Below are 60,948 nucleotides of genomic sequence, written 5' to 3' on the forward strand. Positions count from 1 at the left end.
CTGCAAGCCTTTTCAAAGATGTGTCCCATGGTTGAATTCCCTGGTATCTGTCTTCCTCTGTTTATCACCGCTTTCCCAATGCAGTTAGACAGCTTGTGCTGCAGCAAAAGCTACAGTCCTAAGCAAATCACCTTTAAATGGGGAATTTTTGGATATTAATGGTTGGTATATGATGACTAGTCTTCCTTGTCAATATAGCTGTTCATGATCCAATACAGACCTTGCCTTTGAACTAACCTACTAATATTGCAGGGGACTGCGGAGATTTAAGCCCATTGAGAGTAACTGAGTATTCTCCCACCCGTAACATGTATAAACTAATTACTTTGTAGTCCATCAATCATTACTCTCCACTATAAGTTATGTGGAGTCTTACAAAGCTTTCTATCCATAATGATTGCTTTGTTATGGGAATGTAATCACACTGTCTCTGATCAAACAAGAGCGAACGTGTTGCTTCCTTTTGAGAGATATCTACAAGATCAAAGCTTGTGTGTAGCCATCACATAAAGTAGTGCAACCACAACACAAATCTTCACGTTGCTGAACTAGCTTGTTAGTGTTGTCCCACAGTGAAATATTGGACTTTCATGAAATTTAAAATTCTGTATTCTGCATTAGGGCAGTATCTTTATCAGGCATGCAAGCTTTCAAGTTCTCCAGAATTCTTTATCATTCTCCATGATAAACAAAGCTGGGAGTGGAGGGAGGGAGAAGAGAAAGTTGGGTTGTTCTAAAAAGCCATGAGTCTGCATAATGTAGGAGTCTTAAATTGGAATGTGCGACGTATTCAAATAAGGCTTTGTAGGTGCTGTGCAGATTTCAGGTTGTACCACGACCATTTGAGAAGAATAAACAAATAATGGTTGATTCCCCATCTTAAGAATTTTTGCTTGCTTGCTTTTTCTTATGGGCTAACATTGTTGTTGTTGTTTAGTCGTTTAGTCGTGTCCGACTCTTCGTGACCCCATGGACCAGAGAACGCCAGGCACCTCCTTTTATATGCCTGTTGTCTTTGTCCATGGAGTTTTCTTGGCAGGGATACTGGAGTGGCTTGCCGGTTCCTCCTCCAGGTGGATCACGTTTGGTCAAAACTCTCCACTATGACCTGTTCATCTTGGGTGCCCTGCTCGGCATAGTTCATAGCTTCTCTGAGTTCTTCAAGCCCCTTCGCCACGGCAAGGCAGTGATCCATGAAGGGGATGGGCTAACATAGCAACATTCTTTTTTGTATGACAAGCAGAGTTTGTCATAGACCTATTATTCACTACAGATTATACTTTTATTCCACAAACTCTGCATTTTGTAGGGTATGAAAGCACATGAACAAAGCCTTTGTGCACACAGTTCAAACACGTGGGAACCACATGTGCAATTCTGCTCCCTCTTCACAAATCAATTGTACATTATTGGTAGAGTGTGGAAAAAGGTTTCCAGTGTTGTTTGTTTGTTGGTTGTTTTGTTCTATAGTTTTTCATATTGGGAAAACTCCCACACAGATATATTTGGGTCTAGCTTATGCTTTTTGTCTAATTGTGACCATTCTTCTCTAGCAGCAATGGTCACAAGCAGTTGTGGTTTTGAGACCAGTGCATCAGGTCTTTGAAGTGTGCTTTAAGAACTGATTCAAGCCGAGCCCAGCTGGGAGTTAATGCATAATTGGTTTCCCTTTCACTGCCTGAATTACTATGTTGTGTTATAATGTTGAAGATGAGAGAGGTTCGGACACCACCGTGCAACAGCAGCTGAAGTTTGAGCTATACAGGTACAATATATTTTATGCTGAAGACAAGAATAGAATTAATGGATATATTCATTTGAAATAATAGGGCAGAATACTCAATGGAAAATCTTTAAGATCAACCTATATGTAGAATGCCTTCTATTAAAGCTCATTTTGATTGCTAGCGGAAGTTGTTCTACAGATGCATCATGGGGTCTATGCAAGGAAAATGTGAATGCAGCCAGCTACAAACACACAGTAAACTGTGATGTGGACAAGCCAACGAATTAGAAAATAGAGATGTAGCAACTGATGGTGGGGAACTAGACTCTAGCAGCAGAACACCTTTTATAGGCTCAGTTATTAGCTATATACTTACTGTTAGAGGCCACCCCAGTCTCTGCAGAGTGGTAACAAGATTCCAGGGGTCTGGGCATTTAACCAGGGTTTGCGTTCCTTTAGAAAGGTGTCTTTAAGAAATATGGTTTATTTACACATATTTACATCTGAGTTTTATGGAGAGAATGCAGAACATTACACCTCAAGAGTGTCTCTTGTTGCTCCTTTAATAACTTCAGCAAGCTTGGGTCTAAGGCAGAAGCCAGCCATGCTTTTACTAAATTAAGAATTGTGGGACCTGCAGCCCACAACTCAGCGTTATGTTCATTAAAGTCATTCACTGAGGGCTCATCTTGTGTTTATTTAATCTCCTCCCATTACACATTCAACATATTTCTTGGTCTTGGGTTGTACTTTTGTGTTTTGTCATGTTTATTGGTATCTGTCTGTTTCAGGAGACAATGAAGAAGTAACCCTCTAATTTCTCTTTCCTTTACAACTGGGAATGCCACTGTGATGGTTTTCTTTAGTTATGGTTTTGGTCCTTAGCAATACATCATTGGAGCCAAATCTCTTGTGGTGTGGAAAAGCATTGAGTTAGTTGTCCTGGAATGCTAATGCTGTGCATATGCTGCAATCTGAGGCTGCTACAATGGAATGAATTGTGAAGGAATTAAAACAGTGGGGCAAAATCTATTTGTTGTTGTTTAGTCATTTAGTCGTGTCTGACTCTTTGTTACAGTACCTCATGGACCAGAGCACGCCAGGCACTCCTATCTTCCACTGCCTCCTGCAGTTTGGTCAAACTCATGTTGGTAGCTTCAATAACACTGTCCAACAATCTCATCCCCTGTCATCCCCTTCTCCTTGTGCCCTCCATCTTTCCCAACATTAGGGTCTTTTCCAGGGAGTCTTTTCTTCTCATGAGGTGGCCAAAGTATTGGAGCCTCAGCTTCACGATCTGTCCTTCCAGTGAGCACTCAGGGCTGATTTCCTTAAGAATGGATAGGCAAAATCTATAGTGATGTGCTATTTGCCTTTTTATGCTGTATGTAGATCCCTGCCCCAATGCTATTTTCTGTTTGCAGCCTTTGTTGCTTCTGTTGTGTGTATGCCACTGTCCTGATGTAAGTTCCCTTTCTGCCACAATGCCATACACCAAATTCCTTTTTGTGTTTTGAAGAAGTGCCAACTTTCCCCACAGCTTCTAAGCTAACTACTGCACCATTCATTGGTTAATGTTTACTTCCTGCTTCAGCAAACCAGATCACAACACAGAAATGATGTCAGTACTCTGAGCTGAAACAGATCAAAAGTTGCATATAAGAAACAGAAGCCAACTAAAAGAATACAACATCCCTTTTAAATGTGAACAAGAAACAGTAGATAGATATAAGATACAGAAAAAGTAGCTTTAGAAGCCCTAGAAAATTAACATTAATTGTTACCATAACATTGTAACTTGCTCTTTGAAGATTTAATGAAATTGCCATTGTGTTCTATATTAAGATGCAAAAGATAGCAACTTAATAAGTTATCTGGTGGATTGCTTTTTTCACCTGTTTGTGATGACTATTATTTCTGCTATGAAGAGCAGATTAATCATTTCTATATCTTCTAAGTCTGCATCTTTTGGAGACAGTGGGCGCCTCCTCACTGTCCCTATTTTGTGGAAGTAGTTCATGTGCCAACCAGAAATTTAGATCTGTGTAATTAAAATGGATTAAAGCACTCTGTCCTGCTAGTGTAACAATCCCACCTAAAAAAACAACAGACTTTGTTCAGATAAAAAAGTGATGGGGAAATCCTCTGAAAAGTGTGGGATGAACTATTGAGTGTTAATCTTTCTACTTGCCCAGAGGATACAAACATGCCCTTAACCTGCTTTTTAGATGTTACATTTGATAGTCCGTTTAAACAATCTGAAGAAATCTAAACTTTTTAAAAGTTATTGCAGCTAACTGAATACAGTAATGCTAGCAGAGGAATAACTTTCCAGACATACACTATAATTTGTAACAATAATCCTCAAAGGCCTTAATCTCAAAAGACTTCTATTCATGAGTTTGGATTCTTACTTCATAAGAACGTCAATTTATCAATTAAGTACATCTGCTTCACAAGCAAAACAAGGTGTAACATTTCAAAGTACAAATGTCTCTTTCAACAGAATCTCTCAACGATTTATTCATCAACAATTACCTGAAATGTGGATTTCAAAGAACATATTTTCTTTATCTTATATCTGCATACTTTCATAACCGCCATGACTTTATATAAATGTATCTTGGAAACAATGAACAAAGGAGAGAAATGTAGCAAACTTTCATTCCATTTATGGAAGGCTGAAAATATAGTCCTAAAACTGCTATATATTTGAAATCAGTAAGATGAAAATTATGCTTATTGATGGAGGAACAACCAGAGGGTATTAGACTTGTTTGCCCTTTGTTACCAAAACCCACATTTCAGTATTGAAGAAACTCCTAAAAACAGCACAGTTGAAGTTCATAGGAAAGCTGAATGGTGGCCACAGACTGACATCCTGCCTTTTTGTATTGTGCTGACCTCAAACATTAGAAAGATGTTTGATACATTCCTCACTTTTAATTGAGGCCAGATCACCCATCTCTTAATTTCATTGGATCTCTCACTCACTATATTTTGCTCAATATATTAAAATTCAGGGGGAACACAGAAAGCTGCCTTGTACCAAGTCAGACTATTGGTCCATCTAACTCAATATCCTCCACACTCACTGGCAGTAGCACAGCCACAGAACTAGGCTCTTTGGCATGCAAAGCACATGCTCTAACACTGAGCTACAGCCCTTCCCTTTGATACAAATTGAAAGGAATCTTGATGAAGCTTACTTGGGAGTAAATTTACACATCAAAACTCATTGAAAGGGGTTTGCACAGAACCAAGAAGATGGGTGGGTGGCAAAAAGCCTCAAAGGAAACAAACCAGTTTAAAAGGAAACCAGCGGGTCTTGGCTGATCTTATGGAAATGCAGTATTTTAATGATCCTATGACCAAATAAATCCAATTCGAAACCTGACCTCAGATAGACAGTTGCTGCACATGGAGGTTCTACTTTAAACAAACAATTTGCTTTTCCTGGAAGGATTCCTTTGTATTCGAATGATATATTGCCTACTTTTTATGTGTTAAGGTGCTTTTATTTGTATATATGTACATATGTATGCGTATGTATGTACACTGACACGCATCCGTGTTAGCGTACATACATGCCAAACTGGATCTTTGACCCGGGTGACAGAAAGCCTAGTTTCTGCCCTGCCCTGAGGAACGATGGTCTTTATTTTGCCTCCCTTGCCTCGGCACAAGGACTAGTTCTGAGTTTGCATTTGGAGAGCCAGCATGCAACTCCCTGCGCTTCTGCGCCACGAAGGATTCCTTCAGGAGAAACGCGGGTCCTCCTGGGGCGGAGGCGGGGCGGGCGGGGGGCGGCGTTTTTGAACCTATGCTAATTCCGCTGCTAGGCCAGGAGGAAGAGCCCCGAGGTCTCGCCAGCCCGGCAGCAGCGCTCGGCGGCGAGGGTGGGGAGGGGGAGGCCGGGGCGAGTCTTAAAGGGCCCGAGCATGCCGCTGCTTTTGTGACAGGGTCCTTTGATCCCGAGGAGCCGCGCCGCCGCCGGCTGAGGCAGGCAGTTGTCGCCGGGCGAGGAGGAGGAGGAGGAGGAAGACATGCACCCGTTGCCGTAATGGAGATAAAAGACACGGGCAGCGTGGTCCTGACAGCCTACCACTCTTACACCCCATCCCGGCTGGAGCCCAGCTTCGCTCCGGAGAGCCCCCCCAGCCGGTCGCCTCTCAGGTAAAAGGAAGCGCGCGGGGAGCTGGCGAGGGGCGAGCTTTTGTCTCGAGGTCAGTCATTGTGTGCGCGCGCGCGAGAGAGAGAGAGAGAGGCAGGCAGGCAGACAGGAGAGCGTGTGAGGGTCGCCCTCAGACACGCTCCTTCTCCCGTCCCTGCTCTTCTCCTCGTTTTCTTACGAGGCGCCGAGGAAGTCTCCCTTCCTCTTCCCGCGGCAGTTTTGGCTGCGCCCTTGACCAGACGCGCGTCGAGGGAGCGGGGAGGGAGGCAGGGAGACGGGTTGGCGAAAGGTCTTCCGTTTAAAGTCTCCGGAGAGCTGCGGATCAAGTTTGTTTGCTGGCCGAGATGAGCGTCCAGATAACCTGCCGAGAAGCAGCGAGGGGAAGAGAGCGGGGAATGGTCACTTATGGACGAGACGCACCGTTTAGCAAGGGGAAGAGTCAGCTGATAGTCAGAGCCGGCTTCACAGGCAAACTTGAGCAGTTTTCCCTTCTCCCCAGTTTATATATAAACTCACAGAATCAGAAGGGACCCTGAGGAATTTTTCGCCCAACGTGGGCACGCTCGAACCCGCGACCCAGAGATTAAGAGTCTCGTGCTGAGCTATCCCAGTGTAATCCTAGGCATGGCTACTCAGAAGTTTAGTCGCCCCGAAATCTGTGGGGCTTTTAGCTAAAGTGGACACAGGATTGCAGCCTAGGTGATTTATTTTTTTGGAGCAGGGTCATTTATTATCATTGCACACCCTTTGGTTTTTAGATATCTGCTGATAGTATATGAAATGCCTAACCAATCTCATCCCAAGGGCAGGTCACAATAATTCATGTAAGGCAGAAACAACATTGAGCAGAAACAAGGAAATCTAATGTATTTATTACATTATAAAATATGTCTCACACACGGAAGGTCAGGAGAGATGACCATTACAAGAGTTTTCATCCAAACGCCAGCAATCCCCACAAGGAGGAATTTCACAATATGAAGTGTGCATCTTGCAGACATTCCTTGCATTTGTCCCAGATAAGTTTGCTGATAAAGGAAATTGTTTGGGTAACATCTTCCCTAGTGATACCTTTGGTCTTAGTGAAGCTGACCTTTCTTCTAAAGACTAGCCTGTTTTAGCTAATGTCAGCAAATGATATATTCGTGGAAGTCTGTAGAGTTTTTTTGGGGGGGTGTCTTTTCCTGGAAATGGGAAGTTCTCCTGTTTTAGAAATGGAAAAAGTTAACATGCATAAAATTAAGATATTAAAGCAATAGTCATATGCTGCATTCTTGGAACTTTAACAATGACCAGTGCTACAAATATTATAGTAGCCAAACTAAGGGCATGCTACATTCTACATTACAGCCATCAGCAGGTGTCAGTTTAAGCTTAGAGGCCTACCATGTGGATTGAACAATTTTCTCCACACTGCCACAAATGACCAAAGGTGTGCAGGTGTCATGGGGGCGATGAACAATATGCACAATGAATTGCTTTTTGTAAACAACTTGCCAGATAGTGTTTTAGTCCTAGGTGAGATAATTTAAAACATGGATAAGGAACGTGTGGCCAGGGCTGGATTTAGAGCTGTGTGAGCAGTGTGCATGCATTGGGTGCTGAGATGAGGCAGCTGTCTGAGGCACTGCCTTTCCAAAGGCAAGTAAGGAGGTGTCTGGCTTTGGGCAGGAGGCATGAGGGCTCTGGTAGGGTCCTAGAGCCCTCCCACCTACTTCCCAAAGCTGGGAAAGTGCTAACTAGGCTTGGATTGGGTTTGGGAAGGCAGCGCAACAGCTGGAGAGGGAGGGTGGGTGCCAAATTTTGGCCTTCCACAGGGTGCCACGCTACCCAAGTCCACAACTGTTGTGGCTCTCCAGATGTTGTTGGACCCTATTCCCATCAGCCTCAGGCAGCATGGCTGGTAGTCAGGTGTGATGGGTGTTGTAGCCTAACAGGGATGATTGGTGTTACAGCCGCACATTTTCCATATTGGACTGAAAGCAATTTCCATGCCAGTCATCATGTCATTGTCTACCAATCCAAAATTGGAAGAAATAGGCTGGAGACTATAATATATGACAGTTTGGTATGGATTATCATTTTTCTGTGGAGTTTGCTGTTTTGTTTCATTACCCCATCTGGAACAGTAGTCTGTTTTATAAAACAGTCTTCTGTTTTATATTCATTTTACAGCACAATTTTACTCAGAATTAAGGTCAACTGTGGTTAGTAGCATTCATTCATGGCATATTTGCTTAGGATTGTAGCCTGGGAATTGGCATTATAGTGATTGTATTAATTTACTCAGATTTCAAAAATATATTGCGGGTGTTAGCTGTTTTGTGGATCCAAATTGTATGGAAAGGTAGGATAGAAATGAATTAAATATTTAAACATCTTACATGAATGAGTGTCAGTGTGTGAAGGCCCTGGGATCAACGTAGGATTGCTTTTTCTTTTCTTTCTTAGTGTGATATCAAATATATTAAAATAGGAGGAAATTTGAGGCCCACATCCCTAGCCCTAAGCCCAGTGGCCCAAGAATTTAGTGTGAGTGCTAACAGGGAAATATATATAGCCTCTGGTAGATTTCAATGAATGAATCAACTTGTAATTCCTTAGAACCTTGGACCTAAAGAAACTAAGTCAAAGTCCAGTATATCCAGTCCACTTGTGATCTAGATAGTTTCACAGCAAAGATGGCATTGACATTCAGTTATCTAGCAGTGTTTGTTGGGGAGAATGTTAAGTATTTTAATGCTGATGTTAATGTGTTTGGTTTGATTTATGGGACTTGAAATCTATGGGACTTGAAACATGCTTGATTTAGTGACTTGTTGTTTTTGTTTGTTTGTTTGTTTTATTATAAGGTTAGCCCATCTGGCAGTTGTTGGGGTTTTTTTTTGGGGGGGGGGAGATAAAATGATGTTTGATATGCATAGTTGGCATCCCTAGTAATAAAAACAACACAGTAGTGACTCATTGTTAAATTATTGCTGAAACCATCATTTCATTATCAGAGAGCAGAAAGAAAATGGCTTGGATCCAGAACACTCATGAGACACTCCTACTGGAGGAAGAGCGGAGATGGTTGTTGTTTTTTTGCTGAATCCTCCTTCACATTGCAGACCTTTGTGTCCACTGAAAAGTTGCTCTGGAGGAGTGTGGAAGGCAGGATAGGGAGCCACAGGTGAATCAGCAATAGCTATTCCTCCTGTAGCAGCTTCCTCTGGATCCCATCTCCTTCCACAAATGGAAGGAGCCCTTCCATTCACAGAATGGACCCAATAAATTTAAAAATACATTTCTGTTACTTAAACAAAAGTGTTATGTTGTGTCAATTCATGTTGCTTCTAACAATAGTTTATAAACTCGCTTAAGTTCCAAACTCTGAAGCTGTGCCAGGAAAGAATACAAATAAGAACTACTATTCAGAAATATAAATGAAAACTTTAAGCTACTTTAAAGGATATAGGTATGAACAGCAAGTTTCTTGAGTTCCTGTAATGTTTTTTACACACACACACACACGCACACACACACCCCTCTCCCAGTGAAGTTGCCCACTTCCTGCAGCTGTCTGGTTGCAGTAAGTGGTTTTTGCCATATGGGCAGTCAGAAACTCCATCTGTGTTTCCGAAGCTTGCTGTGGAAAGAGGTTGTATTACCTCAGCATGTGGTCCAGTGGAATGCAGAATGCATGAAAGAAAATGTACTAGTTGTTTTAGCAAAGGACAGAAAAGTCTGTGTTTGAATTCATGGCCTTTTTCCTTCTTCAAATTCTTTATAATAAGTATTGTTGTCATAATTATTCTCCATTTTCTGTCTCCAGTTAGTACAGTGTGTTCAGTTTGGGTTCATTAAGACAGCAATCTGGGTTTTCTGTAGCTAAAGATATTTTTTTTAAAAAAAACCTACAGTTTTTCTTATGTTTAGTAATTGGACCTTGGAGTCTCATTCTACTTTGACCACTTTGATTATGCAGATAAAACATGCATATAAAATTAGTTGAATAATTTGTTATTTGTACCCAAAATGACTTAAGTATATGGTATTAATTAGTACATTTTAATGTGTAGAAATGAAGAATTTAAATTTATAAATTCAGTTTCTTGCTTTCATTAAAAAGCTAAAAAAATGAACAGCAAAGTTTAGTTTTAACATAATATTGACAGACCTCATGGGGATACTTCACTCACCAACACACACAGTCCACTAGAGCTAGCTATTTCCTCTTGTGTTGCACCGGTGTGGTGATTATGCAGGAAAATATGCTTCTAATTTGTATGAAGTCCATTAACTGTTTTGTTTTCATGTGATATGATATGATAAGTGTGGCTAACCCTTTTCCTGCAGGAGCTGCATGCTAAAGTGGCTGTGGCCCACATGGAAAAGTAGGACATGGTCATGGTGTAAAAGTGGGTGTGACTGTGGTGGAAAATTAATACCCTTTTCATTACATGGTGAATATATAGAATAAAGCATGGCTGTGGTTTTTTCTCCTTTGTGATTTTCCTGGTACTGAGGAAGCGACTACTTTTAGTTGGCGTTCCAAAATCCAGTGGGTTCATCATGTATGAAGTTGGTTCTTTGCATATACAGTGGTACCTCAGGTTACAGACGCTTCAGGTTACAGACTCCGCTAACCCAGAAATAGTACCTCGGGTTAAGAACTTTGCTTCAGGGTGAGAACAGAAATGGCGTGGCGGCGGCAGCGGGAGGCCCCATTAGCTAAAGTAGTACCTCAGGTTAACAACAGTTTCAGGTTAAGAACGGACCTCCAGAACGAATTAAGTTCTTAACCCGAGATACCACTGTACTAGCATTGGAAAAACCTGTTCTTCCTGATAGGTGGTCCCAAATCTTAAGTGGGTGTTTCTTTGTTGTTGGAAAATTTCTCTGTGGTTATGCAGAGCTCATAGAACTCCAACACTTCCATGGTTCTTTGTGGCAAGATAAGTTCCATTTGATATTCCTCTGGTATATTTGATAATTTCACAGTAAAGTGTAACACCAAAATGCTGTTTAAGGTTCTGGAAGTGTACAGTAAAGTTCTGCTGAAAATGGCCACACTCTGCTGCTGTTTTAGGATTATGTCTTCAAAGGACTGGGAAATATGTTGTACACAGTATTTCCCTTCCTAGCTGGTGTTGAAAAGCCTTAGAATAGAAAAAGCCTTCTTGTAGAATAGTAATCAGGTGGTTTTGCAGTTCAGTGTTCAGCTATTTTGTGACATCTACCACAAATGCCAGGACAGCCACTATTTGTCACTCAGTTCTTCAGCTGGCTTCCCACTAGACCTCATGAACAGTTTCATTTCTTCACGGAGCTCATAAAACTGCTTTAGTGCAGTACCTCTGCTCAGCTGTTATACTTCACATAGTCAGATTAAGGTTCTTCAGGAACTCTTTGATCTAGCAACTGTTCAACCTCCGGCTTTTTATAAAGCAAATGCAGGAAATAAATTGATTTATTTGTTTTGGTTTATTGTATTACTATGCAGCTTTTCATTCAGGTGAATCTCAAAGTTACTTACAAACAATAAATAAATAAATAAATAACAATAACATAATAGAACATCACAAAAACAGCATAAATACTACAAAATAATTAACAAATCACCAACAAAACAATTATAATCTATAAATCACTATTAACAAAACAGCAACAGTCATGGCAATATTACTATCTATTTAGGCCAAGCTAATTTTACACCTATAACTGGAAAGAGCCCAATAGTTTAAATTAAGTCCAAATTGAGTACAATCAAATTTCTGAAAATTTTTAGAGCAGGGGTAACAGACTAACATAGGTGCTCCTCAGGAAGGAAGTCTTAAACTGGCACCCAAAAGTTGGAAAGTGTCAGCACCAAGAAGGCCTCACTTAGGACAGTATTCCATAGGCGGGAATTATTCAGGAATTATTTTTCAGTTCTGCCTTCTTGTTTGCACCTCCACCATGTTTCCTGGTTTATTTTCCAGTTCTGATGTGCTCTTTAGTTCTGGTTTATGCCTTGATTCTGTTTCCTGGTTTGTTCATTGGTTCTGACTTGCTTTGTCCCTTGGCTCACTCCAGACTGCTACCCATGATCATGCCCTGACTTAGGGCATGCATAGGGAAGCTGTTGCCATCATAGCTAGTCAGCATTTTTTTGGCTTGTCCATCCTATTTTGCATTTTAGTTCCACCCCTTTACTGGGGGCTGTTACCACCAGCTGTGCCAATTTGCTGGTGTGATTGCCACTCAAATGCCTTTATAATGCCCCACAATTGAATTGTCAACATTCTTACTCTGATGTGTTCCATAATACAGTATCAGCTTTACTCAGTATTACTGTGCTACACCTTGTTATATGACTGCCAGTAGCCCATGATGCTGTAATAGTCAATGATGTGGGTTGCCTTGTAATGCCAGCAAAGTTCTAGAAATTGTGATATCACATTACATTCATTCATAAATTAGCATGCAATGTCATAAAACATGTGCTAGTGTAGTGGCTTATAGTATCAGGCTGTAAGCATTTTTATTCCATTTTCTTCACGTTATTTAGAAGCCTTTGGCACAAATTAAAACTCAGAACATGGGATGAGTTCAACATTTATTTATTTAATAAAATGTATACGCTGTTTGATTGTAAAAAAACCCACACCCTTAAAGCTGTAAACAAAGTTAAAATACTAAACCTGATTGAAATTATCTCAGCTTTCTAAGCATATGGGTAGGCTTGTCCAAACAATAATGTTTTTAGCAGATGCTGAAAAGGGAATCATGAAGGTCCCTGCTTGATCTCAATAGGCAGGGAGTTCCAAAGTGCATGTTTTGCCACTCTAAATGATTGAGTTCTTACTTATATGTGAAACAGGTATTATGTGGCACCAATTTCACTAAAGCACGTGAGTGGACACATGTGGGATACAGTGATATCATGGGTAAACTGGTCCTAAGTCATTAAGGGCTTTATATACTAATAGTAACACCTTGAACTTGGCCCAGTAGCAAATTGGCAATCAGTGCAAATCTCTGAACACAGGTGTTGTATGCTGACAAGGCCTCATTTCTGTCAGAAATTGTGCCACAGTATTCTGCAGCAACTGCAGCTTCCAGATCAAGCACGAGTGAAGCACTACATAGAGTACTTTGCAATAATCCAGTCTTGAAGTTACCAACACATGAACTACTGTGGTAAAGCTTTCCTGGTTCAGGAATGGCCATAGCTGCCAAACCAGTTGCAGTTGGTAAAAGGCACATCTAGCCATTGAGGCTACTTGAGCCTCCAGTGATAGAACTGGACCCAGAAGTGCCCCCCAACTGTGAACCTGATCCTTCAAGGGAACCTCAACCCCATCCATGATAGAAAACTGACCAATTTCTTGGACACAGGAGCTACTCACCCATATGGAATAAACACAGAACTTATTTTTTTTTAAAGGTAGGGATTTTCCCATTCCATTATTGTTCTGTGAGTTTGTTCTACTGAACATTTTGCTCCATCTGGTTTCTGGTTTAAACTACTAGAATGTCTTAAAATTCTTAAAAGCTTTCTAGGACTGAAAAAAAAGTATCTGGATCGCTTCACAGTTAAGTTTATTTTTCAGTGTACTTAGCTCCATTGTTTTATTTGCTGTTTCATATACCAATGATTAGATGCATAATTCATTGCTGACTTATTTACATTTTCTTACTGTTTCTCATAAAGGCAAGATACTGGCAGGGTTTCTTTTTTTACCCCAACTGAGTTCATTAATCTAACTGAAAATGAAACATGTGTGTTTCAGCAGAGGTTAATCCCAAATGCATTTATCTTCATACTAGGTTATTTACTTACAGAAGACTAGTCTCCAGGAACAGTTCAGTATGCCAACCAATTTTGGAAGTCACCTGTAGCACATAGGGGCATGTACAAACATGCACATTCCTTTTTACTTTGTTTTACACACTTGCTGAGTTTCCTTTTCCAAAAGGTGAAGTAAGCCTCCATGGTGGCATGGTTCAAACATGCCATTCCCAATCCAACAAACCGTGGTTTGTTGGAATGCAAATGACCATGGGCTCAAGCGTTCCCGTTCTCCTTTTGTATGCCCAGCTGCAGAGGAAACTACCACGTGTGATTTAAAGTACTCTTCACAAGTTAGTAATCCAAACCAGGGAGCACTTAAATCACAGTGTCCTGTTTTGGATATCACAGGGAAGTTGTAATTTAACAAACCAGGAAGCCTTTTCTATAGCTAAATGTCCAAGAGGAGGAAGGAAAGAGAGAAGAGGAGCTCATGTCCATCTCTAATTCTTATAGTTTGTTGGAATACTGCATCTGACCCAGGTTGATATCTCATAGGCAAAAATCTTAGAGATAAAATACCGATTGCAATGGTTCCTGTTGAGTGTTTCAGGTATCGGACATATCAGTTTAGTGTTACTGCACTTTTCAACTATATGTCTATTCTTAGCAGAATCAACACCAGTGGCAGAGTTGAAATCGGCACCTGCAGTACCAAATGTGTGCTTCTGCTTCAGTTCTCATCAACTCTTTTTTGATAGGTAAAGCAGTAATGTATAAAGTCCCCTAACTGAGGTCATGCAATACTGTACCAATACATTTGTGGCACTGCTCCATGGACTTCTAAGCAACTGTTAAATTTTCACCATTTTTAAAAAATTGTATCCTAGGCAAATTGTTGAATTACTTCAATAATGCATTGGGGCAAAATGGTTTAGAAGCCGCTGCATCATAAGCTACCAATCTTCTATACCTGCCTACCACACTGATCTGGAGAAAGTATAGCGGCACTCCATGGTCACTATAATCTTGGTCTGATTGTCTGGCAGATCTGATTGAGCAGGCCCTGCAGTTCACATTTATATACAAATGATGTCAAATCCCTTCTGTTAAGGTGCAGTGTAAACAATCTTAACTATTTTTGATGTTTATCTCATGGTACAATAAACTTTCTCAGGGGACAGGAATACACACACAAAAAACCACCCTTCTTTCAATAACATCTTTTAAAACATCCCAAAGTTTTCATAGACATTGAGTATTTGTTGTTGAAATCTTAAATTTCAGAGTGCATCAAAATTCTAAAACAGAACTTGGTTTAATTCAGTTGCTCATGTAAAATAAGCTGTAACCTAGGAAAAATGTGAAAGGCTGTATCTTTTTTCAGGGGTAGTGGTAGAGATAAGGGAAGGACAGCATATGACTTATTTCACAGACTGGAATTTTAAACAGCTTCTTAACTGGAATTTTAAAACCCATTAAAACATCTCTCTACAAATTATTATTAAACCATTCAGGAGGTAATGCTTATAAATAGGCAGACAATAGTAGACTCACTTTTTCCTGTAGGCTTTAGAAACATCTACAACATGTCCTTTGAGACCTTCACTAAGGAATGCAGTATTTATAGTCTTTATAGAATTTCATGTTATGGTTGAAACTAGAGTTGGCTTCTCTGATTTCTTTAGTATGGTGCCCCTGCTGATTTCCCTGGTGCTTTCATATGCAGAACTTATGGAAAACATCTGGCACTGTCTTTTTGATCAGCTTGTCAGTTGAACATTTGGCCAGCTGCCATCCATTCATTTTAGCCATGTCACTTATGGCACACTGATTAAATGATGCTTAAAGCTGCCTGGAAAAGAAAAAGAAATAGTAGTGGGTTCAGGGAATTAAAAAAATAAAAATAAAGAACAGGGTCCAATCTTCTGGGTCAAGGAAAGCCTAGACAAAAATGTATCTCTTTACAGGTTGTCTGAAGCAACAGAGGGACAAGATTTTATGGTACAGGGACAATATTAGAAAATGCTATTTTGGGGGTCATCACCCCCCATGATATTTCCCAGGGATCTTACAGGTCTATACTGGGGCAGGTGGTCTTTCAGGTAGCATGGTCCTGAGTTGCTCAGGGCTTTATATGAACAAGAACAACACATTGAACATGGCCCAAGATCAGTCCTTTAAAGCTTTTCTATTTTGCCATTGGTAACCAGCATCAGTGTAGCAGTTCATTATAGATTTACATCACAACTTTATTTAGCCAAATAACACAACAGTAAGTCAAGCTAAACAAGAATGCAGCTCGTATATTGTTACATTGCCATAGAGATTTGTGGATGATATGGTGAATGAAATTCAATAATTGAAATGTTTAATAAATTAGTTTTAGATATTGGCTTTTCTATGTTATATGCTCCTGCTCCTTGTATTCCTCTCTGTGCCATATAAAGTATAACTGGAAGTTAGCAGTAACAATTCAAGGAACCAAAAAGTGAGGCTAATGGGTAATAGGCAGGAAATAGTGCAATGGTGACCTCTAGATTGTAATTGACTATACTTTTCAGCTTTTCTTTGCTGGGGCTTTTCTTTTCAATAATTTACTTTCTTCCCTGCCTGCATTTACTTTGTTCACCTTTCCAAATCTTCACTGAACTACTGTTTAGAGAAGAGCTCCAAAAACAGGTATGGGGGAGGAAATAATATACAATTTTAATTACTGAGATATCTATTGTTTTTTGAGAGAGAAAAGGTAGAGGAAATTAACTCTTTAAGGAAACTCATCAAATCTAGTAAATATAAAGTTACCTGAAGGAAAATTTTCTGTATATGCTTTTATTTGCTACCTCCTTTAGGAAAACCAGCTGTGGCATTTAAGTGCAAATTAAGCATCATTTTTGTTTCTTAGTGAATCCACTGGGCTTATTTTTGTATAAGTATCACTGAATATTTTTCAGCATCTTCTTGCTTTGCTTTGTTCATGTGTATTTTTTTTTTTAATTTCCTGGATATGTGCTTCCCTTTGATGCTATTGCCGATGTTGCTACTGCGTTCTTTGTGTAATAACTGCAACCATGCTTACAGTTGAAAATGGAGTTCGGTAGCTCTAAACTATATTTTATTAGAACATTTTCGTGCCGTTTGTTTGCACTGAGGTGTGTGAATGGAATTTTCTCCAGTTGTTTAATATAATTCAGAGCATTATCTTAAAGTGATTTCTTTTCTATAATTTGTTTTATTTCTTGAATATGTGCTTCCATTTGTTGGTTTTGTCCATGAAATAGACACAGTTTCAGGGTGAGCATCAGCACCTTGGACAGCTGCTGGGGTTCCAGTGTTCCACCAGGGCCTATCGCCAACTCCTGCCTTGGGGGTCCTTTTAGGTGTTTTCATTTTTCCTAGCCTGATATTTACATTTCATGCCCCTGAACAATGCTGTATTAGGGGCACTGTAAAAAAATAATATGGCAGCTGGACCAAAATGTCTGGCATGTAACTACAGTTACTACCAGGCAAGCATGCCAGGAGCCAATGACGAGAAAAGATGCTTAAAGGCTCCTTCATGTTTCCTTCCACTTACAATTACTAGCAGAACAGAACACAGTCATAACATGGACCCCAAACACCCTGGAACTCGGATGTTTTGGCTCCTGAACGCCACAAACTTGGAAGTGATTGTTCCGGTTTGTGAACGTTGTTTTGGAACCCGAATGTCCGATGGAACTTCCGTGGCTTCTGATTGGCTGCAGGAGCTTCCTCCAGCCAATCAGAAGCCGTGATTTGGTTTTTGAACATTTTGGAAGTTGAATGGACTTCTGGAACAGATTCCGTTTGACTTCCAAGGTACGACTGTATATCTGAAGACTTTCAAATTTAACATTAAATATTTCTATTAAGCCAGGGCACCTGCACTGTACACACATACATTCATACATACAGGAAACCTGTAAAACTTTTAGCTTCCATCTGTCTTCCTGCTGATTCACAGAATATATGGCATATATGTAAAACATGTTTGAATCTCTAGCATTTATAAAAGAAAAAATAATGTATTGCATGTGGAACTCTTAACATTTTCTGCTGAAAGAAACCTAACAAGTTGCTGCAACTGATACAAAATGGAGTAATGTATATGTTTCTTCTTGGTGTTAGTAACAGATCTTGTTAGAACCCATTGATTTAAATGGTGGCACAAGAAAGGTTCTCTATTTTAAGTCATAAAAGAAAGAAAGAAAGAAAGAAAGAAAGAAAGAAAGAAAGAAAGAAAGAAAGAAAGAAAGAGTAAAGGCCAGGTTTATTCTGCAGCTGTGTGCTCATCTGTGTTTCATCAAATACAGCTTTTTATTCCTAATGCAGTTTTGGCATTCATTGTTACATTACACATATAATTTTAAATACAGGACTTCGTGAAGGTAGTGATAGTTAAAATGCCTGGCAGTGATGAAGCAGTAACGTCAAACTAGCCTGAAGTATAAAATGAGCACGGCCACAAACATGAAATTAATTATCAGTTATAACATTTTCTGAGTCTAGACTCTTCTAACCAGTCATTGTTTTCTGTGTGTGGTGGGGGGAGGGGGGGAATGGGGACTATAGCATGAAGCTGCCAGAACAAAGTTGTTATTGAAATGCAACATGAAGTGCCTGTTCATGCATTACTTTGCCCTCCTTATCCCATAACCCTGGTATTATCCCTAATGAGGATCTATATTGCTCCCGCCCCTACCCTTCACTCATGCCACTCACTATGGAAACAGGTGAATGCAGGTCTTAAAATGGGGGTTGAAGCTTTGAAACTAATCTACTGCTAAGGATGCCCCCCTCTTCCAGTTGTCTCAGAAAACTACAGGTAAAATTTTCCTCCCATTCACTCTATTGGCAGATTTCCTATTTGCCGATCTTTCATTTGCCCTCATTTACCCTTCTTTGGAACATAGGAAGCTCCCTTAAGCTGAGTCCATTTAGTTCTGTACTGTCTACACAGACTGCTAAAGACACTCCAGGATTCCAGAGTGGAGTCTCTCTCAGTCCTACCTAGAGATTTCAGATTGGACTAGGAACTACAGTCCTTTTTCCTCTCATTCTGCCCTGACTCTCTGTCTAGATGCAGCCATCTATGTCATTGCTGCCATTCCTCCATTCTCCCTCTCTCCTATTCTTCAGGAGCTTGTACTGCATGAATATATCACAATTAAGACGATATTTGTTGTATTATCTTTTAATAAACCTCTTTTCTGGAACAAGTCCTAAAGTCTCAGCTATGTTTCCTCTTCCTAGAACCTTACTTGGTATGCCCCACTGTGTAGACCGAAGTTACCCATGCTCTTCTGCCATTAATTTGGTAGACATGCTAGTTCCTGAGAAATAGAGCAAGGACTTCAGAGGGAAGTCTTAAAGGTAAAGGTACCCCTGCCCGTACGGGCCAGTCTTGACAGACTCTAGGGTTGTGCGCCCATCTCACTTAAGAGGCCGGGGGCCAGCGCTGTCCAGAGACACTTCCGGGTCACGTGGCCAGCGTGACAAAGCTGCATCTGGGGAGCCAGCGCAGCACACGGAAACGCCGTTTACCTTCCCGCCAGTAAGCGGTTCCTATTTATCTACTTGCACCCGGGGGTGCTTTCGAACTTCTAGGTTGGCAGGCGCTAGGACCGAGCAACGGGAGTGCACCCCTCCGCGGGGATTCGAACCGCCGACCTTTCGATCGGCAAGCCCTAGGCACTGAGGCGTTTACCCACAGCGCCACCCGCGTCCCAGAGGGAAGTCTTAGCACCAGGTTAATTTTCCAATTACCTGTTCTTCCTGAAGGGTTTTTTCCCCCCAAACATAGAAGGAGTTCATTAAACACACACGTCTCAAAGAAGAGTTGAAATAGTGGTGATTGCCACTCACAAGTGCTGCTCATTAAATGAGTTGTGTAATCTGAACACATGGTGGGATAGCATTGTAGCCACTTACCCCACCTGTGACATCCACGCATCCATCAGAATGTCTGAAAATAGTTTAGACAGTTCCATATCTGTGCTGTAGTCACATGTTCTGGTAACCATGTAAAGGTCAGGGGAGAAGCTAGCAGCTGAATTTCATGCACATGTTCATATGGAGAAGGTTTTAGATAGTTTCAAAAAAGGGGTTAGCCCAATTCACAGAGAAGAGACTTATGAAATATTAGCCATGATGAATGGAACTTCCTGGTCTAGAGATAGGATGCTTCTGAACACCCCAGGTAAATGGAGCAGAGGTGGGTGCTACTGTCTTCATGCTCTCACTTTTCAAGCAAAAAAGTATATTAAAGTCGAAGCCTGTACATGCTTGTTCTAAAATTACATAATGAGGCATGATCAAGCCTGAGAAATATCTATATTATGCTATGCTATACCATTTATTCATATGTGTGTGGGGGGACATATATTGTATGTGGTGCTTAGAAAGCTGAGCAGAAGCTGTTCAGGGTGTACCGGTAACTAAAAATGGGTTCACACAGCATGGAGTGGGATGAGTCAGAAAGGACTGATTTCTGGTGAGCCAATTATACACAGGTTTTAATTGAAATCTGACACAGTAGCCCCCATTCTGCTATGTCAAAAGTTTTGTATAAATCAACTAACAAGTTTTAAATGACTTTAATAGCACATGTAAATGGAAAACTGCATGACATTCTAGTTCATTCACTTCTATTTCCCACCTAAGCACCAGGAAGCACATCTGCAGGGGCGAAAATATAACCTCTACATCATAACTGTTTTGAAATAAAAAGTCATTATTTAGCAGTTGCATGGCATGGGCAATGCCCACTGAAATAATTTCAGGAATTTTGTGTTGCTAATAACAGCTTGAATCTTAGACTAGCTCTGCCAACTGCAGCTAAGCCTGCGTAGGCTGACAAAGTACATTCCTGGCTGCATCAATAAATGGAGAGCTAGATTACATTACAGACTCTGTGATGATCTTAAATGAGTTTTTATCATCAGGTTGGAATTTATGTTTTATCATACCCAAAATAACATATCTGACTTTGAAAGTGCATTGGTCTTAATTACTTGCATTTGTTTCTGTTTTATCTGATTCCACAAACAAAATTCTGTTGGAACTGACATTATGGCTTCCATTGGACTCGGATTGGTGGAGATTTTTAAGTTTTAGAAACCTATCCACAAGAAGCTGAGATAAAGCAAATTAAGCCTCCATAGAGTTGCACTCAATCCAAACCCTGTCAGCAGCAGGGTTCTGATGCTCTGCCTAAGGCTTTAAAACAGTGTTTTATGCTGGGGTGCAAGTCACGTGGCCAAACTGAACAGTTTTAGGATCCAGCCTAAGTCCTCCCTCTCTGCTCCCACCCCCAGCTCACCCCTTTTTGAGGACTTACACTGGCCACATCTCAGCCAGCTTTGGCTCAGCTGGCTGAGTGGGATGAGCAAGTTTTGCTGGCCTATCTTCTGTGGAGCTGGGGTTGGGAACTTAATAATAGCTGAGCCAGGAATCAGCCAGCTAAGCCAGAGTTGCTCATCCCAGTGGACCTTGCTACAGTAATGTCCCTAAATGCCTATCATTTTAAATAATCAACTAAAGCAACTTGACAAGCAGAACAGCTGAAAATATAACATTAGAAGTAGTAAAACACTGCAGAGTGGGTTACTTGCTGTGCATTAAAAATATCATACAAATGCCTTGTGCAAACAGACGAATCTTTATTTGGCATCAAAATGCTAAAAGGGTAGGTGCCAAACATGCTCCCAAATGGAGGGCATTCCACAGGTGGTCACTGCCACAGAGAACGGCCTTTCTATCATCATTGCATAATGTCTATCTCCCAGTGGTGGAATCCTTTAAATATGACATGAGCAGGAACAGGGGAAAACACTATTTCAGTGATTAGGGTCCTAGCCAAGGTCTGATAGACCAGTACAAACACCTTGAACTCTTCCTGGGTGTGTAAAGGCAACCAGTGTAAACAATTCTGATTTGTATCATGTGATCCCAGCCAAATGAACTGGTTAACAATATGGCAGAAGGTATACAAGTTATATGTGCAGAATCCTTATAATCTGTACTCACAAAACTGCACGACACAAATTGTGTGAGAAAACTGCTGCACATACAGTTTGAACTCAATGACTTTACAGAAGAGCCCATCAGTGTGTGGAAGTTCAGGACCAGCAGACACCATCTCATGCTTCCTGTTCCAGATGATCATTCCCATATTTAATCATTGGCATAGGTCTCTTGTGTTGTTCACATTTTATTATAAACCACTCACATATACCTACTACCTAGTAACAGAAATAACCATAGTGTTACAGGAACATATTACAAACAGTTATTCATTCAAAAGGCTATTTTCCCTCACCTTTTGTTACATGATTTATTTTTTTAAAAAAATTGGAACCAACTCAAAAACTTTTTGAGTTGAGATAAAATGAGAATTTTATCACATGTTAACCTTGGATGCAAAACTGCAAATAAAACAATGAAGCAACACAGATCTTCCTTCCTTTTTCTGATTACATCACTGGAACCGTTGACTAATATAAAGGGATTTTATTTTATTTATTTATTTTTAAAAAGAAACTTCTGAGTGTATTTCTCACAGTACTCCATATCTGAATTCCTCTGCATCTGTAATGCAGATGAAACCAATTATAATGAAGTGAAGCATGAGGCGGCTATAAATTCAACAGAAATAAAAACAAAAATGTATTTACCAATACCAAGTATTTCAAAGATGGCAAAGGCAGATGCAGAAGCTCGTGTGGATTTTGTTTGATCTCTTCTTATCATTCTGTAGTCAGGTGTGCTGTGTAGTGACAGAAGAACTCTTCACTTTTGTTGAATCAAAGGTAAAGACAGGTAACAGAGGAGCTGTTGTGTGGAACTTAACACTGTTTCTGCATCAAATAAAAGCCTGCCTAGGTACTTGGAAGAGATGGTTACACTTTGAATATATTCTATGAGTATTTGTAACACAACTTTCGTTTCATTTTTATCTTTACAAATGTAGTATTGTTTCTTTTGTTTCTCATTATATATGCAGTACTATTTATTGTGGATACATTTGTGACATATTAAAGTGATAAAAGATTGGATATAAAAGCTCTATTTTTGTCCTCTATCTATTTATCTGTGTAACTTCTTTCTATTGTATGATCTTGATTTTGATTGGATGATAGCAATGGAAATAAGAATTCAATTTATAAATTCAGGCTGTTTAAGATGGGAATAGTGTTGTTTTATGCTAGTTCCATGGGCAAGGATGTCTTTTATGTATTTGTATGAGCTAAAGCATAGATCCTATGGTAACAGGGTACAAACTTATTTGAAAGCCAAGGTGTTTTTTTTTTAAAAAAGAACACCCTTTCTTTTAATTAAAATTTTAAATAACTAATTGAGCACATTTTAAAGATGCATAAGGCAAATCCTTATTCATTGTCTCTCTGTTGATAATAATATTGGTCACAATGCGGAGCAACTGTGTACGTTTTAAACTAAAATAATAGTTATAGACATACAAGTCTTTTTTAAAAAAAAAAAATTCATATGCAGCAGAATCCTAAACTTGTTTACTAAGAAATAAAGCCACACTGAGGAGTTAATCCTTTGTTATTTACAGCACAGGTCTATAGGTAAAGGTAAAGGGACCCCTGACCATTAGGTCCAGTTGTGACCAATTCTGGGGTTGCAGCGCTCATCTCGCTTTATTGGCCGAGTAAATGGTTTGCAGGTCCAGGAAACTGGTCAACTGCCTGATCTGGAGGGGATCGCACTCCCTCTGGAGGATCAGGTCCTTAGTCTGGGGGTGCTCCTAGATCCTTCTCTGTCACCTGAGGCCCAGGTGACCTTGGTTCTTAGGAGTGCCTTTAACTAGCGTTGCTTCGTCTCCCAGCATTGACCCTTCCCATATTTAGCTATAACTTGCCCACTGTGGTTTATATGCTGGTAGCCTTCAGGCTTTACAACTGCAATGCACAAAATTTAAACTCCAGATTTAAAATTTAAGCCCTGAGGCATCACTTTAACTAGTCCACAAGTTTGGTCTGGCAAACAAGATAGTGCCATAGCTCTGCGTAGACACTGACTTGAACAGGAAGGTGCAGGAACTTCTTGGCTCCATGTAAAAGGAAACAGACCTTGGTCTAGTTCTGATGCCCAGCACTAATAGATGGAAAATAATCAGTGGACATATGCTGGTGAGGAAATCCAGACTTGTTGGCTTCCACCGCTCCCTGTGATGCAGAACACAGAATTTCCACAGGCATTACCTTATCAATTTTCATTCGTATGAAAGTTCTCTTTAACGAAGAATACAGTAAAATACAGTCATACCTCGGGTTAAATATGCTTTGAGCTGACCGCGTTCAAGTTGCGCTCCTTGGCAAAACCCGGAAATAATGGAGCGTGTTACTTCCGGGTTTTGCCGCTTGCGCATGCACAGATGCTCAAAATGACGTCACACGCATGCGCAGAAGCAGCAAAAAGTAACGCACGCATGCGCAGATGCACCGTCGCTAGTTGCGTTTACCTCTAGATGCGAACAGGGCTCCGTAACGGATCCCGTTTGTATCTAGATGTACCACTGTAGTACAATTTCTTAGGCACTGGGGGATCTCTAGTCTAGCCACTGTAGATTGTTACAGATAGTTTGAGCAAGAGTGCCAGCTATGGATACAATTTTTCCTTCTCTTGCTGTTTGAAACATATACCTTGGGCTTTAACATGTTTCATGTACATCCTGAATGCAGTCTTTGAGGTACACCTTATCAACTACTGGGCCTTGGAGTCACTGTGGTTGGAATGCTTAGATCAGGGTGAGGGAGAATTGGGTTCCAGTCCCTTTTCACTATAAAGTTCCCTGGGTAACACTGAGTACGGTAAGTTACATTCTTTCACAGGAAACTGTGTGGGGAAAACATGGCTCCCCCCAAATAAAAACCAGAGCCAGACATTACCCCCCCTGTACAATTTCCTCTGAGAGTGATGGAATGTCATTGTGTGTGTCAAATTTTGGGCCCGCTCCCCCCCCCCCGCCACATGTGACAAGGCAGTGTTCGGCTTACGGGTTCTGTGTCCAAGTACTCTTGCAGCCCACTTGGTATGAAAGGTTGGACCATGCTGGTGAAAATTCTAAGTTCATGCCATACTGTGACCCTAACTTTGCATGACAGCAGCAAATTCCTCTGTAAAAATCAGGCTTTGCCCCATGGATGCATAAAACTGCAATTTGGGGCCCATTTTAAGAGCAAAAGGACTGCATAGTGCTTTCAGTGCCCCTTCTCCCCACAGCTGATCTCCTAACAGTCTATTACCACAAATACTTTTCTGCCCTCCACATACACACTTGGGTTCCAGCTGTACCAGGGAACCATTACCCCTGCACCTCCACAATAGAATCAATTTTTTTTTCCTGACTAGTACAACTGGCTCAGTAATAAGAGAAAATTAGATAACTTGCAAGAATCCTGAAATGGCATTTGTATACAACATTGTAAAATGACTGTCACTTCACTGCGACCAAGGGCTCTGGAAGATAAGAAGCAGCACCTGCTGGGGCACAATGCATTCTAAGCTCTGTTTCCACTTTTCAGGTCCTTGGAAAAAAGCTGTGTGGACCTTATAGAAGTCAATAATATGAACCCCAAATTCCAGTCTCATCATGCCCACACTAGCCTTGAGATACCTCAGGCCACACCACTTACACCTCCATGGTGCAAGAGTGACATGGGGGAGAAACTGCTGTTATAGCCCAAAAGCAACTCCACAAGGCCTGATGTGGTAATCAGCAATTTTCCTTCTTTGTTACTTTGCCACACCTTTATGGAAAGAAAGGGAATGGCCAGTCTATGAATATGACTATTGCCCCATGGAATTTGGCTCTGACACTTCAATCTCACCCCATCCCACTAAACTGAATGAAAGGAATGTTTGACTTCAGTAGCCTACTGTCAGGGAACTGCCATCGGAGCCAGAGGTGGAGGCAAGGCTCCCAAGCGATGCTGGAGAAGGGCCCAGCAGGGAGAGAGGTAGCTCATCGGCTGGGGAAGGAAATCAGCGTAACACCAGGGATAAAGGGGGGGGGGCAGATGGGGGAATCAGCGAGGGGACTCCAGGACTCCTTGCCGGAGACCAGCAGGGAGAGCACGGGTCCTCTGCTGCCCACACCCACCCTGTGCAGAAGACTTCCGCGCAGGGAGAGTAGGCGGAGACTTGGCGTCAAAGAACTTCTTTGCTGGAAGAGGTTCAAAAAACGCCCACTGACGGATTCTGCTAGCAACTGAAACAGCCACGAAGTGTCCAGACAGAAAAGGTTTAACCAGGCAACCTAGCCAGGAGTGGCTGCAACTTACGCACGAGCAACCCCTATAACCATTACACCTACCTTACAAATGTGCTTTGGAAATAATTTCCCTCTCTGCCCATGCCTCCTTAAGGCAGCCTGTTCCATTATGATGACTGATTTAATACTGTCAGTGAAGTTGGGCAAGTGTGTTGCCAGCAATCCCATCTGAAACACGATAAGCTTATCACTTCTGTTAAATTTCCCCACTTTGATCCACCTCTTTTGTGCACTTCCTCAAAGCTCTCCTCAGCAACTTTTTCTTGCAAAAGCTGAGGAAGCATTAGGTTATCATTTTCCCACTTTCCTACAAACAGATAAAATGCTTCTTTGGATGATAATTGTGTGGACCAACATGCAGTAGTTTTGTGATGTTAAGCAGAATATTCCAAGTGGTTGAAGAGAAAATGCACTTTCACATAATTGCACCACTCTGTGGAGGAGGTATAATGTTAACATTTCCCAGTAATCACAGGTTGAGTTAAAGAGCTTGTTGGAAGCCTGTGGTGGAATGCTCCAGACTGGACCTGAAATGGTGGGTTTTATTTATTGTATGAGCCTAACTAGGCATTTCATGCAGGTACTTTTAAAAAAGAAATTGACTGTAGTTTGAGTTCATCACCATCATCGTCATTGTTTATTTGTATGCCACCTTTCCACAGTTACAAAAACAATGCTTAAGGCGGCTTAAAGTAAAGGTAAAGGTACCCCTGCCCGTACGGGCCAGTCTTGACAGACTCTGGGGTTGTGCGCCCATCTCACTTAAGAGGCCAGGGGCCAGCGCTGTCCGGAGACACTTCCGGGTCACGTGGCCAGTGTGACATCGCTGCTCTGGCGAGCCAGAGCCGCACACGGAAACGCTGTTTACCTTCCCGCTGGTAAGCGGTCCCTATTTATCTACTTGCACCTGGAGGTGCTTTCGAACTGCTAGGTTGGCAGGCGCTGGGACCGAGCAGCGGGAGCGCACCCCGCCGCAGGGATTCGAACCGCCGACCTTTCGATCGGCAAGTCCTAGGCGCTGAGGCTTTAACCCACAGCGCCACCTGCGTCCCAAGGCGGCTTACAGCATGACAAGATTTACATAATTACAAAAGTCATAAACAATAAATAAACCACATCAAAAAAATACACAGCCAAATGGGAAACAATTTCCACATAAATCAAAATTTAAAACTAAGAATATGGCATTAATATCACAGTTTAAAATGACATAGGTAAAAAATAACAGCAATTTAAACAAAAACAAAACAAAACAAAACGGAGCCCTCTCTGCCCAGCAGCCGCAGTGGCAGCAGTCCTTTATAGAGCCCATCAGGCCCTGCCCTGGGCCAGGTGGTGAGTGGCAGGACTGGGACCCTCAGGCACTGAGCAGGGGAGTTAATAAGTTTATTGTTGTAGCCAAAGGCCAGGACAAACCTTTATTAGGCAATAGTATTAATAAAATAATACAGAACACACATCCATAATATAAAAATCAATGATGACTTTGCCAAGGTCCTGAGTATTCAAATACAGTTTCCCTTCTGCATCTCTGACAGTTCCAATTCAATATTTATTAGCCTTTTAAAAATCAAATCTGCCAGCATCCATGTTGTACGAAAGAAAAGTTACTAGAGACACCAGCAGACTCAAATCTGGCTTGATTTCGGATTAAAACTCCAAATCATCTCAACAATTTATTACAATTTTATTTAACTCCCCTTATTGTTATTTTTGCAGCCAGTGCATAGAGGGCTACTATTATTATTGTCACTCAAAAGAACCTGAACCATTTTTGCCAGGGTGTGCCTACTTTGTGTGAACAAAGATTTCAGAAAGTGATCTCTGGGTTTCTAACAGAAAATGAGTGATGTCTTCCATCTGAGGTTGATGACAAATACAAAGTCTGTCTGCATATGGGACTTTGTTGTAGAGCCATCCAAGACTGAAGTGAGCATCACTTGGAAGCACAGCTCAATAACTGCATTTCTAAAGGAAATTTGTGAGAGGTTGGTCAGATAACTAGCTCTGCAATGCTCTCTTCTTAAGAGTGAGTACCAAGGAGGAACATTGGCGTCCCTTTTCTGAATTCTATCCAGAAGAGCCAATCCCTTACTTGACACTTATTCAAGATCAAAGCAGAGCTCAGTTCTGGAAATTAATAATAGTCTTACAGTTCTTAACAAACTGCTTTCCAGAGCTGCTTATCTTTCAATTCCATATAACACAGCACTCAATGGTATAGTACCAATAGTAGCATAGTAGCAATTTTCGAAATATTTTAACTGAGCGCAGTTTACTCTTGCCTTAATTGTTGACCACCCAGATTCTGTACAAAGAAGAGCTGTTGATATTCCTGATGGTAGAGAGCATAGCTAATCATCATCATCATCATCATCATCTACACAGTTTCCAAAACATCAGTAGAGTTCACATCAGAGCACCTGATTTCAACACCATAGAGCATTTCAGAAAGCACCAAATATCTTTGCAGTACCCCTTTTATTACAATAAGATGTGTTGATTGTGTGTAGTTATTAATTGTAGAAGTTGTCAAATAGGCCTGAGTTCTGTGACAATTTGCTGGTAGACATCAACAAGATTTGGATAATTGGAGTGTCATGTGCCTTCAGACCATTCTCTTGGCATTCTTCTATTTCTCTATGTTCTCTGGATACATAATTTAGTTACATACAATGGTCCACACTAGGGTTGCCATTTCAAAAAGTAAATTTCAAAGGAGACCATCGAAATGGTAGGGTTTTTTCTTTAACTTTACAAAATTCCCTTTGAGATGTCTTATTTAGACATTTGTCGTTGTTCATACATCTATGTCATGTTTTAGTGTTAAAAATACGGCTAATGTAACGTGATTTCTCAAGATGTGCTAGAGTCACACTACTTGATGATCTTTTCAGAAGGTTCATGCATTTTTTGAGCGTGTTTCCAAAAATCAAAATGCTGGAAGATGCATATAACACATAGAATTCTGTACTCTCCCAAAACCCTGTATTAATTTACACATATTATAACTGCCAATGATGGAATATGGATCCCTGATTCCTTTAGCTACAGTGGTGTTCTAATGCTCTATGGTTATTGTGTGAAACAAATCTTGTTCCAACACTTTTGCAAATGTTAAAAGATCCACCTTGTTACATAGCAGACTTTCCCAAACCATAATGATAAATATTTGTTTTTCTTAAAAGATCTTTCTAAATGTTTTTTGCATTTTCATTTTTTTATATATTGCATTGTGTACTAGCAGTCTGGACAGGGCAGTGTCAATACAAAGAACCTTTTTCATTCCTCTCTTCTCTTTTTTCCTTTCCTTTTTTTAAGTTAATGGCAAATGACTTATAGCCTTCTAGTGGAAAAGAAACAAATCATTTTTTGTCTCTTAGTTTCACTCTCACAACAGGGGCTCTTATGAATCTCCAGGGCTACTAGCGGCTGATTGAGCTTTCATTTCTTTTCTTGGGAAGTGCATGAAAGGTTTTAAGTCTTGACACAAACAGGAAAACAGAGTCCAAGCATTTGTCCTAAAGGCATGAAACCCTAAATAGTCACTGTGCAGTGATAGTCTATTTCCCTCTAGGACCAGCAATTCTCTTGTTCCTTATTCTTTCAAGACTAGAAGCACAAAGCTTTATTTTATCTCATTTTCAACACGCTTTGAAAATTCAGAATGCAAATGCTTGTTTAAGGAAGGCTCTATTGTCACTTGGTTATGGCAAAACTTGTTCTCTCTCACTCCCATCTTTAGTATATCTTCACTGAAACTTGGATCGGCTAAAGGTAAGATTTGCATATTTGTGAAGAGTCATTCTTTTCTTGTTTTATTTATGGGTTGAAAATCCTTGTTATATATTGAGAAGATATCTGCATGTATGTAATCATCTTGATGGGCAAAATGGTAAAAAAAAAATAGTACCACAATACAATGTTTACTGAAACTAAGTTAGTTGCATTTAATTCCCATTGAAATCGAAGGAACTTAAGCTATGGCTAAAATTTCACACTGATTTCAGTGTGACTTAAGTACAGTCTAATTAGTTTGGCTCAAACACACTTGTTATTCAAAACCCCTGACAGAAATTATGGTTAATTCAATAAATTTAATATATATCACAGTTATTGTAATTAAAGAAAGTTTTGAAGCTTAAACCTTAAAGTTATACATGAATGTTCTAAGAAACTAAGAAACCCTCCCCAGGATGTAAAATCCAAGAGATTAAAACTGTCTTGACTGTTCCTGCTCTTGTTATGTTAGATACAGAACAATATTATGTCAAATATAGTATATTAAAAGCACGCAACACATAAGATTTTAGCAGATGTAGCCTGTACTTGCACAGGAAGATGCTAAAAAATTCTGTTTAAATCTAGAATGAACAGATTGACCATAAATGACAGCCTTGCCTAACATGCATTTCAGTAGGAAGTGGGCTTTAAAAGCTACATTACAGTAAAAGCCAGGATAAACAATTTGGTAGGCTCATGGGAAGATAGCATTACAACCACTTATTGTGCTTATGTTCCTAGAGTGCTTGCAGAGAGAGACAGAGAGAAGCGAGAAAACCTTCGAAATATGGGAAATTATCCATAAAATATTTGCTCATAGAAGGGATTTATCAGTGCATAAGGGGAAACCTTGCAAAGTTAAAAGGATCCTAATTTTTAACAGCCTTTTTAGAGTAGAACATCTACATGCAGCTGATCAAATAATGCATCACAGGTGCTTGGTGCACCCATACTGTATCATCCTAAGAGGCAACCAATTCTGAACAGGAGGCATATTTTGAATTGATCAGTGGAGCATCAGCTATGTTGGATTTTCCCTTTGCCACAAACAAAGGGGTCTTGTTAACCCTTTCTTTGCAAGTATAGAGAGCAGCAGAGGTTCTGGAAGAGCTACCCCTTTGGGCAGCCTGGCAGTCTGTGCTTGCTTGCTTGCATCTTGGAAAATGAAGTAGCAGCTGAAGTGCACAAGGGAAGAATTCTGAGAGTTGCTGCTTATACGAGAGGAGAAGGCTAAAGAATGCTTACAAACAGGGCTAATGTGGTTAAAGTGAGACTGAAAGTATACAGAACCTATACAAAAAAGGAAGGAGGACTCACTAGTAGAATCTGGTAATTACCAAATGCTTCAAATTCTGATGCTCTTTGTCATCACTTAAACCAGGGGTGAGCTATATATCAGGCCCTGGGAACAATGCAGCTCTCTGAATCTCAGTGTTGGGGTCTCACAATAAGCCACACAATATCCCCAGGACACAACCTCTTTCCCCAGGCTATATCCCCTGGAATGTGCCCTTGGACTGTGACAACTCCTCTTGCTTGGTGGGTGAAAAGGTTTGTATTGAAACCTTACTTTACATGACTGGAATGTAGCTTACAGTACAAAGGCAAGAATGACATTCATTGGCCTGCCTTCCTTTTCCTTTAGTGCCACCCATTTTTGTCCCTGTCTCTACCCCACTATCCTCCAGTGCATGTGTCATGCACACATCAAAGGTTGCCCAGGAGCAACACCTGAACAGATATATACACAGCCAATTAAATGCCACAGAGGGTTGTCATATACATCTATTATTATCACCATTATCATCATCATTATTATTAATGTAACATTTTAAACATACACATTTTAAATCATTTTTAAACAATCCCTTTTAAAGTTTGAATCATCAGTAACCAAGTCTTTCCATAGTAGGCAAGGAGTACACTGACAATTTGTTGTGTACGTTTTTATAAATTCCGTTGGGAAGCACTTGGTTTGCAAAGCAATCTATATGTCTCAAAAATAAATTGAATAAATAAATTGAAGCTCAAGTTGTAGTTCTAACAAAAAAACCAGGAAGGTACATAATAACAACCAAATGGTTCTAGCTCTCTCCAGACAATTTTACAAGTTAATATGGCAAGCCAACCAGTGAACAATAACAATTTACTATGCTGTTTTATAAGCAATGTCTTGTATTTATTGCAGTTAATATCTGGATGCTCAGCGTAAGTAAATGTGAAACTAGCATTCCACTGGGCATCACATTTGGAATGATTTTTAGGATGTTGTATTGAATCACTTTTATCAGCCGTGACTTATTTGACAATGATTTTTCCTGGAAGAATTTGCTCCATGTGCTGCATATTTTGATATATTCCTGACTAGGCCACTGTAACACAATCCATGTGCAAATTTAAAAAAAAAGAAAAAAAGTTGTTTGGAAGTTTCAACGGGCTGAATGGGGCAGCCATGTTAATGTATTATGGTGTTAGTCACATAGAGCATAAAACATGGATCCTCTGTGAGCTAAAGTGACTACTAGCTTGCACCAAATTCAAAGTGCTAGTGCTTCCCTTTATAAACCAGGTCCACTTGAGGGAATGATTTCCTGTAAGTTTTTTGACTGGTTGATTTTCTGTCACATTAGTGTGATGAGGGGTTTTTTGTGGGTGTTGAACAAATTATGGAAGCAATTGCACATTAAGGTTTGTCATATTGCTAGGCTTTAAAGACAAGCTTTTCATGGTTGATGTCTAATTGCTCTACTCTATATATTTTCTGATGCTTTTAAGCTTTCTTCTTGTTCTCTGCCTTGAGAACTGTTATACCAAAATGTGGGCTATACATTTTCTAATAATTGGATTATACCTCCCTTGCCTTTAGATCTGAAGGTGGTTACTTATACCCAGTGCTTTTTTTCTGGGGGCGGGCAGGGGTATGCATACCCCTAAACATTTTGTGAATCTAAGTTTGGCCTTATTGAGGGGCACTATTTCAGTATGAGTAGGAAAATGAGAGCACCCCTAAACATTTTTTTAGAAAAAAAGCACTGCTTATAACTGATATGCAAGGTTTGCCAGACACACATTTTGAATAATGCATTGTCAATTGCTCTTACAATGTTGTTTACTCTTTCATGGAACTGAAACAAGGAGAAAAATACCTTGAGTAGCAATAAGCCTTTACTCTACTGCCCATGGTTTCCTAAAACATATTGTCAGCATTAGATTGGAGATAAGCGTGTTTCACATGTCTCCTGCACCTGTTCAAGGCATTAATCACAAAGTTAGTACATTGCCTTGTGCAACACAAGAAGCCATGTGGCTATTCAAAACATTCATGTTGTCTTTGATTCAGAAGTAGTCATTTAAGAACGAAGAAGAAGAAGAAGAAGAAGAAGAAGAAGAAGAAGAAGGAGAAGGAGAAGGAGAAGGAGAAGGAGAAGGAGAAGGAGAAGGAGAAGGAGAAGGAGAAGGAGAAGGAGAAGAAGTAAACCAGTATAAATGACATCTGGCTTTTTCTTCCCTTCCTTCTTTGCTTGTTGAATTATTTAGACTTCTCCCAATTTCCAGGTTTCTTAAGTTTGCAGTAGCAACTGTATCTTGTACTTGTTATAAATAATTTGTATAGCAGCATGTGAGTTGCTGGCAAAGCCCTGCTCAAAGCCACCCTGCCGATTCAGCTGCTGTTTTTTTTTTTTTACTCTTGTTTGATTTTAGTGATGCTACAAGCTGTACAGTGCAGACTGCAACCTTGGCAAAAATGGGAAATAGTACATAGTGTTTGCTAGAGATATTAGTACCTCCCTCAGACACCACTAGAAGTCCTTGAATACAAAGAATTAGATGTATCTCCATTTTATGGCAAGTGTGATATGATCCATCTTCTCATGTGGCAACTTCAATGTATGCATCCAAACCCTTATCCTATTCCAGTTCTTAATCACAGAGCTGCATGGTCTAGTTGTATTTCAATACTGTTCAGGGTTTAAGTACACCAATTTATCCATCTGTAAGCTTTTAGTACTAATTTTAATTTACTCTTGGTTCAGACAGTAGTGTTTACTCTTCTTCCCTGCTCTCTCTTTGGGTATATATTATACACTTGGGTATTTTAGTATACCCTGAGACGTAGAATATTCCAGTAATATAAGTACTAGGGGTGCAAGTTGGATTAATTTAAAAGCCTTTAATTGACAGAAAGTTGGTCCCTGATTAATTGGACAGCAGAATTAACTTTTTTTAAAAAGTTTACATGTATAAGAACTTAAAAAAAAGATAGCAGCAAGCAGCATATTTGAAAAAATATTCCGTCATGCATAAGGGAATGACTCTGTTAAGTTGGTGTCTGAAGTATACACATGCATGATTATCCAAATTATTTTCTTTAACAAAATGCATATACCATTTGATTGTATTTTTTAAAAACCCTGTAAGCGTTCCACAGTTTTTTTTAAATAAAACATTAAAATTATTGATTAAAATAGGTATTTATAATATTCAAATGATTAAAATCCAGAGTAGCTAAAAAGAAATAAAACACACGTGACTTTTGTATGGACAGGCTTGCCTAAACAAAAATGTTTAAATCAGGTAGCAAAAAGAGTACAGCAAAGGTGTCTGCCTTTGCTGAGTTCCATAGTATGGGTGCTGCCAGACTCAGACTGATTTCTTACAAGTGTTGGAATTAGTATTATGTGCAACCTGTAACAGTGCCAGTTCTGCAGGTCAAAACAGTCAAATGGGGATATAAGGAACGTGAGGAATAAGGGGAAGTATGCACCCCCCAAAAAAACAGTTGGCCATATGCAAATTAATGCAGATTTTATTGACCAAGCAATTAAAACACAAACAGTGGGTGATCTATGAGTATCCCTTATCACACGCCACCAGGTCAGTTGTCTACCTATCACTATGTAGCAATCTGGGGCTGCTGAAAATACCATGAAAAGTGCCAAGAAGGCAGGTGATGATGTACAATATCTGCATTTTCTCCCACACTACTCCCTACCTGCTGTAAAGCAAAACATTCTGTATCACACAGCAACAACAAAGATTGGATGAAGAGACCACAGAGAAACAGAGCAAGAGAAGCTGAGGCTGCACTCGGCTTCCCTGCTCTGGGAGACATAAAATATATGTTTTGGTTGCTAGCTGGCAACTACCAGTTGCATTCACACACGAAATTGCCCATTCCTTGGTATGTTTTGGTAGTGCATCATCTGTGACCACTGTGATCACTGAATTGTGGCGTGGTGGTTGTTTCATATTCTATGTCCAAGACTTCTTTGGATTTCATACAAGAGTGATTAGTGAAACATTAACATGTCAGAAGCAGCAACAGTTTTCAAGCAATGCTGAAGCACAAATGAGATTTTCCACCTGAAACTAATGTAACATCATATTCTAAGTTTCTCAATCTCTTAAAAATGCAACATGTGAATGATTTCTAAGTCGATGAAAGGAAGAACTGAGGCAGGTGAGCTCTAATGTAGAACAATAGTGGGCTTTTTTGTTGTACAGTGTTTATCTTCTAATGTAATTGCTTTGAAACAATGCACTCCTAATTTGCCATTTCCTGATTTTTGTGCACATGTGCACACTGCTCAGGCTTGCGTCCCAGAGAGGCAGGCTGAACATAATGGGTGTAAAGCAAGATTCATCACTTGTGGATGAAACGGCGCTTCTCGCTTATCCTGGCTGCTCATCAAGAAAGCATTTCTCAGAGACATTAGGCTTTCTGCAGCAATAAAGCTGCCAATAAAATAAAATTAAGGCAACAACTATGACAAACTCCAAGGAAATTACCAGGTAGCCATACAAATACAGAGTTTTACTAGATGTCCATATTTACTATAATTATTCAGTTTAATTTGTAGAAAGAGCCATAGTTCAGTGATAGAGAACGTGCTATGCATGTAGAAGGACCCAGATCCACTCCCTGGTGTCTTCAGGATCTTTGGTATAATTTTCTGCTTGAAATGTGAGTTGTTACAAGCTGCATGATACAGTTATGGGCATTTATAATGCAGATGGACTATGACACAATAGTTGTGCATATGCTTTGTATGCAGAAATTCCCCATTTCAATTCCTGGCTTCTCTGAGTAGAAGGTGTAACGATAGGACTGCTAGAGAGTCTCTGTGAATCAGCAGTAGCCAATGTTGGCTTAGATGACATGACTCAGTATGTGGCAGATCTATTGGTTAATATGCTGACTGAATAGATAATGTTGTAGGGCTTTTGTGAGTCAACTAAGCAGGCCTGGTTACAGATTAAAGGCCCTACTGCTTTGGGGCAAACATTCATGATTACTGGAGCTTCCTATCCATGTAATGATACACGATTGATTCTAAACTTACAGTAAATGTAAAAAAGTATTGCATGTCATCTTTAAATTACGCCTTTCAGTATTTACCCAGACTAATTATTCTGCTTCATACTCAGTGCCTGAACATAATGATCCACTGCTATCCAAATAAGAACCCTCTCTATAGACGAGGATTAAATATGTCTGTTAACTACAATGTGGTTCTGTTGCTGCTCTTCTATGGATTCTTCGCTATGCATCGCTTAATTGAATGGAAAGCACAGTCATTCTGCTATCATTACTCAGCCTCTGATTAGGTGTCACTAAACTAGCTCTTTGTGTAGTATGATTTATTTAGCCTTGGAGTACATCATGAATGTAACTGCTAATTAGATTGATAAAGCCTATACAACAATCAATGTGTCTGATCGACTTTTAAATGTTGAACCAGTATTATGCAGAGACACAGTAAAAATCTATGTGTATCAGCAAGGGAAATAACTAATCCCTGTTTTATTCCATTAGTAATGGAAACATAATGGTCCATGAAGCTCATGATCTTTCTTTGCCAACAAAATGATTTCCCAGGGAGCTTTTCTTTTGCAATTTTTTTCTGGGATGAAGTTAATCTAAGACTAGGATGCAGTGGAACCATTTTAGTGCCTTGCATATGCAATAAACACTTGGCAAATAGCAACTGCATGGTGGTGTTTGTTTTACACTGGGGGGAGTTCTTAACCCCACCAATCATCCAACCCAGACAGCATCATTCTATATATTTCCCACATATTTTATTGAATGCATTTGGCTTAAAATTGAACCCCACGGATCTCATGTTGAGCTGTTCAAACTGATGTTAGCTGTGTGATCAACTTCACAGCAGTTGGAAGGTAGGTCAGGTCAATGGAATAAGCCAAACATTTTGAATTAATAGACTAATGATAAATAAAATCCCAGGTTTTTATTTATTTCAGACGAAACAGTTCAATAAAAGGGGTGACAGTAGGTCAGAATGAATATAAAGTTAAAGCCTTTGCCGATGATCTGGTAATTACGATTGAAGAACCAATGGAAAGTGTAAAAGTAGTACTGGAGGAGATTGAACAATTTGGAAAAGTGGCCGGGTTTAGATTGAATAAGAAAAAAACAAAAATAATGGCTAAAAATATGGAGCAAAATACGATAGAAACAATGCAACAATTGACAGAGATAGAGGTGGTGAAAAAGGTAAAATACTTGGGAATTTGGTTAACTCCTAAAAATATTGACCTGTTCCAGAACAATTATGTACAGGTTTGGAAAGGAATAAGGAACGATCTGGAGGTGTGGGGTAGAATGAAACTGTCCTTTTGGGACAGAATTTCTACGATAATGATGAGCGTGCTTACAAATAAAATCCCAGGTTAGCTGAATTGCAACAGTTTCACTTTCTTATACAGCAAGCCCAAAACTTATACAGAGGTTATGTTCTGGTGGTGGTGCCTAAAGTCAAAATCACATACTGTATGGGGTTCAATGGTCGGCGAGATTGCCAAAGTCATTTTTCTTTTCTGCCCCCTTAAAAAAAAATTCTCTTCCTTGCTTTGCACGTAAAACTGAACACACACATGTTAAATCTGAATCTCAGTGACACAGGTTGCTTACTATCACAGTTCCATTTATAGTGCTGTCACAATGCTGTCACATGTTAATGTGTTTCACATGTTTAACTTTCTTCATGCAAAAATAAAAATCAGTGTAAAAGTGAAGCTGCCCTAGGCTGTTATCTGGGGGGGAAATTAACTAGAAATAATCTTTATTTCAGTCAATAGGACACCTCCTTATAAAATGGTTTTAGAATCATGCCACTATTAGTAATGAGTATGTGTATGGCTTTCACCTATTATTTTGAGCAAATTGCAAATACTTCTGCAGTTTAGAGATTACTGATGTGTTTATATTTTAAATGTGTATTGAGTAGCTGCGATTTTGCCTGTGAGTATGTTACATAGATTTGTTTAATATTGTTGGTTATTTTAGATTTTGCAAGCTTTACACAATCTGTTCTGTGTTTGTTATATGGTTGGTAGAACACCCTGTTGCTGGGACTATAAACTCTTTCTGCCTAATATGGGAGTGTGCATCACCAATTGGGGCTAACTGAAGTGATGAAGGTGTGAGGCATGGGGATGGCAAGGTTCATGGTCAGTATTCTCCCTCTGGGAAGCTGGAAACATTTTAATTCATTCACAGTGACTGACAGAAAATGTAATCCAAGCAAGCCATATTATGGTCCTTATTCTCTTTAGCCATCAGCTAAAGTCATGCTGGCCACATGACCCAGAAAAACTGTCTGTGGACAAACGCCGGTTCCCTCGGCCTGTAAAGCGAGATGAGCGCCACAACCCCAGAGTCATTCGAGACTGGACTTAACTGTCAGAGGTCCTTTACCTTCACCTTTTCAAAGGTTGAAAAAAACTTATTCCAACCTGTGGGCAGAAATTAAGCAGATATTGATTTCATGCTCTGTGTAGCCAAACAACAAACAAGCAGGAAGACAGCTTTCTGCATAATGCTGAAGCTTCCGGGTTGATGGTTTGACCAATGATAAGTGGCTATGAGAGGCTTCAGATTCAGCCAGAGTAAGTGCTCAGCTAATTTTAGGAAGTTACATTCTTCCTGCTGAACTGGAGTTGAGAATGTACGAATGGCGTAGCCATAGCTAAGCCGGGGGAGCCCCAGATCCACCTACTCCACCCACTCATTCCAGCAGATCTTGGATTTGGATTGTACTGTTAAGTCTTTGCAAATACACTCAAAACTAGACTAGTAAGATTCTTTTTAAAATCCTTTAATCTGTGTCTTTCTACAGGAAATCTCTTCCTCGATGCCAAAGAATTAACAGAATGCTGTCCAATGAATCCTTGCGGCCTCCAGTGTACAGCCGCTCCAATTCTCAAGCCTCTGTTGACAGCACTTCCATGGAAGATTTCTGGTGTGAGGTAGAAAATATCAAAGAGAACACAGAAGATAGGCAAGATGAGCAAACCCTAGTAGATGTCAAGGCTCCGGACGGTGTGTATACACACTTCAAATACATACTTACGTGCACTTGCCTTACATTGTGCTGGCAAAATGGGACTTCGCCCTCTCTCCACCTGCGCCCTCCCCAAATCTGCTTCAGAGAAGCAGGAAAATGCCCAAAACGGCATGCAGGAGGAGGCGAGGGGTGATGCACAAGAACTGCTTGTGCTGATGGAATGATGTCCTTAGCACAACATTAAATACAACCCATTACATCTGCTTTAAAATTGCAAATCCTTTGAAAAACTCCCTGTTTTATATAAATAACTGGGTACAATCTATAAGTAGTAAATTTCACAGCTTTCTGGACTGCGCGTTATATGTGTATAAAATATAGGTGTAGTAATTTAAGAAAAATGCAGGTGTTCAATGAGTGGTGCATGTATTGGGCACAATCCACCTGTGACAGTATAGGCCACAGTCTGTGCAATAAGAGAGGAGGGAAGGAGGCAAACACCAGGTAGCTCAGTCCCATCCTGCAATAAGAGAGGAGGGAAGGAGGCAAACACCAGGTAGCTCAGTCCCAACCACATGGATATATCCTTCCCCCCCCTCAAAAAAAAAAAATCTTGATCTGCTAAACAGTCCTTTGACATCTGGAACATTTTAAACTAATCTCACATTCTCTCTCTATAGTAGGTAGACTGGTTAGGTAATAAATTAATTAAACGTGGTGTGAATAAGACCTCATACAAACTCAGGTTTTTGTAGGGTAACGAGTTAACAGTTTTTTGAAAATATGTTATTTTTAAAAAAGAAAACTTAAAAGTTTTAAATATCTTCTCTATAGTCATACAAGTTGTGTAATTTTATAAAGTTGCCCTATAATTCATCAAAGGCTGCACCTTAATTGTCTCACTCGTGTTTTTAAACAGTTACATCTTTAAAATCTTGGCGACTGTCCAGCCAGCATTAAGGTCATCTTTTCAGTCCCTCTGATTTCAAGTGGAGTAAATTCCCTGGAGCTAAGCAAATTTTTAACTCTCCCACTGAAATCAGCGAAGCAGGCAGAATGACCCAAAATGTGTTCATTTCTGAGTACTCCCACATAGGTCAGTAGGACTTACTTCCTAGCAAGTCTGCTTGGCGTTGCAGGTTTTAAAGTGCTTTACGTTGCCTAGATTATCCCCAGGCTCTCTAAATGTATCCCAAACAGAGATCCTTTATATATTGTATTTTTTTAAAAAAAGTATGTGAAAGTGCCATTGAGGCGACCTGGAGGTTAAATATCATCTTGGAGAAAGGAGAATGAGTTATTAGTCCTGTTTGTGGTCTTCCAAACAGTTTCAGAAGACGCATACAGTTTCATTGGCCTCAGGGGCCGAATCAATGAGTTGGTCATGCTGCTATACTGAGATTGTGTTGATAAAGATTACGAGGAAGCATTCTTTCAGGCTGGGAGAGGGAAAACTTCACTTTCTTGGAGCAGATGGCAATTTAATTTTCTATGTCTGTGTCTGCAAGACTAGTCCAACATTTTCTGAGAGGCTTAAGAACTGGCTGGGATATGATTTTCTAATTTCCTTTTTTAATGTCTGTCGCTTCTTTACTTTCCCCCCATAAAACTGTGGGTTCTGCTCAGCTAAATCATTGTGTATGTGGAAAGAGTTTCATGTGCACAATGGAATGTCCATCACCCTCTTTCCCCATATATACTCCACCCCACTGAAAATGATCTTAACACTCTCTGTTTACCTACTGTCTCAAGGCTTCCATTGCCCGTTGGGGCCCAGCTCTCCATTTGAGGATCAACTGCCTCATGCAGATTTGAGGCCAGATGTTCCAAAGAGCAGAACTTATTAAGGAATTTTGTGCTGCTGCTTCCCTTTCCCACTCCTTATTGCCATATTAACACATGCCTACTCTTCCACAGAAGGGGAGCTGGAAGCTGAATGGTTGCAAGATGTCGGTCTGTCTACATTAATATCAGGCTCTGAAGAGGAAGATGGAGAAGCACTGCTGTCCACGCTGACCCGCACTCAAGCAGCAGCAGTGCAAAGGAGATATAACACCTATACTCAAACCATGAGAAAGAAGAATAAACATGCAGTCAGAGATGTGCGCGATATTTTTGGTATTCATGACACTCCTGTAAGTAGTATGTTTATTACTTTGGAAATTGTTGTAACTTTCCTTTATTAAGGATAAGGGTTCGGTTTAAAGGGCCTTTGGGCATACTAGTGTGCACCTAAATGTTGAGGAAATGCACTGAAAACACACCTTGAATTTTCCAACCTGCAAGTTAAGCAAATGTGCTTTTTTCCAGGAAAAAGTGCTGCATCAGTTTGCATAGCTTTGTATAACCTGTCCCTGTTTAAGAGCCCATACATTAGAAGACTATATAAAGATGGTAATTAGTAGCAGAAACAAAAATATTCTGATAATCCTGAATGTACAGCAGATGCCAACTTCTTTCCACCTGCCCTTGTGATATGGATTCATCTGAGGAACTGATGCATTGTATCTGTAATTCTGCCAATTCCCCCCCTTTTTTTGGTGCTTAGTGCACCCCAGACCCCAGACACTCATGCATCTCTCTCACATGCACACCACAGACATCTGTTCCTTTCATAACAGACCACATATACCTCCTTCCCACTGCCTTCTCTCTCCTTTCTTTCACACTCACACACATATATCTCTTCCTTCCTCTGCCCACATGCATCTCTGCTTCATCCAGACCACACTTACACACAGGCCCCATTCTCTCTGCCCAAGTGCATTCATTTCAGTCACACACACACACAGAGTGTACTTGAGCACTCCCTACGCACTTTCACGGGTGAAGGAAGTGCGTCTCATAAAAAATAATAATAATCAGCTGCCGCCACCACCCAGGTGCCCATGAGGTGCGGATATCTATAATAATGCATCCCATAAAAAGTAAATTATAGAACAAAAATAAAACTTGCACAAACTTCATATTGCATCTTTGTATTAATAATTATTATGCTTTCTTGTCCTCAGCCCACATTTGAGGCCATACCAGTGTCACCTGTTGCAACCAATGGGATCCAACTTCCTGCACAGAAACCAGGTTGGGAAAAGGTTAACTGTAAGTACACACTAAGCAAACATGGGGATTCTTGGTCCATGGTAACATTGCCTTATTTTATAGGCTATTATCTTTTCATAATTATCTGTGAGCAAGCCCTACCGAACTCACTGGGACTTCTGGTTTGAAACCCACTGCCAGTGTACTAAATGAGCAAAATATTTGTGCTTTTATTAGGTACTGCCATTGGCAAAGTGATTATGGCCTAATCCCAGTTAATTTAGGTTGTGTTCGTAAATGACAAAGGGCACAATCTGGCTAAAATCAAGCACTTTTAAGTTCCATTATTTCAGTGTTGGGGAGAAAAGCACACACAGCTTTCTGATAACAGCACAGCTTCCGTCTTTTCTCCACTCCTTTTCCTCATCTCTTCCTCTCTAGGTCAGGGGTAGCCAGTGTGATGCCCTTCATATGTTCTGCCCTATAATTTCCATTGCATATGGCTGTGGCTGGTTGAAATTGTAGTTCAACAACATCCGGAGAAATCTACTTTGGCTACCGCTGCTCTAGCAAAGCCATTTCAGGTGCCTGGATGCTGCACTGCTAATGCTGTTAACACTAAGCCAAGAAATGGAGTTATCTTGCTCCATCACTCTGTGGTAGCAATAGCAGGAGCAGCATTCTTCTGGGTACTCTTTCGGTAATGCACGAAGAATTATCTAGGTTATACCTAATGGTGCTGGTGTGCAGAATGTTCACAAGGGGGATGCACAGAATTGCATTCCTTGGAATACCCTTACCCAGGTGTTGCTTTTATCGTTAATGCCATAGCAATAAGTCATTAAGTGCCTCACCATTTCTTCACTGTCAGATGCTGTGTCTGTATCAGAAACTCAGTAAAGAATGGAAAGGAGATTTCAGTTACAAATATATGCAAGGCTTATGTGAATCTGCAAATGGCCGCCATCTATAGTTAGCCTTCACTGTAGGCAAACACTGATGGTTTAAAACAAGAGTGAGGAAGCTGTGGCTCTCCCGGACGTTGCTGGACTACAACATCCTCTTCTCTAACCAATGGCTATGCTGGCTGGGACTGATTGGAGTTGGAGTCCAGCAACAATGGAGAGCTAATTGTTTCCCACCCCAGTTTAAAGATCTTCTGACTGGAATGATTGCTGCTTTCTCAGTGGCCAGCAGTTATCTTTCTCTGTTATTCCTCCACAGAGAACACAGTATTCACTAAAAATATCTCTTAATTTTAGCTGGTAGCTGCCTAGAATGTGAATTCGAGAAAGACAGTCAGTTGGTGAAAGAAGAACTATCTTTTGAGGTCTCCTTCTCCGAATCAATTGTGGTTATTCCAAAGCACAGAGAATGGCACAAAAACCAAAGATTAAGAAAGGATGAATCTTCCTTGCCTGTAAGTTGAAGCTCTTCCTATTTCGACATTATTTAATCCTTTAGTTGGTATCTGCTTTCTACTACAATGGCTATCTTAAAAAAAGATTACAGTACCTTGTGTGTCTTTTTGTTGGGGTTGTGGGAAGGAGCAGACCTTGTTTTAAATGTTATGGTTATGACAGTTTTATCTGTGGTATTTATCTTGTTAAGTTGCTTTGAGACTTCTTATTTTGTATAAAGTGACTTACAACTATAAACAACAACAAGGATGATGATGATGATATTATTATTATTATTATTATTATCATCATCATAATCATTGTTGTTGTTATTATTATTATTATTATCATCATCATCATCAACAACAACAATGATGATGATGATGATAATAATGATGATGATGATGTTTGTTGGGTAGCTGCTGGAATACTGGGGATGGTTACTAGGTGAGTAACAAGTTGCATAGATGAAGCTACCAAAATTGCCCACCCTGGGACTTGCCTTATTTTGGACGACTCACAATATTTTCATGTTGGAACAAAAGAAGCATTGCTCCTGCCAGAAGTATGCCCCAGGAGCAAATTACAAAAGACAAGAGATAATCTGTTCATTTACTTCTTCCTGAGTCCACTTCATCACCTCCTTTTCTTTTTGTTAAAAAGAAATGCCTAATAAAGTCAAAGCATTGTTCGTGGATCAATTTTAACATCAGTAAAGCTGGATCAAAATCAAAGTATGCCCTGAAGAATGGATGCTGCCTCAAGAATTCATCCATTCATTCCATTCCATTTCTATACCACTTTATATTATGGAGGGTGGGGGGGACTCAATGCGGTTTACAACCTACATGAAAACATCAAATAAAACATTACAGAAGAAAATCAAATATTGAAAAAAATACATTCAAAGCAACATAATTGACAGGAAACTATTATCTTAAAATATTTCAAAATGAGACATTACAAAGGAAGGTCAAGTATATAATACACATTCAATGACAAAATAATAAGTGGCAAAATTGTGAGGGAAATCCCATAATATAAAAAACATGAACAAATAGCTTTTCCCCCCTTACTGTTAAACAAAATTTTAAAAGGATGAATGCCATAATTCATTGCCCTGCCAAGCTGTGTTGCTGGACCACTATAGCTGTCTCCTAATAGTTTCTAAACAGAGTTTCATTTATGTAAATAATGCATGAATTCAGTTCTCAGCGGGTTTCTTTGCCCTTTAACATTAAAGTAATTTATTGTAATTGAATAATGCAGGCAAGATGGCCTGTGTTCAGACATTCTTGTATCTTAGTCCTGTACCAAAGCCATTAGACTTCCACCCCTCAGCTTTCCCTGGGGATGCGTAAACTTGTATTTGTATTCATACCAAATTACTTCAGAGGTTCTCATAAGATGGGGAAAGGCAGAAACTGCCCTTCCACACAGGTAGCCAATTATCTGTAGACTTTTGTAACTGGCTGGATGTCCGCTTATCAAACTGTGGAAGTAAAATATCAGATGATTTCTAAAACCACAAACTATGCATATGAATGTAGGATCCAAAGATGTATGGAGCTTTCCATAAGTTCTCTACTTGAACACTATGCAATACCATGGGATGTGTTTCTGCCCTTGCTTATAAAGTTAATGTAGAATCCATTCTGTCACCCTCTGCCAACCTGGTATCCTCCAGAAGTTTTTTTTACTACAATTCCTGGCAATCTATTCATGCCAAAACACTTGGAAGCCCCAAGCTACCATGGTAAAACTGTAACAGTATTTCCCCCTGATGCTGTATGTGAATGCATGTTTTCTTTATAAAGTGGGAGATATTTAGCTCAATATTTGGAAGGAAAACCCATTATGTTTAATGGGGTTTACACCAAAACATGTTTCATAGGATTACAGCTTTAATGGCATAATTGCATTCTTAAGTCATAACTTAAGATTTCAATAGTAGCGCAAACATATTTTAAGATGAAATTTTGATCTCTCACAGAAAAAAAGATTAATATTTTTTTCCCCAAAACTTTTAATTAAAGCAATTCTTTAACATATATTATAGAACTTTACGATTAGGAAAAGCCGTTTTGGACTGACGGAAGTTGGAGACTTGTCTCTTGATGACATGAAGAAAATTCGCTACCTCTCTCTGATTGAGCTAACAGCCTTCTATGATGCTTTAGGAATAGAGCTGAAGAGGAACCGAACAGAAAGAGTCAAAGGACGAGGTAACTGCATGTGTTGACAAAACCGTGGCTAATAAATAAAAAATAAAAGCAAAGGCTTCTGAGAATTTTATTACTCAGTAAGGCTTTTTAATGTGTATATATATATACACATATATATATATATATATGTGCTACGAAAGCACATATATATATATATATATATATATATATATATGTCTTTTTATTTTACATTTTTAATTTTTTTATTAAATTACACAATACAAATATGCAGTAAGAAAAATTGCAAGCTATTATCTCTATATAAACTAAAATACGAGGCGAGTCTACATTTTTATTGCTTTTTAAAATTGCAAATTCATTAAAGAAAAAGGAAGTAAAACCTGAAAGGAAAAAGGGGAAAAAATAACCATAAGGACACACAAACCCCATCTCACATTAACAATGCATTTAAAAACCAATACATCCATCTTAGGTTACACATTTTGATCAATAAATATGTATCCAAGTGAAGTTGGGTTTATACTCAGAAGTGTGTTAAGGGTATCAAACCATTGCATAATAGATGGCAAGTATTCTTCCAGGTTTTAAGTACAAGTCTCTTAGCGACTATTAGACCATAGCAGCCATAAGATCTATTCTTGTCCTGCTGTTAATCCCTATACAATAGGAATGTAATTTAAAAGTACGTTACCATCCACAAATTTCAAGAATTTTGCCAATGCAAAACAGATAATTAGAGGAAAGATATATCTCATGGATCCATTCTTTTCTTCTTGGTGCCTATATATACATTTATATTTACTATCCCTTGTTTTGGCACTTTTAAGTGTATATTTTTAGAACCTACTTGATTTTAAATATTGTGTTGTACAGGTGTGTTTTTTTAACATAACCTGCCCTGGGACCTTAAGGTGAAGGAGGGATAATTAATAGTAGTAGTAGCAACAAGGTATTATATAAATCTGTTACCTAAATGTTTCTGATGGTCACTAACATTATATAAATGCTAATTGATGTATTTATTGACTCAGGGTTTATAAAACAAAAGACCAAACAGGAAAGGAGGAGGTGGAGTATTATATGCAAATGATACATACACATGTGAAGAGATCCATGACCTGGAGCATGAGATTTAGAGTATATAAATCACAATTATAGGAGAGGGAAACAACAGTGGTCTTACTGTCAGTGTCTGCTATAGACCGTTAAGACTAGAGACTGAAGACTTGGATTATGCCTTCCTACAGCAGATTACCAAACATTCAAAAAGGAGAAATATAGTAGTCATGAGAGACTTCAACTACCCCGATATCTGTTGGAACTCAAAGTCTGCCAAGAATGTAAGGTCCAACAAATTCCTCCATTGCCCTGCTGACCATTTTATTTCCATAAGGTGGAAGAAGCAACAAGGGAATCATCTATCTTGGACCTGGTCCTCACCAACATGGAGGAACTGATCGAGGAAGTGGGAGTATTGGGAACCTTGGGTGGAAGTGATAATGTCCTCTTGGGTTTTATTATGCATAGGCAAGGGAAAGCTGAGTGTAGTTGGACATACTCTCTGGACTTTAAGAAGGCTGATTTCTGAAAGCTGAAGGAACTACTGGGTGAGATCCCATGGTCAGAAATACTCAATGAAAAGGGAGTCCAAGGTGGATGGGAGTTTCTCAAATGTGAAATATTAGAGGTACAATTGCAGACAATTCCAACAAGAAAGAAAAGTCAGGGCATGTAAAGCAGATGCAGCTTACAGATCGGGTGAGAAGGGTATGTATAAGAAACTGAAGAAAGGGGAAATCCTGAAGAAACAGTATACACAAGTAGCCAACAGTTGCAGGAAGAACTTCAGGGAGGCCCAAGCTCAGAATCGGCTCAGGCTTATAAGAGAGGTTAGAAAAAAAAATAATAAAGGTTTCTTTGGCTATGTTTGAAGCAAGAGGAAGAATAAACTAGTAGTAGGTCCTCCGCATGGAGAAGAAGGAGAAATGCTATTGGCTGACAGAAAGAAGGTGGAACTGCTCAACATCTACTTTGCCTCTGTCTTCACCTAAAACAAAAGCAGTGTGCAACCTGGTGATAACAGAATAAATGACGCAAGGAGGGAGCTACAGCTGAAGATACAAAAAGAGGTGGAAAGGGAACACCTAGCTACATTAAATGAATTCAAATCTCCAGGACCTGGTGAGGTGCACCCAAGGGTGCTAAAGAAACTTATGGGTGTAATCTCAGAGCCTCTGTCCATAATCTTTGTGAATTCTTAAAGAACAGGTCCCTGCAGTCTAGAGGTGGGCAAAAGATGTCCCCATCTTCAAAAAAGGGAAATAACAGGATCCAGGTAACTCCAGACTGGTGAGCTTGGCGTTGATACCAGGAAAGATCATCACAAAGTCAGTCTGTGAGCAGTTAGAAAAAGATGCTGTGATTTCTAAGACCCAGCATGGGCAAACAAATTTCATTTCTTTTTTGATACAAATTACAAGCTTGATGGATCTAGGGAATGCTGTGGATGTAGTGTAGCTTGAATTCAGTAAGGCTTTTGACAAAGTCCCCAATGATATTACAGCAGAGAAGCTGGTAGAATGTGGGCTGGATGAAGTAACTCTTAGGTTTGTTGACTTATAGAACGTAAATTGATAGCGCTTCACAGGACTTTACTGTATGATTTCCCCCTATTTATTGTGGAGATTTTTTTTTCTTTTCTTTGGTTGTTCCTTTAACTGATATGCAAGTAATTTATGCCATTTATCAGCAACATGTTATTAATCACTCATTTTAAATTCTCTTTCTAAAGAAAATGGCCTTTTTGGTGTTCCACTAGCAGTCCTGCTGGAAAATGATCAGAAGAAGATTCCTGGAATAAAAGTTCCTCTCATCTTTCAGAAAGTGAGTGGAGCAAACTGACTTCAGTTCCTCCCTCTTTGTGTAAATGTATCTTTCACTTTAGATGCATTTGAGCTTGAATCTTTATTGTGAGGTTTGGGAAAAATAACTGGGGTGACTTCTCATAATTAATCCAATTCAATGTGCTGGTGATGACCTTTAAAGCTCTAAAAAAAAAATGGGACCAGGTGAAGCGAGGATTACTTTTACTTGTACCAAACTGCCCATATCTCAAGATCTACCTCTCATGCCCTTTGGATTTCCAGCATCGCGGAAGCGAGTCCCTGCGCCATACTGCGCCACTCTAGTGCAGCATGCGAGCAGGCACCTCAGATCGGGGGCAGCTCATGGGCTGGTCAAACGATCTCCGTGGGCCTCTTCCAGCCCGTGGGCCTTAGGTTGGTGACCTCTGGTTTAATTTCACTTAAAAACTAGGATCTTCTTGTATAAAAAGCTGTACAGTGACTGGAGTATCTAACTACTAAAAATAGTGGAAGCTATCTAGCCAATGACAGAAAAATTACTAACTCTTATGCTAGCTTTGCAGCCTTACCATTTCACGTTTTCAGAGACTTGAGTGTTCAACAAATTGTGAATGTTTCATTTCTGCACCAACAAACAGTATCTTTTGTCTGTGGTGCTTTAGCTGTTGCTCAAGCTTGAAGAGACGGGTCTGGAAACAGAAGGAATTCTTCGAGTGCCTGGATCTGCTTCAAGAGTTAAAGTACGTAGGTTTTTCTCACCTATTTTAAAAGACCAATGAAGCTTTCGAAGACAGAAAGTGGGCAAGCTGTATAAAAGCATTTGCTCGTGTAAAGCTGCATAAATCTATTTTTTATTACTAGTGCTTGCTTAAACTCAAGCCCACTGAAATTGATAGGTCAAGATTCAGTAAAACTGGACAGTGTGTGACCAAGATGGGGAAAAGAATGAAGACAAAATATTTAGGAGACAAGGTTTCATTGTTGAAGAGCAGTTATTGACACTGAAAATGCAAGCTGGCAACCGAGTGAGGTGGATGCCCCTCACCAAGGTCTCAGCTCCTGAGCAGCTGGTCATGGGATTTCAGATTTTTGAAGGAGGACCAGATGCATCCTGCCCTGGCTGTTACATGGAGGAGAACTTGGACCCGTTTCCACACATGACTTCTCATTCACTTCCTCGGCACCTTTGGCCTCTAACTGCTTGAGACACAAATCTTGAAATATTTTACTAATTTCCCTACATCAGTATGAGATGTGCAGTAACTTTTGTAACTTCTTCTTTAAGCAATTTTAATATTCCACAATGAACTTAAGACCAGCATGTAAAATCTAATCCTGCTCATAACAAACCTACCAAAACTCTTTATTTTCTTTTTTCCCTCAAGCTGCCTCCCAACCACCACACAAAGTCAGACTGTTGCTACACATTGTGTCTTTTGAGAACGATTAGCGAATAGTTTTTAAGTTGTCCTTTGGTCGTGGTGTTTTTTTTAAAAAATAACTTACAATTACTAGCAGGGTAACATGACTAGTTTTTTAAATTTATACATACATGGTTTTGAAGTGGTTACATGAGAGTCGTCAGAATTCCATTCTAGGCCACATAACTTTCCAGATGCATTTCAGCCCATGCCAGCGACATAAATTTTTATGTTTTGGTTTGTTTGTAATCAGTTTCCTCCCTGCATTTTTTCTCCTTAAAAGGCATAATTAAAGCCCTTGTCCTTCTTTTGTTTTTAGCAATGTTGTCTGGTTTGTTTTGGAAGGACCCAGCCAGCTTATGTCACTGTGACTGCACACATTTTCTGTCTTAGTGGTGTGGGGAATAAAAATATTTGAGATTTGTTGCCCGAGTCCCAAGTTGGAGTTCCCTTGTGCCTAATATTTCTTGTTTTGGCACATAAAGGGTGTGTCCTGAGGGCTGTGTCTAATTTCCTCCATGTACCGACCACCCCTGAATTGGAACATCTGCCACCTACCAACAGAAGCATGTTAGTCTGCATTTTGACAGTTAACAGCTGAGAATTATGGCTTTGTTTTTTAAAAAGCTACCTAAATAGGTACTAGATCATATTCAAGCCATATAAAATGATTTTCAGAAGCTTAAATTTAATAAGAGAAAGATTTGTTTATTTTTATTCTAGTGTTTCCTTTGATTCAGGATGTTACATTCTTGCCAAACAGGATATGGCAAAATTAAAAAGGCAGAATTCTCTTTATTAGCAGTAATTTATAAATGCCATTTTTGTCTTGTCCTGTAGAGCCTTCGCCAAGAAATTGAAGCAAAATTTGATGAAGATACATTTGACTGGGATCAGGTACGCAACAATGATGCAGCAGGTCTGCTGAAGATGTTTATACGAGACCTTCCAAGCCCACTCTTCACTGTGGAATATCTGCCTGCTTTCATCACATTAGTGGAAAGTAAGTAGAGAGGAATTAATGTTGTTGAATTGTTGTTTTTAAAAGCAAGTCAGAGGGAGCAGGGAAAACTTCATACATTGTCTCTGCATCCTCCAGTCACTATAAGACCCTTAAAACAGACCATTTGAAGACTTAAATCTGCCAGAACATGGTAATCCCAATATATATTTACAGAGAAGAGTTTATATGGTGAATTGAGACTAACAGAACAATAAATCTATGACCTAATGATAACTGGGGCCTGAACACCATTAAACAATGTGACGCACACAAAAATATTTGAAAGTGAATTATACTGTTTTACCTTGAGACTGATATGTGCTATGTTCTACAGAAGACTGCTTTGAACTCCAGGGCAGGCTTTCTGAGATATCAAAGAAGAGTTGATGGGAAGCCTGCAGTGAAAGATGTCCTGCTCGTGACCCAAAGGATAAAGTATGAAGGGAATTTGTCCCTGAATACAAGGCTTCCTTCTAAGAGACTTGCTCCTTTGAAAACCAGAACATTTTCTGATTTAATTTATGTAGGATTATCAGCCTGATAGCGTGTGTAAAGAAGAGAGAGAATGTTTACTCTTGAGTAAATCCCACTTAGATTTTTGGGGACTTACATTCAAGTAACTGGGTTGCAATCAACTAACTTTTACTCAGAGTAGACATGCAGAAATTAATGGACTTGAGTTAATCGTGGCTGTTAATTTCGATGGGTAAAAGTTCGTTTAATATAACCTGCTGTGTGTAGGATTAAAGGGAGAGATTAAATGCAGAGCGAAGGAGATCACTCTGTCAGCTCAAGCATTTCTGTTTGCCTGGGGAAATGATTTCCCCTGTCCTCTCCCCTTGTGCGCTTCTGGGAGTTCCCTTTCCCACCTTCCTCCGCCAGTTTGGGGTGTGTGGATGCAGAGGGAAGAAGGGGTAAAGTTCAGTTGTACTACAAGATGACATTGCATGGGCTTTTGCATCCAGCCCAAAGCCAGTATCTTAGGTATTGACGTAATTTTTTTTTTTAAAAAAAACCAACCAAATATGTATAAAGTGTTGGCTTTCCCCCAGATGGTTCTTTAACAGACTCTCCCCCATCATTTTATTCTTAGAAATCTCCAAAGTCAAATTACAGCTGCAAGCTTTGCATTTGCTGATCATGTTGCTTCCTGATGCCAGCAGGGACGCAGCCAAGGTAGGCATGTTGCTCAATGAGGTTTGCCATCTGTATTTGTTTATTTTTAAACGAGCCAATTCTATATGTAGAACCTAGAAGCAAAAACTCCCCAAACTTGTCATTTTCCTTTCCTCAGCTCGGGAAAAGGCTTTCCTGTGGGGAAAGCATAGAGATGGCTAGTTGAATTATTTCTGTAATCAATGGAACTCCTTCTTTCGCAAGCTTACAAAAATGCTCCGTGGCAAGGACTCTCAGTTTCTACACACACACACACACACACACACACACACACACACACCACTCACGTGAAATGGCTGAAGCCCACCAGTCACAAAATGGTGATGCAAGGGCAGTGTCAGTCACAGATTGGTGGCAGATGAAGACAGTTTGGCATAATCAGCTGACAGTTACTGACATACAGTGGTACCTCGGGGTTAAGTACTTAATTCGTTCCAGAGGTCCGTTCTTAACCTGAAACTGTTCTTAACCTGAAGCACCACTTTAGCTACTGGGGCCTCCCGCTGCCACCGCGCCACCGGAGCACAATTTCTGTTCTCATGCTGTCTACTCATATCTAATTCACCATTGGAAATTGCTAAATTATTTGCCACAGCATTTTCCTTTGGCAAGGAGTTCCATAGATCAGTTTTTTTCACGCTAAGCACAAATATTTGCTCTGAATGTATTGTGACTCTGCTTCCCAGTTTACAAAGAATGTGTTCATGCAGAGACTCTTAAGTGAAGGCCTTTTATATGTTTTTGCCCTTTCCACTGTCGCATACCTTTCGATGTGTTTTTAACTGTCCTGTAATTTCTCCTCCTTCTTTTTTCACACCCAGTTTTTAACTTTGCCTCACAACCCAAAATACTGTTTGTTATTATTATTAATAATAAATATCAACCTTTGATTTCACTTTCTAAATTCCTTCAACCCCTCTAGTCCTTTCTCCTCAAAGGAGAGAGACCTCCCTTCCCTCCTCTCCCCTGGAACTTCTTCGTCTCCCGGCCACCCTTTAGTCAACATGCAAGGAGGTGCTGTCCTTGGTCCAATCAAAAGGCTATAGCATGGCTGTGGTGGCAAGAGAGGAGGCACTGGGAGGCTGTGGTAGCACTCAGGCCCATCTGAAAGTGGCCCAAATCACACCAGTATGTCCACTGTTTTGGAAACATACCTTTACACAATATGTTTAATGGAAGTACATGCCGGTCGAATTGAATAACTTGTTAAATAACATCAATGGCACCTTGATTTGCTATTCATGAATTATTGTGCATGCTGATTAATTTCAGGCATCCTTTGATGTTTATTTTGCAAGTGCCACAATTCAGTACTGAACTACGCATAATTAAATCCATAGAAAAGGCACCCTTAGCTTATGTGTAACTCAGTAGAACATGAGGCTCTTAATCTCAGTGTTCTGGGTTCAAGCCCCATGTTGGGCAAAAGATTCCTGCATTGCAAGGGGCGGGACTAGATGACCCTCACAGTCCCTTCCAACTTCCAATTCTATGATTTACTTTGGCTAAACTGAATAAAATTAATAGCTATGCAGGTCAGGAAACACCCTAAAGGGTCTCTGTGATCCAGTAAATTGAGTCTGAGTAGGCTTCTCTCTACTAGGCCCTTTTACAGTTCTTGAAGAAGGTGGTTGCAAATGAAAGGAAAAACAAAATGACTTTATGGAATGTATCCATGATTGTTGCCCCAAACCTCTTCATCTACAAAGGCAAACGTGCAAACCAAGAAGAGATGCTAGCAGCAGCCACTACAGCACATGTCGTGAGACTTTTGATTAAATATCAGGATATCCTGTGGATGGTAAGCAAAAGTTTTTATTCTGTCTTATTATTAATGTTAAATAGACTTATCACATCTCCTTCGTAGAGCTCCTGTGATTTTAACTGATGGGTGCCGGGCAGAATCCAAGAGAAACATATTTTCAAAACATGGAAATGCATTGATGGAGAATGCTTGTGGAGTTTATTCCTTGTTTTTCTGAAGGCACCCCTGTATCGAGTAGTTTTTCATATCTTACATTTTATTATGTTTTTATATGTACTGGAAACTGCCCAGAGTGACTGGGCTGTAAATAATAACATTAATTAATCAATTATGGAAGCAAACTCTGAAGAAGGTCTGCCACAAAGGTGATAAAATGGATGCTAGAGAATATATGCTACTTTGATAATTCCAAGCAGTTAAGAATGTTTATACTGATTTTTTTTTTTAATGGATAAAATTCTGTTACTTGAAAAATATGGCCGCTAGGGCTTAATTTAAAATAGTTCTTTTTGTGAATTAAGATATGAATGAATTTCCATACAGGTATAGCTTTCCCGCTTGCAGGCTTTCCAGATTACTCCTGTTGTTGTTGCACAGCAATATACTGGGGCTTTTCTGCATTCTGGTCTCTGCATACCAGATGAACATTACTTCTCCAGGTTTGATTTAAATGACCATGTTTCTTGACCAAGAAGATCCACTTTTGAGGATCATCAATGATACCTCTCACACTTGTTTCTGAACATTCAGTCTAGCTGGCAAGAGAAAGCAACTCTGAGGATATACCAAGTACCATTTTCCAGTAGGAAAAAAAAAACAGGCTTCATGCCAGCTTAATCTCTGTCTTGCAGTCTTGGAGACCCTTGCAAATGCATCGTCTCTATTTTTACAAATGCTAATTTCAGTTTCATAGAAGTCTCATGCTGAGGCGGCTAATTTTTCATACAAGCTGAACAAGTCCAGGCTGAGAACTAATGCAGATATGTTTAGTAATTTCACAGAAATAGAGACCGAAGTGCAAAATATAAAGCACACAGAGCATTTATAGGCAAACTATTTCTTTTAAAGTAATAAATCAGGGGAACAGCTGTAGTAGAGGCACACATGAAAGATATATTTGTTAAAGCTTCTTTCTCTTAGTATTTAGCAAGGATTTGGGAAACCTAAGGCAGGAAGTCTGAGAAGCTGGAAGAATGATATCTACCCAGTAGTGACAAGCATTTTTCATCTATAATCTCTTTGATTTGTCATGAAGGCTGGGCTTGATCCACCTTGTTACAAATGGGACTTTTGAAGCTTTGTAATAAGTGCAGTGTTAGCATGTCAAACTATTGGTACATTCAAAAACTTTGCAGCAGGAAAAAGGCTTAAAAGGGGATATTGCAGGAACTCACCACCTTTCTCTGTAGAGAATTAAGAAGCTGAATAAGTAGATTTATAGCCAGAACTGTTACTTCAATTTCAGGGATGAAAGCTATGATTGATGAGATAGTGCAGAAAATACCACTTAAGATTCTGCATGCTTCTTTTCAGGAAGTTGAAATGAGACCTCTGTTTTCAAGATTGTACATTGGGATTTTCTACAGTAGGATTATGTTCCAGGAGTGTGTGTGCGCACTGGGGTGGAAAGGCTTTTAGGAAGTAATTTGTAATGCAGACTCAGTTTTATTTTCTCCCTTCTTTTTAGGTTCCAACATTTCTGATATCTCAGGTGAGAAAGATGAACGAAGCTGCCATAAACAATACAAAGAGACAGCTGATGTTTGACAAGGGTGTGCGAAGGCTATTGAGAAGAAAAACTATGGAACGGGAGAGGCCTGAAAGAACAGAGGTGGTATTAATATTTCTACTGTTTGTGGTGGTTAGTTAGTTGCATTTATTTCTTTTAAATAAAAACTATGCCAGAGGCAGTTTGTAACGATGGCATTAAAAGAATGTGATACAAGGAAGGCTGTTGTAGGGCTTTATAGCATGAAGCCAACACAATGAATTGTGCCAGTGGCAAGGCTTTTCAACCACTGAAGGACAGATGTACAGTGGTACCTTGGGTTAAGTACTTAATGCGTTCCGGAGGTCCGTACTTAAACTGAAACTGTTCTTAACCTGAAGCACCACTTTAGCTAATGAGGCCTCCTGCTGTTGCCGCGCCGCCGGAGCCCGATTTCTGTTCTTATTCTGAAGCAAAGTTCTTAACCTGAAGCACTATTTCTAGGTTAGCGGAGTGTGTAACCTGAAGAGTATGTAACCCAAGGTACCACTGTATTATAATTCGGGCATGAACCCCATACAGAGGGCTCCAAGTGGTGTGTGAGACATCAGCTGGAGCCTAGGACATGCCTCCGTGTCTTCCTTCAGCGCTTTCCTTGGATGACTCCTGCTCAGTGTTTTTGTTCTGTGTGGTTTTGCCCTTCTTAAGCATTGTTTTATTTTGCTTCTGTATTTTTTAAAAATTGCTTTTAAGGTTCTTTTTTGAATTTTGTTTTTTAACTTACATTAGCTGAATTGTTTTCTGTTGCTATCTGCTTGGGGGGGGGGTTCTCTAAAATGCAGGGTATAAAGTGTTAAAATATGAATGAGTTAAGTAATTAAGAGCCACCAACAGTCTACTCAAATGGCCCAGACATGCCTTAATTTATTTCCAGGCAGTGCAGTTCTACTGGGTGGGTAGTGGCTGACACTCCAAATCAAAGTTCTGCTTGGGCTTGGGCTCCGTAGGGCAAAAGGTGGGAGGGGGAGAACAACCTATCTCTGGCCTCCCACCCCCAGGTTCCTTTTAGAGACTTTTTCATTGGTCCCAGGGCTTTTCAGAAAATGAAGACTAGCAGCTGTCCCATATTATATTAGATGAATGGATGGTACTGCCTTTGAAAAGGATTCTTTGCCCAACCAATTTGTTGACTTTAGCAAGTTGTTTTTCTCCTCTGTTTCTACAGTCTGATATACCAGAAGGGGTGATAAGAGTTCATGCTCCATTGCATTCAAAAGTCTCTATGGCAATCCAGCTGAACAATCAAACAAAAGCCAAAGATATTCTGGCACGGTTTTACTGTGAAAACAGGTGAGTAAAAGCAAGAAGATGAGCAACAGCTCATGGGAAGATTTGGGAGGAGAAGCATACTATTCTTTTCATTATTCCAACTTCAGTTTTATCTAACTTTGTGAGGCTCGAGAGAAGCTTCCATTCATTCTTTACATTCTTCTGACTGTTATACATGCAAGTTTCACACAAGCAAGAGCTGACAAGAGTCAGGCTAATGTAAAGCAGCCAGGTGATTGCTTTGCAGGCACACAGTTTACAGCCCAATTTGTTTTCACCAGTCATCAAACAACTTCCAATAATTTGTTGGCTTTGGGCACCAAATGACGACAGCTGAGACCATTATGGGAGGCAGGTGATGCAAGCCCATCAGGGCACTCCGTAGGTGGCTAAAATCCCGTCAGATTAAACTTTACCACTACCAGCAGTCTGAGGATATGATTGTTAATGTTTTGTTTGTTTTCTTTTGTAGCCATGGATCATCAGAGAAGATGCAGATTCAAAGTTTACATGAAATCGGAGGAAATATAGGTTAGTGCTTAAATCGAAACAAGTAACAACCTTGTCTTCTAGATTGGTTTTTAGATATGTACCTAAAGTCAACTGTGATGAGCAGCAAGCAAGGCAGAGTCATCTAGCTTTGCCAGGCGAAATTGACCCATGAGCCACATACTACTGAAATAATGGAATCATGGGGTAGCATTAAAAGTCTCATTCTGCTGCCTCGTGTATAGCTTACCATGAAAGTACTCCTGCCAGTACTCTAGCTAGAGTGGGTAATAAAAGCATCTGCCCAAGGCCCCAACCTGAGTAGGGACAAAAATGGGCATAAAAAAACCTAATTATTTCAATAATTATTAAAGTCAAATTTACCGTATTTTTGCTCTATAACACGCACCAGACCATAACACGCACGTAGTTTTTAGAGGAGGAAAACAAGAAAAAAAATATTCTAAACGAAATAGTGGATATATGATTTTTGTGGTTCATGATGTGGCCACAGACATGTGATCTGACAGTGAGTTTGGAGTAGCCCAATGCAAAAATCCTGAGGATCCATGTGGATCCATGCTTTGTAACCACGGAGGAGGGAAGGAAGGGGAACCATGGATCCTTTACTCACAACTGCAGCAGATCCCCCCGCGACCCGCAGGCATTCACTCCATAACACGCACAGACATTTCCCCTTACTTTCTAGGAGGAAAAAAGTGAGTGTTATGGTGTAAAAAATACGGTACATAATGTTGTAGTTTTTAAACATTAAGATATGTTTGGAATGTGAAAGATGAAAAAACAAATAGAACTTCTTGCTCACAGGCTTTGTTGAGGGACAGGTAGGAAGAGTGCAATTTTTCATTTTCTATGTGTCTGCAGGAACACCCTTAAGACCTTTACGTATGTCCATTTATTGCACAGAAAATGAATTTGTTCTTCCTCATGCCCCAAAAACCTAAAATGTGATTGGAACACATTTAAACTGTTTAGAGAGTCCCCAGTTGAAACAGAAACTACAAGGCCAGCAGATAAATATTTGTGGCGTTTACTGCAGTTATGGGAGTTCCTGTACCCTGATGGTTTTACTGCATTTCGAGCATCATTCAAAGGCAAAAGGAGATATTTCAGGAAATGTAGAATTCACACATTACAGCTATGGAGGATTTATATTGGAACAGGGAGAAGGAAATCTGTGGCCTTCCAGTTGTTGTTGGGCTGCAGCTCTTGTCATCCTTGACTATTAGCCTTCTGGTGGAGGCTGACAGCAGTTGTACTCCGAGCAGTATACAGCGTGCTACAGGTTCCCTATCCCTGAATGAAAAAATTGACTTTATAAAAATCTACCACAGCTTATAAACAAAGCTAAAAACTTTTTTTAAAAATCCTATGTTTCTTTCAGGACAGCACTGTTTGGATCCAGATGCTTACATGCTAGATGTTTACCATGCAAATCCTCAAGCGGAATGGGTGATAAAACCAAAAATAAGTTGAAACTTGTAAAAAGACACCTTGGCAAATCACTTCTGAAAATGCCAAAAGGATGGTTGAAAAGCTTCCATAGGAAGAAGAGCCATCTTGCTAAGGATGAAACCAAAGTAGTTGCTACTCTGCATGATCTTCTGAACATATTTTATAATATTGTCCCTTCCAATGCATCATACAACCCAACCTTAGGGTTTGTTATAATAATTTATTTTGAAATGAGTACATTTTAATACTGGTTTTACTGGTGCCTGTTTCAACTGACATGAAGGAATATAGATAAAACTTTTTGTTTAACAGAATATAAAAAACTGGATTTTGTTCCCTATCTTGCCACCTGCCTTTTATATGGAAGAAATTCTGAGGCCTCCCAGGAGACAAAGGATGAACCACTAATAACAAGATGGTCAGAGGAAAAGAGGAAGTATCATTCAATATGGAAAAAGGCAGTGCCAAAATTCTGTGACAACTTATTCATGTTGAAAGGAAAGCTTTTATTGTCAAATGTTAATACCTGTGCCTCAGTTCTTATTACTACTGCCAATGAGAAGGGGGAAACTACTGTGTAAAGGCTTTTTTTTTTACTGTTCATTTACTGTGCATGTATATAAACATATAGCTATTCAGCATTTTAATGGCATTTCTCTGACTTTACCAATGTTCAAATTAATGTGTAACAAATAATACAAGTTGATTTGTAACACATTCATTTCACATACTGTGCTATTGATTGAGCTACACGTAAACCACTTGGAAAGAACTAAATGATAGATGGAGGCCTTGATTGTTCATGAAATTTTCAAGTCTGCTTTAAAAAAAACCAGCCATACTGTTAAGCATTCTCAGCCTATGAAATGTGATGTCTTTTTTGACAGGTGCCCATTCCTCCTTTTATTTCTTTTGCCTTTTAATTTTGAACCAACGGTGTTTAAAACAATGGCTTCTCTTTCATGTTTATAGAAATATGGGAGAAGTGATCTTAGATTTTTTTAATCAGAGTCTTAATGAAGTGTGGTTTTAGTAAGAGGCATTTTAGACCATTGGTTTTCATCTGTTGGGTCAGGGCCCATTACTGCAGAAGTAGATGTTTCAGATTGCAGCTCTCATCAGCCACTGCCAGCATGATCAATAGCTTAAGGATAATAGAAGGTGTCAGTTCCACATTGGCAACCCTTCACTATCAGGTCCCAGCCTGATCTAAGATCACAACTGCAGCACTATCACCATACAAATATATGGATAAAAAAGAGAAATGAGTCCCCAGACACGTTTATATTAAAGGTCTCAAAACGTTGAAGGCTACTTGTATAAACCTTGGGGAAATCTAGACAACACTGAGCACTTTTAACTGGAGAACTGAGTATGTGTTTAAATCTCTTGAATAACAAGAAAAAGAAAAGTGCCTAATGTTGGCTGAATCAGGCCTTGAATTAAGTTGAATTAAATAGATTTAGGGATAAATTTGGATGTCCAATGAGAGGTATTAACTGACTGATGGTTGCAATAGGAGGCTAGTTCTGCAGCATGAATCTATATTTCCATTTTTATTCCTATCTGCAGAAAGATTTTTGTGGGTAAACCTCAGAAGATGCAAAGCAGAATCTCATTTAAATTCAAATACTTACTGCACAGTTAATTCAATGTGGTTTGGTTTTCTCTTAAAAAGCTGGGCTGTGGGCCATGGAAAGGAAGAAGGGTGGGCATTTTGAGCTATAACTAGCAAGTGCACTAACTCAATAGGCCTCGGCATAGTTTTCCCCCGGATGGCATTGAACAATGGGAATGCCATTGATTTCATTAAATGAAATCAATGTAGCATATATTTTGGATCTAGGGGGACAATTCAAAACATTTAGAGGGATATTAGGCAGAGATGGCACAAAGTTTACACTCCGTGGGCTGTATCCAATGCTGCACCAGCAGGACTCTCCTTATGTGCTGATTTTGAAGGCATGCAGGGAATTGGAGAGGACAGGAGAGAAAGCTCTGTTGTGTGCCCAGGAGTGAG

General features: G+C 39.7%; 1 protein-coding gene across 2 annotated transcripts; it reads left to right on the forward strand.

Annotated features, from left to right (window-relative positions):
• Positions 1-5,534: 5,534 nt before the first annotated feature.
• ARHGAP28 (Rho GTPase activating protein 28) lies at positions 5,535-59,649 on the forward strand. Of its 2 annotated transcripts, none has more exons than XM_081918073.1 (15): positions 5,535-5,902; positions 38,905-39,107; positions 40,990-41,207; positions 42,084-42,171; positions 43,374-43,531; positions 45,571-45,736; positions 48,489-48,580; positions 49,224-49,301; positions 50,823-50,985; positions 52,079-52,161; positions 53,765-53,962; positions 55,614-55,757; positions 56,860-56,984; positions 57,436-57,494; positions 58,858-59,649. In XM_081918073.1, the coding sequence occupies exons 1-15, from the start codon at positions 5,550-5,552 to the stop codon at positions 58,947-58,949; spliced, it is 2,220 nt and encodes a 739-aa protein (XP_081774199.1). In that variant the 5' UTR covers positions 5,535-5,549; the 3' UTR covers positions 58,950-59,649. The 2 variants fall into 2 exon arrangements, with proteins under 2 accessions (XP_081774199.1, XP_081774200.1); XM_081918074.1 differs by lacking the exon at positions 5,535-5,902 and adding an exon at positions 29,556-29,755.
• The last annotated feature ends 1,299 nt before the right edge of the window (positions 59,650-60,948 follow it).

The sequence above is a fragment of the Podarcis melisellensis genome (assembly GCF_964234715.1).
Source record: "Podarcis melisellensis genome assembly, chromosome: 7".
NCBI lineage: Eukaryota > Metazoa > Chordata > Lepidosauria > Squamata > Lacertidae > Podarcis > Podarcis melisellensis.

What these genes read in the sequence shown, in the direction of transcription:
- ARHGAP28 (XM_081918073.1), top strand. Translation starts at nt 5,550, where the DNA reads ATGCTAATTCCGCTGCTAGGCCAGGAGGAAGAGCCCCGAGGTCTCGCC. An exon ending in CCAGCAGGGACGCAGCCAAG is followed by an intron (nt 52,162 to 53,764) that starts GTAGGCATGTTG and finishes TCTCTCTACTAG; the next exon opens with GCCCTTTTACAGTTCTTGAA. An exon ending in ATCAGGATATCCTGTGGATG is followed by an intron (nt 53,963 to 55,613) that starts GTAAGCAAAAGT and finishes CCTTCTTTTTAG; the next exon opens with GTTCCAACATTTCTGATATC.